Raw genomic sequence first — 72,089 nt, forward strand, 5'->3', positions numbered from 1 at the left:
TTGGTCAATTGGGCTTGGAACCTCAGCACCAATCTCTACTTTGATCTTCCCCTTTCATTCAATCAGGTAAAGGCTACACAGTGGCTATCCATAATTGTTGGCCACTGCTCTTATTCAGGCCCATGACCCCTTTTCCTGGACTACACAAATAATCACTGACAGGTTTCATAGCTTCAGCTCCCCTCACCACGCTCCATCTTTCTGTCTCGAGATTAATCCATGTTAACTTAATCCTATTACTCCAGGGCTCAAAAGCCTTCACTGGCTCCCTGTTGACTATAAAGTGAAGTCCAAATTTCTAAGATGATCAGGCTCTCCATTATTGCCCCATCTGGAGTCCCTGTGTTCCAACTCAATACTGTGGTTTCCTCTTCCTCATTATCCTCTGACCTCTCCTATCTCAGATTCTTTGCTTTTGCCATTTTCTTCCTCTGAATGCCCTCTTACACCTTTGTCTGACAGAATATTTCAAGAGTCCCTCCAGAGTTACTATTTCAATATATGTTTTTTCTGATTCTGTCCTGTAAAAGTAACTGCTTCTTCATCCTGAAAGCTATACCTTTTATCTGACCTTTCTTTGAATTTTAGCTATTTGTACACCTGTGTCTTTTTAGACTGTATTCAAACCCATTGTCACCCATGAAAGGAGGGAGCAAGTTGGCTTTACTCACCTTACTTAGATGCCAGAATAATGCTGGGGCTTATTCTCTATAGAACTTGGGCCTCTAAACCAAACTAAAACTACCCATGTGATCATCCTCCTAGTCATGACTATATTATACGTTCCCAAGTGTAGTTCAGGGAAAAAAACCAGTCTTGATCCAGAGAAAATCAAGTTGCTGTCTGAGAGTCTGGATGTCTCATCCATACTAAACCAAATGAGTGTGTCATAGATATGTGTTTCTACAGCACAACCTGGAGTATTTGCCAAAGAAAGCTGGGAATTTTGACCAGTAACAAATGGCTTGCTCATCTCTGAACTCTTTTGGCACCTTTTACCATTCATCTTCAGAAAGCCTAATCATCAAATATACCAAGTAACCAATATAGTCCCCACTGACTAGCACACACCAGACTCATAGTGGATATTCACTATTTCCTTAATGAAAGAATGAATGAGTGAACTTCTCTGTTCCTCTTGTACCCTGGAGAAGCTCATATTTTCTAATAGTTGGAAGAAGAATCTTCTCCATTTCTCTAGTGATATCTCCAGGATACCTCTAACCACGGCCCACTTGGAAGCTTTGTCAAGGGACCTGGCACCATAAGTCTCTTGTTCCATTGAAGAAGCCCAACTTGACCTGGACTTTTGCATGAGAACAGAAGAAAAAGAAAATTAAAATCAGAGACCTGGTATAGCATCCCAGTTCTGTGACCTTAGACCTATACTGTCCAATAAAGTAGCCACCCACCACATGTAGCTATTTAAATCTAAATCAATTAAAATCAAAAACAGTTATTACAAATTTAGTTCCTCACTAGCACTACCCACATTTTCAGTGTTCAGTAGCCCACACAAAGCTAATTGTTTCCATATTGGGCAGCACAAATATAGAATACTTTCAACACTGCTGACTGTTCTATTGGACAGGCACTGTCATGGGCAAGTAAGTCACTTAACCTCTTTGAAGCCTCAACATACTCATTTGTGAGAACTGAGTCAGTTGGACTAAATGGTACCAAAGATCGTTTTCCTCCTCTGAAAATTTTGGAAAGTTTAGTATCTATGCCTGTTCCTTTTGAAGCTCTTGAATATGATTCATTTACAAGCAATTAGAATAGAAAATGGCCTGAGAATAAAGACAAAGGAAATATAGCCACTTATCAAGTCAGTGAAAGAAGTTTGTTTTAGCCCAGATCCTTGAAGCCTTGAAGATTCTAGCTGTGCTAAAGCTGTGCCTTTGCTCCTCACTGCAGCACGGACAGCTCCTTCTCAAACCCAGCCTTAAAAAATGTATACAGTTCTTTGGACCTGCTCTCTGCCTTGCTGTAATTTCCTACTCTGGTCAACTAGACACCAGTGGATTTTAGAATTGATGCCTAAAAGGCCAATGTTATGGCTCAGCATGTTGCAGGGCAAGAACACATGCCAGGATGTAGCAAAGCTGAGAGTGAGCCCTTGACCTGTCACTCCCCTCTGGCAAACTTGGGACAAATCACTGGACGAGATACCATTTCTCCATATGCAACATATATTTAAGTCTCTGTACTCTAAGGGCATCCCCAAGTCCAAGATTCTAGATTGTAACATTAAGTTTTCCAAACCAGCCACAGGCCCTTAAGGAAGTTGTATTTTGGAGGTAGAATAAGTTTGTGTTGGCAATGGAGGCATTAGTGACAGCTGAAGAGGTCTCATGGAAGGGGACATTTCCTTTCCGTAAGATTCAGGCTAATCGGATACAAAAACATATCAAAAAAATTGTACACCATGATCAAGTAGGATTCATCCCTGGGATGCAAGGCTGGTTCAATATACGGAAATCAATAAATGTTATTCACCACATCAATAGACTTAAAAATAAGAACCATATGATCATCTCGATAGATGCGGAAAAAGCATTCGACAAAGTACAGCATCCCTTTATGTTCAAAACTCTAGAAAAACTAGGGATAACAGGAACATACCTCAATATTGTAAAAGCAATCTATGCTAAGCCTCAGGCTAGCATCATTCTCAATGGAGAAAAACTGAAGGCATTCCCTCTAAAATCTGGAACAAGACAGGGATGCCCTCTCTCTCCACTTCTCTTCAACATAGTTCTCGAAACACTGGCCAGAGCAATTAGACAGACGAAAGAAATTAAAGGCATAAAAATAGGAAAAGAAGAACTTAAATTATCACTATTTGCAGATGATATTATTCTATACCTAGCAGACCCAAAAGGCTCTACAAAGAAACTATTAGAGCTAATAAATGAATTCAGCAAAGTGGCAGGATTTAAAATCAACACGCATAAATCAAAGGCATTCCTGTATATCAGCGACAAATCCTCTGAAATGGAAATGAGGACAACCACTCCATTCAAAATATCTTCAAAAAAAATAAAATACTTGGGAATCAACCTAACAAAAGAGGTGAAAGACTTATACAATGAAAACTACAGAACCCTAAAGAGAGAAATAGAAGAAGATCTTAGAAGATGGAAAAATATACCCTGTTCATGGATAGGCAGAACTAACATCATCAAAATGGCAATATTACCAAAAGTTCTCTATAGGTTTAATGCAATGCCAATCAAAATCCCAATGGCATTTCTTGTAGAAATAGAGAAAGAAATCATGAAATTCATATGGAAAAATAAAAGACCCAGAATAGCAAAAACAATGCTAAGCAGGAAGTGTGAATCAGGCGGTATAGCGATACCAGACTTCAAACTATACTACAGAGCAATAGTAACAAAAACAGCATGGTACTGGTACCAAAACAGGCGGGTGGACCAATGGTACAGAATAGAGGACACAGAAACCAATCCACAAAACTACAACTATCTTATATTTGATAAAGGGGCTAAAAGCATGCAATGGAGGAAGGATAGCATCTTCAACAAATGGTGCTGGGAAAACTGGAAATCCATATGCAACAAAATGAAACTGAATCCCTTTCTCTCGCCATGCACAAAAGTGAATTCAAAATGGATCAAGGAGCTTGATATCAAATCAGAGACGCACCGTCTGATAGAAGAAAAAGTTGGCTACGATCTACAGTCGGTGGGGTCGGGCTCCAAATTCCTCAATAGGACACCCATAGCACAAAAGTTAATAACTAGAATCAACAAATGGGACTTACTCAAACTAAAAAGTTTTTTCTCAGCAAAAGAAACAATAGGAGAGGTAAATAGGGAGCCTACACCCTGGGAACAAATCTTTACTCCTCACACTTCAGATAGAGCCCTAATATCCAGAGTATACAAAGAACTCAAAAAATTAGACAATAAGAGAACAAACAACCCAATCAACAAATGGGCCAAGGACCTGAACAGACACTTCTCAGAGGAGGACATACAGTCAATCAACAAGTACATGAAAAAATGCTCACCATCTCTAGCAGTCAGAGAAATGCAAATCAAAACCACCCTAAGATACCATCTCACTCCAGTAAGATTGGCAGCCATTATGAAGCCAAACAACAACAAGTGCTGGCGAGGATGTGGGGAAAAGGGTACACTTGTACATTGCTGGTGGGACTGCAGATTGGTGCAGCCAATTTGGAAAGCAGTATGGAGATTTCTTGGAAAGCTGGGAATGGAGCCACCATTTGACCCAGCTATTCCCCTTCTTGGTCTATTCCCTAAAGACCTAAAAAGAGCATGCTACAGGGACACTGCTACATCGATGTTCATAGCAGCACAGTTCACAATAGCAAGACTGTGGAACCAACCTAGATGCCCTTCAATAGACGAATGGATAAAAAAATGTGCCATTTATACACAATGGAGTATTACTCTGCATTAAAAAATGACAAAATCATAGAATTTACAGGGAAATGGATGGCATTAGAGCAGATTATGCTAAGTGAAGCTAGCCAATCCCTAAAAAACAAATGCCAAATGTCTTCTTTGATATAAGGAAAGTAACTAAGAACAGAGTAGGGACGAAGAGCAGGAGAAGAAGATTAATATTTAACAGGGATGAGAGGTGGGAGGGAAAGGGAGAGAGAAGGGAAATTGCACGGTAATGGAAGGAGACCCTCAGGGTTATACAGTGGAGGGGGTAGAGAGAGAGGAGGGGAGGGGAGGGGAGAGGTGGGGAGGGGGGAGGGGGGAGGATGGGAAAGGCAGCGGAGCACAACAGACACTAGTATGGCAATATGTAAATCAATGGATGTGTAACTGATGTGATTCTGCAATCTGTGTATGGGGTGAAGGTGGGAGTTCATAACCCACTTGAATCAAAGTGTGGAATATGATATGTCAAGAAATTTGTAATGTTTTGAACAACCCACAATAAAAAATTAAAAAAAAAAAAGATTCAGGCTAAGCAGAACAGAGCAAGACGTCCTTGTTTCTGATCAAGCTCCCTCCTGGGAATGAGTCACCCAACAGAAAAGGTGTGTCCAGGTGCCTGCCTGCCCTGCTGGTTAATGGAATTCCTTATATGGAACTTATTTATTTGACAGGTGATATTTTCCTGGACACGAAACCTATTTTAAGTTGGCTCTTCAGGTGGCAATCAGAGAATGTTTGTTTCATTCTGTTTCACAAGATGTTGTCTCAAGGGTATCAGCCCTCTCACTGGCAAGTTTCCTTCTGGATACATGTCAGTTGTCACAGAAGCCACTGAGATTTGGGGTCCAAATCTAGGGCCACAGAGTCCCTTCCCCTTTGCTACAACTTGTCTCGAGTTCTCTGAGTGCAGTCCAAGGTCAGGAGTGCAGACAATAGAAGCCCTGTGAGGCCCATGGCTTTGAGCTCTGCCCACTCCAGGGTCTTCCCGCCCTCCCCTCCTCCCCTCATGGAACATAGACTGCTGCAGACAGCAAAGATTGGTGTGTCCCTGTTGGCCAGGTTAGGACAATGTCAGGTTGGTCCCAGGGCTGCCAGGGATACTAGGGTCAATAGGGACCTGTGTAGGGTGGTTCACTCTGCTCAGACACATGCAGCCTTCTATCTAGGTCTGTACCCTCAGCTGGAGGATACCAGCTATCTCAGGTCAAGTTCAAGATGTCCTTAGCATAACCCTGCCTTCTTGATTTTGGAGTTTCCCAGTGTCATGCACTGGGGCCGCTTATTTGCCAGAGGCCATATTTGCTGCCCATCACATTGTCTGAGTCCCACAATTACCCTTAAAAGTAGGTGTTATTATCTCTTCTACAGATGAGAAGAGCGAGAGAAGGGCCAGGACTCACCTAAGGCTGCCCAAACAGACAAGTAACAGAGCTGGAGTAGAACAGTTTTGGGAGTGTTCAGTACTCAGGCTCTGATTCCCCAAACACTAAGCCCTTCTAAGAATGATTAGGATTAAGGTCCAGCATTTCAGAGTTTGAGGACAAGTTTAGGAAGCAGGGGTGTGTTAGTTCCTCATTGCTGCTGCAACAAATTACCACAAATTTAGTGGATTAAAATAATACAAATTTACCTGGGCATCATGGCACACACCTCTAATCCCAGAAGCTTGTGAGGCTGAGGCAGGAGGATTGCGAGTTCAAAGGCAGCAACTTAGTGAGGCGCTAAGTAACTCAGTGAGACCCTGGCTCTAAAGAAAATATAAAAAGGGGCTGGGGAGGTGGCTCAGTGGTTAAGTGCCCGGGGTTCAATCCTTAGTGCAAAAAAAAAAAAAAATACAAACTTATTCTCTTAGAGAAGTAAGAAGTCTGAAATCAGTTTCTAGGCTAAAGTCAAAATGTTTGATTTGGGTCCTTTTGGAAGCTCTGAGAGAATCCATTCTTTTTTTTTTTTTTTTTGCCTTTTTTAGTTATTGAAGTTCACCCGCTTTCCTTCATCACGTCTCCAAAGTTTCTCTTGCCATGTAAGGTAACATTCACAGGTTCTGGATTTTAAAACCTAGACATCTGTGGTTTATAATAAGTAATAAATAAATAACAGACATCAGTAGTCTGTTTATTTCAGACTACTGCAGGGGGTTTCTCATTTATCTTCAGAACTGGGAAGAGGTACTGGAAGTAGATTTGAGTTTCCTTCTTCACCTGCGCTCAGCCCTTTTCTCTTCCCCTGGTCGGGGAGTAGATCTGCAGAGATTGCAGGGGACATGAGGTGGTCCAAGGAGAAGACTCCATTCCAGAGGCCTTGGGCACATGCACCAGGCCCTTGCTTGCCCCTCTGTATCCCTCTTTCCTGTGGAGGTGGTGACAGGAAGAGTGAGAGGCTGGGGACTGATGAAGCAGCCAGTGACCTGAGGATTGATGAGTCATTGACTTTCTCAACCTGGCAAGTCCTCTGAGAAGGAGGAGGCCGCCATCATTTCCTCCAAACAGTCCCCTTTGCATTCATGCTGGGAAAAAAAGAATCACCAATGGGCTTAAACTATTTTGTGTGTCCCATTGCACTTGAAAAGAATTCAGCTTCCTTCCATGGTATGTATAAGGCCCTGCAAGATGAGCCTCCTGCCCACATTTTCCACTTCAATCCACGCCACTCCTCTCTGGACCTGCTGTATTCTGGCTACACTGGCATAGCAGGCAAAGGGAATGTTCACCATTTCAGCAGAGGCAGCCATTATTTGTTCCTACTACTGCTTGCTGCTAACAGGTGTGCTGTGGCTTAACTAATCCGCTTATGTCAGAATCTTGGTTTCCACCATGCCCAGGTTTTCTGTGGGAAAAGAAAGGTTATTTAAGCGATCCAGCCCCCTAATGGAATATGTTAAAAACCATGACAAATACTTTTAAATCACTCAATTTGCTGGTGGAGTCTGTTAGAATGACTTCTTCCTTCAAAGAATAATATGTTTTGCAGAACTGTCTTTGCACAACTATCCCAAAACAGTGTATTGGGAAAGGTGATTGATATTCTCACTTTACAGATAGGAAAAGAGTCCCAGAAAAGGAAGTCAAACAATTTTTAAACAACAGTCTTCATACTAGGATCCAGAATTCTAGACTACTTCTCTTTCCATGTGCTGTGTCTTCGGGGGCTTGAAGATAAATTGATAAGGTAACTTGTAAAATGTTAGGGCCAACAAAGAGAGCTGTAACTTAATGATAACTAGTTTATTGAGAAGCCACTCTGAATTACACATTATTTTAATTACTCTTCTTTGCAGTACCTGGAAGAACATTCTTATTTCACTTGTAGAGATGACAAAATGAAGGCTCAGGAAGTTTGTGACGTGCAATACAATTGGCTGCTGATAACTGGATGCTAATGGACACAATCATGAGTGAGCGTGTGTGTGTGTGTGTGCATGTGCGTGTGTGCGTGCTGAGGGTTAGCTTGATTGGAGCCAAGGATGGGAAAGCCTTGGGTGGATCCTAGTTTAACTTGACCTCCTACTTTCTGCCCATATGTCCCCTGCCTCCTTCATTCCCTTCCCTGAGGTTTACCTGCATCTCTCAAATCCACCCTCCAGCCCAAACGTCAGAATCTAGCATCTGAGGCCACTGGAGGCGGGAGAGAAGAGGGTGATGGAAATCCCTATCTGGGCACTCACAGCCCTTCTACAGGTCATTGATTATCTTCTCCCAGGATCCCAGAAGCTGAATACCAGGAATAGAGGTATTTCTTTCAGAGCCTTCAATGGGCAAGTCTTCCTAATCCACTTGCAGGTACACCAGAATATGACTTCAAATCCCAACCAACAGCAAATGTCACATAAGCAGTTTGTTTTTGGTTTGTGTGTTTATTTGTGTCAAATGTCCAGATTACAGACAGCACAGCCTCTGCTTTGTGACCAGTGGGTTCTTTCCCACCAACACACACTATTCTGGGAAGGTCACAACATTTCTGAGCCTTAATTTTTTCATGGGTACAAGTAAAATAAAAATGCCTTTTCAGGGACTATAAAAAGGGTTAATTAAAATAGTGTGTAATTCAAACGAGTTTCTTAATAGAGTTATTATTGAGGTTACATGCCTTCCATCTTGAAGGTTGTAATGTTTACTAGGTATTTGTTTCAATTGAATGAATGATACCAAAGGCAGATATACCATTCCATCCACTTGTACACAAGAACCAGAGCTCTGGACCCAAATAAAATCCTGGCACTCTGCTCCCCTTTCTTAGGAATAACTTTAATCTTCAGGACCCATACTCATTGTGGAAGGAACATGGGTTATCAGTAAGGACTCACTAAAGCCTCCTGGAGGATCCAGGACACCTTTACTAGACCAGGCTACAAGCATTAATGGGTCTCAAACAACATTAAAAAAATAATCTAGAGTAGAAATTATTAATAGCAAGGATATCATTTTATTAAGCTTTTGTTCCCTTTTTAGTTATGCATATGCATGTATATGCAATGAGAATAGAATGCTGAATTTAATGTACTGTATAGTTTCTGCTATGGTTGTAATTCAAAAACTTTGAAAGATGCTGTTCTTGATATATATACAGTTTTTGTCCAGTGTTCATTGAACAATATTTACTGTGGATTGTCCATTTTCATGATTTTAGGGGGTTGTGTATATTAACAGTGGAGGGTGCAACATTGAGAGGGAATAGGAGAGCCCAGGGTTTGTGGGAAACTCCTATTCTCAAGTTCTGCCCAGAGCACCCTCATTTTTCCTTCAAGGAGCAGAGATAAAGGTGTTTTAACCAATGAATTCATTGAATGATTGATGCCTGGGGCTTTAGTTCAGAGAGATGAGCCAAAGTCTGCTTGTTGGTGCTGCCACTGTCTGTATATAGAGCACAGGTGGGACTTCCGAGAACTGTCATAGAACACAATTCCCTTTTACATTTCTTGTAAACCACACCTCCAGTTCAGCTCCCAGCATTTTCTGAGCTCTGTGGTGAATGTTCACTTTGTACACAGAAGGATTCACAGGAGGAAAAGGAACCCTGAGGAGGGAAAAGAAGCATGAATGCCTCCTGGGTTTGCCCACCCCCTGCAGGAAATTAATCACTTCTCCAAGTAATGTCAATAGTTATTCCTCATAGTAACCCAAATCAGGGATAATTACTCATACTGATCTGAACTAGATAGACCTACAATAACAATAATAATAACCACCTTTCAGGAATCAAAATGCAAGGGGGCCAACTAAGAAAGATACCGTGAGATTCTAAGAAGTTGGTTGGGGAGAAGGATGAAGGCAGCCTTCTCAGTGTGGTGATGCAGAAGGGCAGTGAACCTGGTGCCAGAGGCTTGGGGTGCAGGACCAAGTCCACCATTGGCCAACTGTATCTCCTTGATTCATTCTGGGCTATGACATCTATGATGTCTCTGGGCTTCAGCCTCCTCATCTGTAAAATTGAAATCATTATTTAAACCAAATACCCGTTCACTGAAAAATGTACAAGGCACAAAATTGAAAACCCATCAAAATGAGTCAACTCTGGTCGAAGAGAATTGGGGAAGAAAGCCCCACCTGTATTCTTCCTGTGGCAGGTAGAATTCCAAGATGGCTCCCAAGAATCCCAGCACTAGAGAACACAATTCCTCCCATTAATTCAGTCAAACATGAATCAAAGTACTGCTTTGAACAAATTTGGGGGATGTACTTAAAACTTCAAATCCATTGAAATTAAAGTAGGGAGATTATCTGAGTAGACTTGACCTAATTATATAAACCCTTTAAAAGTGGAGAGTTTATTGTGGCTGATGCCAAACAGGAAGCCAGAGATGTGAAGCACAAGAAGGATTCAACACATTTTTGGTGTCTTCCAGATGGATAGTGGGCAAGGAATGTAGACATCTCCAGGAACTGAGAACAGTCCCTACTAACAGTCAGTAAGGAGATGGACCTCAGTCCTATGGGTTCAATAACAAAGAGCTTGGAAGTGGACATTTCCCTTGAGCCTCTTGATGGGAGCCTGGCCAGGCCAACACCTTGATTCCAGGCTTGTGAGTTCTTAAGCAGAGAACCTAGATATAGGTCTGACCTATAGAACCATAAGCTTGTCAATAGATGTTGCTTTATGCTGCTAAATTTATGGTAATTTGTTTTGCAGCAATAGACTACTGATATATTTGCATATTGTAAAATGACCTCCACAGAATGCTTTCCCCTAAGGACCCCCTGGGAAACCCAGAACTGGATCATCCTGCCACCTCTCCTGGCTCCAACTTTCTATGTTCCTCCATTCCACTTCATTCTGATTTCATTTCTTTTTGAAATTATGAGCTGTAAAAAGTCCTCATTATTTCTTCTCCTCTTCCTCTTCCTTCTCCTCCTTCGTTTTCTTTTTGTCTAGTGAAAACAGTGTGGGGTTTGCTAAGCAATAACTGCTTAAACATGGAATAAAGATATAAATGTTTTTCAGGGTTTGGCTATTTGATGATATTGAAAGCTTATCGGTTGGCAGTATCACCAAGTTCCATGTGACCTTAGGGGAGGTAGCTGAGTGGATGAAATAGTTTACCTCCTATCTATAGCTCTAGTCCAACAATGTCAGAGTCCCCTTTGTCCTCCTGCTCACTCCTGATGAGATTAAAGCAGAGGCATTATGTTCAGAGAGACTAGTCAGTCCCAGGCCACTTACAACCAATAAAGAATGAGAAGAACTTGGCCAAGGAAGCTGGTGGAGTCCATCTGTATCCGTTGGGTTGTTCCTTTTGAGTGTCCTCTGACGCAAAGGAGGAAATTCATAGGTGACTTTAAATCTCACCAGTGTTCCAATGAAAACAGGAATATTGCCTGTGGAAACACTTCCTGACTTGGAAAAATAGTCACAACCTCCAGGACCCCAGTTGTCCCAGGCCTGTTGCTGCACTCCCTTGGTGGGACTGCTTCAATGATAAGGAACAGTTAAAGTCAGATACTTGGATTTGACTCGGCTCTGCCATTTATCAGTTGTAGCCTCAGCTAATGAGCATAATTTATTTGAACCTCAGTTTCCTCATTTACATGGATGAACAAGAGGAGCACCTCCTAAACAGGAATAATAGAGATCTAAGGAAAATTGTATAAGGTCACAAATATCAAAAGATTTCCTACAGTCTTTAATAAATAATCACAAAAGGAGTAGTAGTTACATTTTTATCATCTGCCCTTTATCAGTTTCCTATGTAAACTCTATTGAAGTCATTTCTTTCCTTCTGGGGAAACATCATCATCCTTTTTCTTGCCTGGTATTCATCCCTGAAGAATTTATGAAGTACCTGCTGTGTGGCCAGGGCACACCTAGTATGCACAACCAAAGACCTGTAAAAAATAACCTTTCTTTTCTGGAGTCTTATATTTTCATACTAATAATATATACAGATTATACAATCAAGATGGGATAAGTTAGGGTATTCATAAATTATAAGTTCTCATCTATGTGTCTGTCATCATCATCACCACAAGCAGCCAAAAAGTAACCACAGGACTCAGTTTTTATTAAGTATATTAAAAATAAAATAAGTCTTTATTTTTATTTATTTTAAAGGTAAAGTAAGTTTTAAAAGATACAAAATAAATATTTTATGAACAAAGTTTAAAATAAATCTATAGGTTGGGGAAGGTCCTTTGTGGGGTCGGGGAGGTGGGGATGGCACTTGAACTGGTCCTCGAAGACTTGGTAGACTTCATCAGAGCAGAGGGAAGAAAGGCTCAGTAAGATACATGAATTAGAGACTGATCACAGTGCAGTCAAAGTACTGTGATGGGTCTGGCATGTCAGCAACTGAGTCTTTTGGAGTGTTGATGGTAAGAAGCTTCAGTAAGTAGAGCAGAGGTGATTTTAGAAAGTTTTACTATCACACTTGAGTAATGGGGACTCAGTACTCAAACAGTTAATAGGAAGCCTCCTAAGTTGCTTAAGAAATGGGGCAGCATATGGAGATTGGCACTTTAGGGGGTAATCCCAGGTGGCAGTTTGTAGGAGGCTCAGGGTTCAGGATTCAGACAGAGGTAAAGAGCTTATCTCAGCAGCATTTCTCAACCTGTAACATGCACAGCAGTCACTTAGGATCTTGCTCAAATGCAGATCCTGATTATCCGCATGGAGTGTCTCCCAGGTGACATTGATGCTACTGGTCAGAGATTACATAGTGAGTGACAAGCACCTACACTAGAAGAGTTAGAGCAGAAATACCGAGAAAGAAGCGTGTGTAGCTGATGAAAGTCAGTGTTTGATGGAGTTCTAATACAGGCTACAGCCTAGATGAGCCTCCAGAGCATTATGGAGTGAAACAAACCAGACCAAAGGACACACACTGTGGGGTTCCCCCATAATTGTCTCTCCGTATTCTTAGAGGGCTGGTTCAAGGTCTCCCCCAGGATGCCAAACTCTGTAGCTGCTCAAGTCCTTCATATAAATTGGTGCAGTATTTACATATAGCTTATGCATGTTTTCCCTTATAATACCTAATTCAAGGTAAATGCTATGTATATATTGTTATACTGTGTTGTTTAGAGAATAACAAGAAAATGGTATATGTGTGTGTGTGTGTGTGTGTGTGTGTGTACACTCATTCAGTAGAGATGCAATTTTTTCCAAATATTTTCAATTCATTATTGGTTTAGTTCTTAGATACAGAATCCATGAATAAGAAGGATCAATTCTATAGGCAATGTCCAGAAAAGGCAAATGTATACAGACAGAAAGATGAATGGGTGCCTGGAACAGAGTATGAAAAGAAAAGTCATTGTATAAGAGTGTGAGTGTTTTTAGGTGGTATGAAAAATTTTCTAAAATGAGATTGGGGAGATTTTGTGCAACTGTGTAAATGAACTAAATGATAGAATTGTACATTTAAAATGAGTGAACTTTATGGTTTGTAGATAAAGCTGTTAATTTTTAAAAAGCTTCAATACATGTTTTTGAGGAAGCATTGCAAAAGATGAAGCCGGTGTCCTAGGCAGACTGGCCTTTGCTCTCTCTGTTTCCTCCTCCTGAGAGAACCAAGCCTGAAGGGCTGGTGTCTGAGCATAGGGCTAGCCTGAATTTTTTAGATACATACATAGCTAGACAAAGCTCTTTAAGTGACCTCAAATCACACCGTGGGTATAATTGTCTTCACTGTAGGATCAGTCAGATTAGGAACCAGAAAACACATCAAAGAAAAAGATAGGGCACCAGAAAATAAATAATCTAATAATATAAACAGGTAACTCACTCATCTATTAATTTTTGAGACTTATTCTCTAATCGGAGTCCAGTGATAAGGCTCAGAATGCAAAAGTATATATCTTCAGGTTTCCAAGCATAGAATTTGTACTCAAACATTGCATTGCTTTCACTACAACCTATGTGCAGCACCAGAGCCTGGGGATTCTAGGTGAGTGTGGTCCCAGGACCAGTAGCACCAGCATCACCTGGAACTTGTTAAAAATATAAATTATTGCATCCAACCACAACTAAAAAATAAAGATTAAAAAAAAAAAAGGCTGGGGTTGTGACTCAGTGGTAGAGCACTTGCCTAGCATGTGTGAGGCACTGGGTTTGATCCCTGGCACCACGTAAAAGTAAACAAATAAAATAAAGGCATTGTGTCCATCTACAACTAAAAAAATATTTAAAAAAATACAAATTCTTTCCTATTCACAACTCCCCTCCCTTCCCTTCATTCCCCTTTGTCTAATCCAATGGACGTCTACTCCCCACCCTCCCCACACACACCTTATTGTGAGTTAGCATCCCCATATCAGAGAGAACATTTGACCTTTGTTTTTTGGGGGGATTGGCTTATTTCACTTAGCATGGTAGTCTCCGGTTCCGTCCACTTGTATTCAAATACAAGAAAAGGAAAGTTATGTTCAATTAACTCTACTATCTTTCCTATTTCCCTGCCCCTTCCCTTCTCTTTGTTCCCCATTGTCTCATCCAATGGACTTCTATTCTTCCCCTTCCCACCCCACCCCACTTATTGTGGGTTAGCAACCACATAGAGAGAACATTCAGCCCTTAGTTTTGGGGGACTGGCTTGTTTCACTTAGCATGATAGTCTCCAGTTCCAGACATTTACCAACAAATGACATAATTTCCTTCTTCTTTATGGTTGAGTAAATTCCATTGTGTATATATACCGCCTTTTCTTCATTCATCTTTTGAAGGGCATCCAGGTTGGTTCCACAGTTTGGCTATTGTGAATTGAACTTCTATAAACATTGATGCAGCTATGTCACTGCAGTATGCTGATTTTCACTTTCCTATGTTCATATATGAATACATGACCACTGTAACTCCACATCATGCACAACCATAAGAATGAGAAGTTTTACCCCATGTACATATAATATGTCAAAATACACTCTACTGTCATGTATATCTAAAAAGAATTTTAAAGAATTAAAAATAGATATAAAAATAAAATAAAAATACAAATTCTTAGGTTCCACTCTAGATCTACAGAATCAAAAACTGGGAGTGGGACCAGCAGTCTGTTTTTTTAAAAAATATTAATTTTTAGTTGTAGGTGGACACAATATCTTTATTTCATTTTTATGTGGTGCTGAGGATCAACCCAGTGTACTAGGTGAGCACTCTACTGCTGACCCACAACCCCAGCTTCAGCAGCAGTCTGTTTTGACAAGTCCTCCAGGTCATCATCTTCATGCTAATGTTCAAGAACCTCTGCTCTAAGGCATGATGCATTTACACATGCAGTCAGTCACACACATGCACACGCACACACATGCCAACCTCACTTGGGAAATCATGTCACTGAAGATGAGCTACTGTCTTGGGAGTGCAGAAATTATAATGGTGCATATAGGGCATGAGAGCAAGCACCTCCGTCCTTTCCATGACAATCACCACTCATCAATGAGTGTGCTATTTTACAATGAGACAGGGCAATAGGGGTCTGGGGCCAGCCTGGGAGGAGACAACCTCACCAGGCCTCCTGCACTACTGTGGCATGGGATGAGGAAAGCTAAAGTAGATTAGAAATCATAATATGGAAGAATTTGGCAAATAGCAAGTGGCTGACGTAGTGTCACTGATTCCCCAGGTCTTGGGTGGCATATAAGAGATTGAAAATCTCCTATTGCCCAAGCTAGGAAAAGTGTACTAAAAGGTTCATGAATCAAGCAAGGCCTGGAGTCCAAGTTCTCAAAGTGTCAGCACCTTAAATACAGAATTAATGGCAAAATGCTGGATGCTCACATGAGATTCCAAAAGTCTAAGTAGGATTAGCCATATTTGGTGGAAATCCACGTGGTGAGAAGGTAGGGCCCAGGCATTTTCAGTAGAAGCCAAAAAGACCCAGAGGATCTCTTGAACCAAGAAAGCCTCTCTCAACTTCCTTAAGAGGGAACTCCTCCCTACCAGAAGCCATCTAGGGGCAAGGGAAGGTAGAGGAAGTTTCCTTGAGAACAGAGATATGATCCTGATATTAAAATATTTAACCCAGTGTTAACCCCAAAGAGACAGTTGTTAACTGGAAGAGATTGAATTTCCCGATAACAATTACCTATCAATTACAAGAAACAAAAATTTTAAAACTTTGTCAAATATCTGATTCATAACTGTTCAAAAAACTACTTATCAACACAATACTGATTTCAGATTTTTTTTTTTTTTGGTCCTCAATTGAGTCCCTTGCTGGTCCAACTAAAACAAATGGGAGGTAGGAGGCAGAAACAAATGTCAGTCAGTCCTGGCTTCAGAGAGTTGACCAGCTACAGGTTTCAACACGAGGTGCCCTTGTCCCATTTCAGAAAGCTTCCCCTTCAGCCTAAAACGTTTCGACAGTTAGTGTTTCCCCTTCAACCTAAAACATTTCAACAGTTAGCACCATTTGGTCCAGTCACATTCTCACAGCTGGTAACTGGAGAAGGTGAACATGTGCTTCCAACATTCACTTTTCATAGAATCATGAGGTCAAAGATCATCTGGTTAAACCTTCTCATTTTACAGATGAGGAAACCAAGGTCAAAGAAGCTAAGTTACGCACGAACTGTAGACAAAGCTGGAACTCGAATCCAAATTGCTCCAAATCTAAACCCATCGTTCTTTCTATCCCGTCCAAATGTTCATAAACCAGAAATGATCAGTTCTACATACTATAGCCATATATCAAAACCCAAAGATTCAGAATAGAGTCTTTCTTTAAAGCAATCATTGATGTTTGTTTCCCATCTTCTTCCTGTGTTTGTTTTGAGAGATGTTATGAGTCTCCGGATGAAAAGCTATTCTGAGAGAAGCAGAGACAAAGCCTCCATGATCTATGGCTGCCAAAGTTAGCTGCTTCGCAGCTGTACCAGAACATCCAAGGCTCAGAGGCAGCCAAGCTGTCTTCGGTGTGAGCTCCTGGAATCCTACAATCCCAAAAGACCTTGTGGCAGGCAGCTGCCTTCTTTGAAGGACCTCCCTGGTATGGCTGAAGGAGGACTCTGCATGTGTCATGGGGCATGACTTTCAAAAGTGCCAGAGTCCAAAGTCTGGACCAATCCATTAGAATGTGGATAACTCTTAAACAGGATTTGGTGATGATGTCATGCATAGTTTATTTTTTTTCCAGTACCTAAAGAATTGTGTCTTTCATTTGGGAAGACAAATGGAAACCAAAGCAATTATCTGGATAATTTAATTCAGAAGCACATTTGTTTTAGTTTTCTAAAGTATTAATTCATGAATGAAAACAATTACAAGAGCTATCTCTTACTATGAAATAAATCTCAGGACATGGGTTTGGAAACCTACCACAATTCTTATCCAAAGTGACCAGGACCTTCCCAGTCACCCAGAACAAAGGAGCCCCATCCCCTTCTTTGTCGGAGAGATGGTAAGAGAACCAACACTTTAAACTGCATTTTCAGTGTTGATTTTATTGTAGGTTACTAATGTTTATATGTTTTTAAAAAATGTTCTCCCCACGGACAGGGCCTCCTCTTTCAGAGCACAACAGTAGCTGGAAGGAAAATAAAGATAATTTTCCCCTTTAATTCTTGGGGTAAGTATCTGACTCCTATTAGCTCTAATATAACGGAGGGGAGTACAATAAAGCTTATACTAAGTCTTGCTTGTTTTCATTAACTACTTAATTTTATGATTAATTTTTGACATAGCGGTAATACATATCTAACTCTGGGCTAAAGGGCCATTTGGAAGACACCTTTTGCTATTAATTAACATTTTTCAGCTTTTCCAGAACCTGTGAAGAGAAGTTGGACAATATTCTCTTGGTCTAACAGTAAAGTCTGCAAATATTTCAATACTAAAGGTCTTCACCAAATGTTAGTATTGCCTTACCAATGTTTAGCATTTCAATTTCAAACTCTCACTTTGGTCTGAAGGAAAGTGAAATTTTTCTTCTTACCTAAATATTCCTTCTATCTTTGGGAAACGAGAAGAAAATAAGACACACACACCTGTCTCACCACTCTTCTTTTCATGGCTCCTACTACCCTAGCCTTTACCAATTTGTGCTGGGTAGGCACACTGTCCCCATTCTTACCTTGCTCCGAGTCCTGGGAAGCTGTTTAAAGAGGTTGATCTCCTCTGGGGGCCACAGGGAGGCAGACAGTATGCCTTTGTTCTGGAAGCAGATTCCTAGACAGAAGTTCCTTCATCTGCTCCCTTGGGCTGACCTTGCTTACACAACATGGAAACCAAGGCCTCTGGTGAGTTGCAGGGAAGCTGTCAGCTCACCGCCATTGGCAGATAGCCTTCTTGGCATATTGGTGCCCAGGTGAGCTGAGTCCTTGGAACTGATAGAACCATGAGCAACAGAAGAGATAAGACAAACCACTGTGAGATAGCAGGGCCAAACCCCCAGTGGTGAAGGTTACGCACCACCATCTGCACTGGTGGCAAACAAGCAGGTGCATTTTCTAGAAGGAGTAAAATTTGCCTCAAAAATTCTACCTGACTTTTCATGGAGGACATAATTATTGTATGCCTGAAGCTTTTTAAAAAGCTTTCCTTTGGATCTTTTTTCAAATGACAACAATACTCTAATGGAATTTCAGGGCTGGAAGAGAACTTAACACTCATCTAATTGAGCCATTTTAATGATAAGGAAAATGAAGTCCAAAAAAGGATGAGGTTACTAAACTTTCAGAGTAGACTAGTTGTGGTTAGAACCAATTTAACCTTGCATGACAATTCTTTAACAACAATTAAAAAAAAAAAAAAGAACCCTGCGTTATTTTAACTATTAGGAAAGCTACGTGTGTTGAGAGAAAGAGAGACAGAGACAGAAAAAGGCAGTACCTTAGCATGCAACAGGGAAAGTTTATCACAGGGATGAAAGACAAAGGTTTGGGGTAAACAGACTTAGTTGTTAGGCTCAGCTCTACCACATGTGCCCTTGGGTAATTCCCTGGACCTCACTTACCCCCTCCTCCATAACACATTCAGAAAATAGTACAGCAGAAAGTGATCTAACCACCCTATCCCCTTTGTAATTTATAACAGAACTCTGATCCTGGTGACAAGGCTGAAGGGACAAACTACCTGGCCTAATGTCCTTAAGGTAGCCTGGGGCAATTTTGATAGGTATTAATGGAAAAGTCCTTATAAATACTTTTAATTGGCAGCCTTGACTTGGTGGGGGCTTGCAAAAGTTTTCCTTCTGGCTTAAACATTTCATATTCCTAACTGAGTTTTTGTTTTGTTTTGTTTTGTTTTGTTATTTTGGTGCTGGGGATGAAACCCAGGGCCTCACACATGCTAGGCAAGTGCTCGACTACTGAGCTACATTCTCAGCCCTTTTATTTTATATTAAGACAGAGTCTTGCCAAGTTAGCCAGATTGGCCTCAAACTTGCCATCCTCCTGCCTCAGCCTGTAGCTAGAGCTATAGGAGTGAACCTAACTAAACATTTTTGGTTATTAGCCACCCTCCTTTTTGGTGGTATACTGGGGATTGAACCCAGAGAAACTTCACCACTGAGTTTCATCCCCAGTCTTTTTTTTTTTTTAATTTTTCTTAATTTTGTGACACTGTCTCACTAAGTTGCTTAGAATCTTGCTAAATTTGCTGAGGCTTGGTCTCAGACTTACAATCCTCCTGCCTCAGCCTCCCTTTGAGATTACAGGCTTGCACCACCATGCCCAGCTCTCAGCCTTCTTTTAGATGATTCAAGCACACATCAAACCTTAATTGGCCTGGCCTGGAATCCAGCCATGGTGGTTCCCCCCCCCCCCGCCCCCCCGCCATGATTGGCAACATTAGGCATAAGCATATGAAGCAATTGTATGCACTGTCTTGGGGGAGTGGTGGGCTTCTGGGAAAGATTTATAATAAAAGACACAATAGAAAAGAGACTGGATGTGGCCATAAGTGGATGTGGTGAGCAGCCATCTCAGGTCCATGAGGCAAGACTGCTCAAGCACCACCTGGCATGTTGATAATGAAGAGGAAAAACACAGAAATATCAGATCCTGATGCCTCTGAATTTATCACCCTGGAGCCATTCACTCATGGAATTTCTTAAAATGTTAAACAATAAACTTTGCTATTTCTGCCAATACTATGTTACTTATGGCTGAATGGAAAACTGGCACAGTAGCACTTATCATATAAGGTTACTGTGAATAGTAAATAGTAACTGCAGTAAGGGAAATGCTTACAATCAACACACAGGAAGTCTCCACTAAATATTAACTGACAATATTACTGCGGTTATTATAGAACATATAATGAATACGATTACCTCCCACACTTCCCCATCCTGTTCTTCAGTGAAAAAAACTTGTTAATAATGTTTTACTTATATCAGTTTTTTTAAAAAAATACCATACATATTATTTTTCCAATCCCAAGATATTTCCTAATAAGATGTTGATGCCCAAAGTAACTTGCCAAACCAGTTGGAAATTACCTCCAATCCCTGAGCATGCGTTTCACTTAATCATCTTCCAAAGATTTGGAAATATTGCTTGCCAGCTAAAAACATTTGGTTTTTCAAAATCCTCCTTTTAAATTCGGGGAGGGTGGGGAGTATACTTAGAAATGTCAAAGGACATAACTAACCAACACAGACTTCCCTACTGAATACTTACAGCCAATTCTGACCACCTTAATGACTGATTTTTGTTGGAAGTGAATTTTACAGTATCTGCAGAGACAGAATGGTAGGCACTGTATGGGACTGTGGCAATAACTTGATCTGTTTCCAAGGACATGACACCCTAAGTCAAATGACCATTGGGACTTGGGCTGCAGCTCCAGTCTCTAAGGACCATGTACTATTCCCTGTCATAACCAATGGGCCACAGAAATCCATGCAAAGTTCAAATGATGCAAAAGGAAATCCCTAAGTAGGGATGGAAGGAGAGGAGGCCAACTGTCAGCTGAAATTTCCTCTGGAAATGATGAGCAACCAGGGATCATATTTGAGGGATGAACCAAAATTCAAAAAAGTAAAGATCTAGGAAGATCATTACAGATCTCTTCCCCCGCCTCCAGAAATTTGTAGTAACAACTATTCTCTTTGAGCAACATAGCCCACAGGAGCCTAAAAATGCTTGCACACCAAAAGGAATAAGGAAAATGATAAAAACAATTTCCCAGAGTTCAAACCCATCCAGAAGCTTTCTAACATGTGTTTTGGGAAGCACTTTCTTGTACTTTAATGGGAAAAGAACCTGCTATTTTTTTATAGTAATGTGGTATCGTGTAATTGTGGCATGAAACCAACATTCTCACCTTAGCTGCACTTTAGAATCATATAAGAAGCTTTATTTAAAAGCCAACACCAGGACTCTACCCCAGGCTACCAATTAAATTAGAATGTCTGGTACAGATGTCTAAGCATGTGTGAGTATGTAGGTATTTGGGGACTTATACTTGAGTTTTTCTAAGCATTCTAAGTCTAGAAGTAAAAATTTATTGAATTAAGCCTGGGGTTAAATCCTGGCTCCCTAGCTTCTAAACCGTCTGACCATTATTTCTTCTCCATGCCTTATTTCCCTGTCAATAGACTGGAAATTACAATCTACTATAACAGATTAAATGATACATTGCCCATAAAAAAATTAGCTTAAATTCAGCAGGCCAGGTCAGGTCTGTCCCTTCTCCATGGGACTCTTCACTCTCCCCAGCAAAGTGAGGTTTGCACTGGCAGAGAGAACCAGCAGGGGCAACCAATGGCTGAGGAAGTTCATTAGAAAGAGAAGGTGCCATGCTCTCTTCTCTGACTTGTTAGTTGAGCTTACAAATTCCTGGATAAAGGCAAATATACATAAATAGCCACTCAAAATGAATCTATTAGAAAGAGAAAACAAGCAAACGAACAAAAAGGTCCTCTATCTGTTCTTCCTACTGGCCATCACATGGATGAAACAGCTACTACACCCTGCCGTGGACACTGGCCAACCTGTCACAAATGTCCGGAATCAGTAAACAATAGTGGTGTCCACCCTTGACCTGAAAGACGCAGAGAAACCAAAAGGACCAATGTTCACCTGGCACCAACTGCCAAGAGGCCAGGCTTTGCATGATATTATAACCATGTGTCTCTCCATCGGTTCATAGTAGGATCCCTCAGAGCTAGGATCTGAAGCTTCTTAATACCTACCATTTATTGAATGATTTCCAAGTACCAAATATATTTATAATTTACCTCATTTAATGGTCATAATGTTTAGGGAGGTATTGCTACTCTCCACTGAGCAGGAGATAGATCCTAAAGCTAAGGAAGATGAATAAATTGCCTATGCTCACATAATCGTGAGAATGGTATTGGGCTCTAAAGATTTTATATCTCTAACCTAAAAACTGATGCTGTATAATATGCCCTAATCTTTGATAAATGAAGGAAGATTTTTTTCCCCCTCAGAAAAGCAAAGAAATTGAAAGTCAGCATTTATGTCATCCTTATAATCTACACCATCCTTTATTGATTTTTTTTTTCTAAACCACAGTCAGAAATAAATCTACTTGGAAGCAGCAGTTGCTTCAGATATTTTTTTTCGTCAATCTAAAAAGTCAGAGTAGTAACTCACAATTTTATTTTTTAAAATATGAGGGTTAAGCTAACACACATGTACTCGTCTCATCTCCCTAACTTCACTGTAAGCCCCTAAGAATGGAATTCTACATAATTCTTCTTGCATTGTCCCATATGCTTAAGTCAAAATATGGGTCATTTTGGGGAAGCGTTCAAACCTTGGCTAAAAGCCTGCTGTGAACCTGGCCTTTTCTCATCATTTTTATCCATGTGAAATCAAATTAAAATGAACATTCCAAGCAGAGTTGTAGGGGAAAATAAGCCACCAAATGGTAGCAAGAGGCATGGCCCTAAAAAAGCCAAACAGCCCTCCACCTTCTGAGCTGTGGCAATGGTGGAAATTCATATTGACTTCCTGTCTAAATGTCCAGTCATCCCTAGCACACCTAGCAACCCCCTAGCAGACCCTCCACCTTCTTTTTTTGCTGCCTCTGCAATTCCTCTCTGAGGTTAAGTCCGTTCTACAATAATGAAAGGGACAGAAAGGAGAGGCAGGCTCTTCTCTGCCAATATAAACTAACTGGAAATCAGTGGATTGAAGAAAATTTCCACTTTAAAAGCTGTTGGAAATCATGTAGTCAAGTCTCCAATTTTCACAGACAAGTGAACTGAGACTGCAAATGAAGAAATAAAAATTGATGTGCTCATGTCAGAGTCCCCTGGTGCCTGGCTAGAACTTGAGCCCTTTGCTCCTGGCTCTCAGTCCCCTACCTTTCTTGATTTCCCTAGGTTGCCTCTTTACTATGTGAGTAAAGAAAACACCTGTGACTGGCTCTGAGGACTGGGGTTGTGAGGGCAGTGTGCATGAGGAAGCCAAGTGCAGGCTGGCTAAGGAAGCTATGGCCTCCCCTGAACGAGAGCCATGTCAAAGCCATTCAGATGGCCATTGCAATTACAAGAAGAGGCGGTCCTGACTATGTGACTTTGGCATTATTAACTCTCTAAAGATGTGTAGTAAGCCATTATCATGGAAACCCAAGTATCCAAATTTTCAGAAATAGGAGCCCTCCTATTTCCATAATCAAACCAAGAGTGAAACTCATGTGTGTTTGTTTGTCTTAATTCTGGCCTTCTCAGATTAATCAGGAAAAGACATTTATGATGCCAACACAGCTAGTTAGTCTTCTTTACAGCTTGAAGGCAAGAAAAGAGAACCAAATGATTTAGGTGAAAATGTGCAACTAATAACTTCATAGGCCTAAAAACAAGAGCTGCAAAGATTATTCAGAAGAAAAGAAAGGTTTCTTTTTTGATGCTACAACTGCTTCCATCTTTTCATTATGAAATGTTTTCTGATTTAAATCTATTTGGGGTTGTCCCAGAATAGCCTGCCTTGGTACCACATGCCAATTTTGAATGGGTCTCACTTTAACAAATCCCCTTTTCTTAGTTAACGTATTTCTTTCTTTTTTTTTCTTTTGAAGATTTCTTGAAGTATCCATTTATTTAAACATTTGCATATTTAAGTTTACTTATGTTTGTACTTTACATATTTGTTCTAAATTTTTGAGGCCAATTATTAAAAATATGCCTGATATATAATACAATACTAAAATAGAAATAAAAATATGGATTACAACATAAATTAAGAAAATGCAAAACACAAGGACACAAAATACAGATACAGGAGATATGCAATGCTATTAGTTAAGTTGTATTTTTGTTAAATACAGATCAAAGCACAATAGAGAAAGAGTGTTCTTTCACATTCTTATCATCTGCTGGAAAACAAGTTTATTTTTCAAGGAAATAAATATTTTTCTACAACTCATTGAAAAATTAATTGTAACATGTGGCTTCAGATAAGATAGAATAAGAGATGCAAGAGATAAAATTAGTTAAGGGTAACATTTAAACAAATGATTTTGTTTCAGAAAGCTCAGCTTTGTCCCTAATGCCAATCCAATAATGAGGACACAGTTTTGATTGAGAAAAAGGAAAAGAGGCTTATTGCTTTGCTAACAAAGGAGAAAAACCAGAGGACTCCTGTCCCAGAGGCTATGATTCTGCCCATCAGCAGGATAAGGGATTATTATTATTATTATTATTATTATTATTATTATTATTATTAGAACTAGAAATGAAACTCAGGGGCACTCGATCACTGAGCCACATCCCCAGCCCTATTTTGTATTTTATTTAGAGACAGTGCCTTGCTTTTGCTGAGGCTGGCTTTGAACTTGCAATCCTCCTGCTTCAGCCTCCCGAGCCACTGGTATTACAGGCATGTGCCATGGCTGTAATTCACTTGTTAATTTGAGAGATGGTCATTTCTGAGATTTTTTTGGTACCATCCCCAAGGTCTAGATTACTTTCTTCCAGTGGTGGGTCTATATTCAAGGACAGATAAATCTGCCTAGGATGGGAAAGAAAGGAAATCTTGTTTCCCCTGAGATTAGGGGAACCATTAGGGAGGAGCAGGAAGAGAGGATGAGAAAGAAATGTGTCCATTTTAAAAATAAGTTGCAGTGGCAGAGCAGCAAGGGCTATATTCAAAGCAAAAAAGTGGACCACTGTTACATTTCCCACAATTTCTACCTTCCATTTCTAGGGAAAAATGGATGACAACATCTCCAAGCTGCTTCCTGCTGAAAGAGCAAAGATGGGGGAAGTAACCCAAAGTCTTTATTCTTTATCAGATGGTATATGGACAGTTAAGGGAATTCAGCATCAGAGCAGTCAAGAGGTCCCCAGTGGCAGATGGCAGGTGACTGGACAAGGCATACACAGGATAGCTAACATATTTCTCAGGCTAGTTCATGGCCCACACTCTCCTCTCCTGAGTGGTGTCTGGATAGTAGGTCTTCACCTTCCTCCCCAGAGTCTTTTGCTCAGGAAGGTGTGATGCTTGCTGATGAACAGGGCCCAAGGGCACCTGAAAACCAAGCATGCGGCCACAGAGTTGGTTGGCAGGAGCTGCTACTGTGATTGGTGTTGACTGCTGCTGTTTTGGAGGGGCCTCCCGTAATATCCAAGACAAAGCCTTGTTTGTACCTGCCTGATCTTGAAAGGTCTTGGCCAGCCATGTGCTCTCCAGTTTTTCCAGCAAGTTGAACTTTCATGAATGATCTTGTAACTTTGTTTATCTTCTGGCGCCACAGCTGTCAAACTCCGAAGCATAAATCCATTCATGTTGCAAGATGCATAACACACCCAGTGAAGCTGGCATTGACCTTGACTTAATCCATCATGTGTGAACTTTATGCCTTGGCATCTGATTATAGCACACTCACCCAATCGAATTCTTGGGGTCTGTTCAGAATCATCCAGTGAAAAGTCAGCTTATGCAGTGGTCACAAATACCCCCTCCCCCCATATTCAATGCCCTGAGTCCATTCATTCCAAGTTCTACTGGAGCATCAGGTGGGGACTTTGTCTCAAATCATGTTCTCCTGCTGCTTGGGTGTTGTTTGATAGAAAGAGCCACATCTGGACTGGGGAAGGTAGTTCTTTTAGCTTATGGAATTTTCATAACGGCAAGAGAAGGCTGATTATTTTGCATCTGAGGCTAAACTCTAACTAGCAGACATTTAGTTCTTGTAGATACTTTTAATTATCTTCACTTTTGATAGGCAGTTTTGTTGCATTTTGAATTTAATAAATGTGATAAATGACCTTCCCTGTGTTTTCCTTCCTTAGATTATTATCAGGCACTTACTATGCATGAGGTCTTTTGCTTATAGTTTTGGATCAGACTCTTAGTCTTTCCAAGCAAGTGTCTGTCTTTAATGTTCTGTCCCTCACAGGGATGAGCTTGTGAGCAGGGAAGAGTAGGACTAGGGGAAGAGACATAATGCAAGGTTGACCTTGAAGATATCATTCTCAAATAAAGAGCAGTAAACTTACAGTGTCTTCATTCCCTTAGATGACCTCATGCTTTGAATGTTCTATATCAAATCTAGCAAATTTGCCTTGTTTCCTCTCAGCCATAGGATGTCTCACAGATAAAGCCCAGAGTCTCTTCTCATTCAAGTTTCAGAAGAGTGCCTTGGTGAAGTCTGCACACACACAGCCCAATCCTCTCAGGTTTGCAGACTGTTTTTTCACGGGGTATTCTCAGAAGTGCTTGTTTCTCCAACTGACATTTTGGGTACCAAAGACTGATTTTGGTTTCATGACCCCAGTGAGATCATTGACACTGAGTGTCCTCTGTGCACTCTGAAAATATTCTCAGCTTCCTCTTTAGGTTGCACAGAAATAAATGTCTCAGGTTTTACAGCCCTACTGAAACCACCAGTGACCATGAGATGCCTCGTCCTGTCATTAATTTTTGCAAGGCCATCCTCCATGTCCAAATAGATTAGGGAGATGAACCCATCTTCTCAACCACAGAAAAGATAGTCTGGTTCTACCTGTTTGAATATTTGGCCCCCAGCTATGAGCTCAGATGTGATTGTTCTTGATGATCAAAACACTAGACAAAGTATCTTTCAGGCTTAGATTGCTATGTCCTGTCTAAATTTCAAATCTGAAATTTCAGGAACCCTCCCATCAAAAAGGTTATCAAAGATTCAGAATATTATACTTGGAAGGAACCTAAATATTCAGCCGATCCATTGACTTCATCTTATAGAGGAGGACACTGAAGTATCTATAAGATGAAAGGAAGAACCCTCCAGTCCCAGTGAGCTTTGGAAATGGTTCTTCACCTTTGATGAAGTTAACTATTTGGCAAAAAAGTGGAAGTAAAAAAAGATTCTAGACCTTTTTTCCAGTCCCTTGGGGATAGATTAAACACGTCTTCACACCATAACAATAATAAATAAAACTCATTATTTAGATGAGTGGATTGTTCTTCCAAGGGTCTCAAAATGGAATGCTACTGGGGGAAAGTTTTTTCCTAGTCTTTTAATTTGGAAGTAAATGAATGGTTAGAGGGAAAGAAACAAACACATCCACAATGACCCTAGAACGTACAGTGGACCAAACAGCTTCACTGAAAGAGTCCTTTTTATTATAAGCCCAAGTATCTGATAAACCTGTCAACCAACATGAGAAATTTCTCCCTTTTATAGTAGATGGCGGGGGGGAGATGGATTAATTAACTAAATAGCTAACTGATGGGCTCTAGGACTGATCCTTGTTAGAAAGATTCAGGACAGAGTTCTTGCTTGTGAAACTGTACTCTGCAGGTCCATAATGAGACTTGAATGAAGTATTTTGAACCTTTTAATATGATAGTATAGTGGTAGTTTTAGAATGCATTCTGGTTGACCAGGGTATACATGGACATAAATTTTGAAAATCAATTTAGAAGTGTGTACTAAGAGTCCTCAGAAATTCAGGCAACCCAACCTGACTCAGCAATTCCACTTCTGAGAATCCTGTCTTAGGAAATTAAGTAAAATGTAAACAAACTTTTGAGCACAAAATTATTCATGACAGTTATTTATAGTAGCCAACAATTAGAAACAACCTCAACATCTACTAGTAGGATAATGCTAATAAATGACGGTACAAATATTCAACAGTCATCTTGCAGGTGATGTTTACAAGATTTTTAAGAACATACAAAAAATGTTTCTGATCAAACATTAAGTAAATGATTAGGATGCAAAAACTCTGTGTGTGTGTGTGTGTGTGTGTGTGATGTCCAAACATTGCATATACATACACAGACTTGGAGGAAATACAACAAATGGTAAGCAGTATTTGTCTCTGGTAAGATTCCTTTAATCTTTATTCTCTTTATACATTTTTGTGTTTTCTAACTATTCTACTTTTAGTATTATACTCTCATAAATAAAAAATAATTTTACCTTAAATAATCAAAAAAATCGTAAAACTCAAATGATAAAAGTACACAAAGGTGACTCACAACTATTGCTTCTATTTATTTTGGGTTTATTTTTATTTTATTTTTTTAAAGAGAGAGAGAGAATTTTTTTAATATTTATTTTTTAGTTTTCGGTGAACACAACATCTTTATTTTATTTTTATGTGGTGCTGAGGATCAAACCCACGCATGCCAGGCGAGCGTGCTACCGTTTGAGTCACATCCCCAGCCCTGGGTTTATTAAATAGATAAATAAATGTATGCATTAAGGAATATGTATGTTTACTTTTCAGAATCAACTTAAATTTCTCCTCACAAGATTATAGAAGATGTCAATGATGGGTGTCTTCTATAATAACAACTACCAACTGGCCTGGGAATAGCAAATATAATTGTCCACTCTCCAGAGCAGACCTTGCTGTGACCTTTAATGAGCCACAGCATTAGCAGGGAAATTATTGCTTCAGTCTAGTAAACTTTTTTTTTTTTTTGTGGGGGGGGACGGGTAGTAGAGATTGGACCCAGGAGCAATTAACCACTGAGCCATATTCCTCTCCTGTTTTATTTTTTATTTGGAGATGGGGTCTCACAAAGTTTCTTAGGGCCTCACTAAGTTGCTGAGGCTGGCCTGGCAGTTCAGTAAACTTTGACAAGCATGTACTGCATATTAGTTGGATTGTAGTAGCTGCTTCTGAGATTGTGGAATTAACAAGATGTGACTCCAACCATCAAGAAGTACAGGTTGCCTACGTGAGGCAGACCTGAGTGGGTAATTAGCACAGGTGTGCTAAGGACTTCGATGGAGATACTGCAGAAATGCAGTGGGAATAAAGAAGAGCTATAAATTAATTCAGACCCTCATAGATGGCAATTTTTTTTGGCTTACGTCTAAATTTTTAAATAAAAACAATTCACTTTATTTAGGGAAATATTTTTTTTTCAATCTATGGAAACCAATATTCTTTATCCATGAGAATATATTAGTTTTTTTAAGTGTTCAATGGTATTTTATAATATCTTTCTAGGTTTTAAAAATTTTACCTAAGGTGCTGAGAGAACTGGAAATCCTTATGTATCAAAATGAAACTAAACCCCTCTCTCTCACCATACACAAAACTCAACTCAAAGTGGATCAAGGACCTAGGTATTAGACCAGAATGAGCCCAATAGAGGAAAAAGTAGGCCCAAATCTTCATCACACCAGATTAAGCCCCAACTTTCTTAAGAAGACTCCTAAATCACAAGAAATAAAATCAATAATTAATAAATGGGATGAATTTAAACAAAAAAGCTTCTTCTCAGCAAAAGAAACAATCAATGAGGTGAAGAGAGAGCCTACATTCTGGGAGAAAATTTTGCCTTACGCACATCAGATAGAGCACTAATCTAAAATATTCAAAAAACACCAAAAAAACCAACAACCCAATCAATAAATGGGCTAAGGAGCTAAACAGACACTTCTCAGAAGATATACAATTGATCAATAAATGTATGAAAAGATATTCAACATCTCTAGTAGTCAGAGAAATGCAAATCAAAACTACTCTAAGATTTTTTCTCACACCAGTCAGAACAGCAGCTACCAAGAATACAAATAACAGTAAGTGCTGACAAGGATATGGGGGAAAAGGCACACTCATACATTGCTGCTGGGGCTGCAAACTGGTGCAACCAGTTTGGAAAGCAGTATGGAGATTCCTCAGCAAATTTGGAATGGAACTTCCATTTGACCCAGCTATCCCACTCATCTATATATACCCAAAGGACTTAAAATCAGCATATCATAGTAATGCAGCCACATCACAGCAGCTCAATTCACAGATGCCCTTCAACAGACAAATGGATAAAGAAACTGTAGTATATGTACACAATGGAATATTACTCAGCATTAAAAGAGAATAAAATTATGGCATTTGCAGGTAAATGGATGGGGTTAGAGAATATCATGCTAAGTGAAGTAAGCCAATCCCCAAAAACCAAAGGCCAATGTTCTCTCTGATAAGTGGATGCTTATCATCCATAATGGTGGGGAAGGGCATGGGGAAAATGAAGGAACTCTGATTGGGCAAAGGTGAGGGAGGAAAGGGGAGGGAGTATGGGGGCAGGAAAGATGGTAGAATGAGATAGACATTATTACCCTAGGTAATGACTGCACATATGCTGTGACGCTACTTTGTGTACAATCAGAGAAATGAAAAGTTGTGCTGCAATTGTGTACAATGAATCAAAATGCATTCTACTGTCATATACACCTAATTAAAATAAATAAATAAATTTTAAAAGTGTTTTACCTAAATATTCACATATATCCTCTACAGCTTCCTTTTAATAATATGGGAACTTGTCTTACCATCACTTAAGGGCCAAGGACAAGAAGAACAAGACAAAAGCCTCTGTTGACTGACTTTTCTTTTTTACTGCTGTATTCCTATCTGAAAAGTGAAAATGGAAGCAATTTCTGAGCCGGAAGCACTTCTATGTTCAGACACTTTTTCTTCAAGAAACTTTTCTACTGTAGAACTAGTACAGTAGAACTAGTGAGGAAGAACTAGTACTGTAGAACTAGTGGGGAAGAACCCACGGCCATTCTAACTGTCCCCTGCCCTATTTCTCTGGACCCAGAAAGTCTCTTGCCTGAAAGGCAGGCAGGCATCTTTGGGGAGCTGATATTTCTATTTCTATTAGGGAGCAGGACAAGAGTGATAATTGCTGTCAAAGGCCTGGGGCATCACGCTGACTTAGCTTCTCTCCCCACTTGTCCCTCATCCTCATTAATGTAATTTGGGGGGTAGACAAAGAGGGAAGGAAAGACTCCAGTCCCTTAAGGAGATAATGTTGTAACCTAAGTTTGTGTGACATAAGGCTTGTAAACCTGTATGCACAAGTACCAGAGGACATGGTGTTCTGACACACTCAAGTGTTCAATATTTATGGATAGAGCTAGTAAGAGTTTGTCCATGCAGATTTTTAAAAAGGAGGGAATATTTGGCTTGAACAGGAGCAAAACATGATGTTTATATTAAGTGGAAGTTAAAACTGCTTTATTCAAGTTTGCTTCAAACTCAGAGATTCTAAAGGTCTAGTCTTGGTTTCAAGTGAAGCCAAATTTTGTCATTTTAATGATGCATTTAGGAAATGGGGGGAAATGGAATAGAATCGAAGTCTTTGGGCAGTATAAACATAAGCAAGATTGTGATGCTTGAACATGGTTTACCATGTCAAAATCTGCCCTAAATATTTTTATTCTCTGTGTGCTCCAGTGTCTGGGTGGTCTGAACTCATCCTGCAGCCTCTGGAAAGGCGCAGTCTCTCTCCCATCTCTCAGGACTTGAAGCAGTTGCTCACCAGCCATGTTGCACGAACAACATAACCGCCAGATAAACCTCAGAGATACTGCAGACCAATCACTTTAAAACAGTCCAATTAGTTTGAGTCTTGTGTTTAGTTCAAATCATGCCCTCAGAAAGGTCGTGTGAAAACCTCTAAAGAGGATTTGATGACACCATGTTCTCAGAAAACCATCAAGTCCCAGAAACTGAAAACACAGTCTCCTCCTTCCACACCAGAGTTCCAGGTGGGGCCTCCTCCACCACACCACTGGCACCTGGTCAGCCCAGGAGCTAACAGCAATTTGAAAGGAGGTTTCTGAACAGAAAACCCCACTGAGCAAAACTTACTGGGCATTGTGCTGTGAAAACAGTCACATGTAAGCTTTGCCCCAGCTCACAGAGGGCCAGGGACTTGCTCAGCCCGTCAAAGCACCAGTGTCACCAACAGCCTCTGCAATAGCTTTACCTCTGGGCTTCGGTTCTTGCCTGGACCCTGCCATCCACCCCTGCATCTTTTCCTCACACACCTCCTCCACTTGGGTAAGGAAAGTAAGTCTGTTTCTCCTCCAGAGCTGTTTTCTTCCCCTCCAGTGTCTTCCATCCTCACTCCAGTTAAGGCTGCTGCCTTCTACAATGAGCTGCCCTTGCAAGCCTGAAGGCCTGCTCTCTACCTCTTAAGAAAGACAGGTGCTTTCTTTTGTGGTGTTCACCACCAGAAGAATTCCTCCACCAGATCAAAGTCTGAAAAGGCAAAACATGAACACTAACAGTTCCCACAAGCTCCCTTTTGATAGGACATGAGATAAGCAAGTAGAAGCACACAGTTTGCAAAACAAGTCTAGCTATTCACAGAATAACTTAGCAGAGAACAGGACTCATCTGTAGACATGGGTTTTCAAAATCTTAAATTATATTTGAATGGAGAATTCTAAAGTGAGTTTTTCATATTTTCCATGCTCCTAGTGAAACCGTTAGAATCCATGAATGCCTTATGTTTTACATGGAAGGTTTCCCCAAAAGCTCGTGATTGGATTATGAGGTCTATGGTCTAATGGGTGGATTAATCCATTTGATGTATGAATAATTTGAAAAGACCACTGCACTGGATGATAATTTTTAGCAGATGAAGTGTGGCAGATAGGTTACTGGGCCATACCTTTGGGGTTTATATTCTGTCCCTGGAAGCTTGCTCCCTTTTTGCTTCCTGGCTGCCCTGAGTTGAACAGCTTTCCTCCACTAATTCCTTCCACCATGATGTTTTGCATCATCTCAGACCCAGAGCAACAGAGTTGGCTAACCATGAATTGAACCTGTGAAAACATGAACCCCAAATACGTTGTTCTCAGGCATTTTGTCACAACAATGAAAAGCTGACTAATGCACACCTAAAGAAAAAAAAAGTCAATAAAATAAAAAATTAATTATTCCATTCCTACTTTTCTTTTTTTTTTTTAATTTTTTTTATTGTGGGTTGTTCAAAACATTACAAATTTCTTGACATATCATATTCCACACTTTGATTCAAGTGGGTTATGAACTCCCACCTTCACCCCATACACAGATTGCAGAATCACATCAGTTACACATCCATTGATTTACATATTGCCATACTAGTGTCTGTTGTGCTCCGCTGCCTTTCCCATCCTCCCCCTCCCCCCTCCCCACCTCTCCCCTCCCCTCCCCTCCTCTCTCTCTACCCCCTCCACTGTATAACCCTGAGGGTCTCCTTCCATTACCATGCAATTTCCCTTCTCTCTCCCTTTCCCTCCCACCTCTCATCCCTGTTAAATGTTAATCTTTTTCTCCTGCTCTTCGTCCCTACTCTGATCTTAGTTACTCTCCTTATATCAAAGAAGACATTTGGCATTTGTTTTTTAGGGATTGGCTAGCTTCACTTAGCATAATCTGCTCTAATGCCATCCATTTCCCTGTAAATTCTATGATTTTGTCATTTTTAATGCAGAGTAATACTCCATTGTGTATAAATGCCACATTTTTTTTATCCATTCGTCTATTGAAGGGCATCTAGGTTGGTTCCACAGTCTTGCTATTGTGAATTGTGCTGCTATGAACATCGATGTAGCAGTGTCCCTGTAGCATGCTCTTTTTAGGTCTTTAGGGAATAGACCAAGAAGGGGAATAGCTGGGTCAAATGGTGGCTCCATTCCCAGCTTTCCAAGAAATCTCCATACTGCTTTCCAAATTGGCTGCACCAATTTGCAGTCCCACCAGCAATGAACAAGTGTACCCTTTTCCCCACATCCTCGCCAGCACTTGTTGTTGTTTGACTTCATAATGGCTGCCAATCTTACTGGAGTGAGATGGTATCAATCATCAACTTAAATTACACATTTTTACAGATATCAGTAGGGAAAAGCATTATTTGAGCATGGGCTCCTAGTGAGAAATGATCATCAATAAAGTATGGAGATTTCTTGGAAAATTGGGAATAGAACCACCATTTGACCCAGCTATCCCTCTCCTCGTTCTATAACCAAAGGACTTAAAGACAGCATACTACAGGGACACAGCCACATCAATGTTTATAGCAGCACAATTCACAATAGCTAAACTGTGGAACCAACCTAGATGACCTTCAATAGATGAATGGATAAAAAAAATGTGGCATATATACACAATGGAATATTACTCAGCAATAAAAGAGAATAAAATCATGGCATTTGCAGGTAAATGCCAGTTAAGGCTGCTGCCTTCTATAATGAGCTGCCCTTGCAAGCCTGAAGGTAAATTGATGGTGTAGAGAAGATAATGCTAAGTGAAGTTAGCCAATCCCAAAAAACCAAATGCCGAATGTTTTCTTTGATATAAGGAGGCTGATTCATAGTGGGGTAGGGAGAGGGAGCATGGGAGGAATAGACAAACTCTACATAGGGCAGAGGGATAGGAGGGGAAGGGAGGAGGCATGGGGTTATTAATGATGGTGGAATGTGATGATCATTATTATCCAAAGTAAAGGTAAAAAGACATGAATTGGTGTGAATATACTTTGTATACAACCAGAGATACGAAAAATTGTGCTCTATATGTGTAATAAGAATTGTAATGCACTCCTCTATCATATATAAATAAAAAAATATAAAAGAAAATTAAGCCCAATGCTTCTCATATCCAAGGAACTATGACAGAAGCTGAAAGGTAACATTCAAGACACACTTTGATATCCACTTAAGAAACTAGCAATTGTAATAAAGGTTGATTATCTGATGCTTAACTTTAGCTAAAAAAAATGCAAAGAAGACTGGCTTGTCAGTTTGCTGGTGGCCAGTGCAGAAGTTGATCCGAAGGGGATATGGTCTGATGTTAGTGCCTCTCCTTTCTTCCCTTTCTTCCTTTTTTCCCTTGATCATTAGTTCTAAACAATGGTGCTTTTGGTACCATTCAACTATTTCAGAACTATGTAGCATTATAAAATTATGGAACTAATATATCCATCCCAGCTTCTAGTTAGTAATCCAACTATGATAAATGTCTTACTGTAAGAAAACTGTAATAACCATGCAGTTCCAATCTTTTAATTGCCCTTTATCTCACCTAGAGAAGGTAAAAATGTAGGAAATGTTCCTGGGCTGGATTACCCTGTCCTCCCTCCAAGCTCTCTGCAGAAATACTTCTGGTTCTAATCTCCCTGGGGACTCATCTCTGACACTGTAACTTAAGCCTTTTCAAGATCCTTGGGCAGACTTTCATTCTAGGACAATTTTTCTCAGTTATATATTGAACTTCCTAATTTATGATGAAGTCCAAAACATGAGCAAAGATGAAGAATCAAATTTTAGTTTTCTTTATCTACGCATGATCATTTCCCCTGTCCTTTATTGCCTTCCCTGGAAATAATGACTCCATGTTCTTGAAGATTCTCCTCTCCTTTGAATATCTGTAGGACCTTAACACTGTACCCACACCATGGGACTTTATATAGCCTAAAAAACAAAACAAAAACAGCAGACACAACCCCCCAACATTAGTCTGCTACTGAAGAAAGGAGAAATTCTAACCAGCACACCCTGAATGACAACTCACACTGTTTAGATGATGTGCACCATCACCTGCAAAGGACATTCTCACCAGTTAGAAGCTTAATTCAAAAACTACTTGCCTTAAACCATTTTTGACACTGCATTGCACTGCCTCTGCTTTCTGGCAACTACCATCCTTTCTACTCATTTTCTGCTGCCATCCTCTTTCTATTCCTAAGAACTTACGCTTAACCGTCTTCAGGGTACCACTTCATACCCTGGTGATTTAGGCTGGTTCTTCTCCAGTTATGTTACTTGGGTGATGATTATCTTGCTTCTCCTGGTAGCCTGGGACCTTCTTTGATCTGTGTCATCTTCTAGGCACCCAGACCTAGCAAATGAAACCTGAAATTAAAAAAAAAAAAAAGATTATGAATTTATATAAAAGGACAGTGGGGCTCTCTTATTTAGCATAATCAAGACCAGATAATCCATCAGTTCATTAAAACTCAGTGAGTGCAGAAGTACTGGGTGCACCAGAGAGCAAGCAGCCTTCTAACAGCAAGTGCATGAAGGTAGGGACCACAACCTATGAAGAGGGAATGGTGACTGCTAGTTAAGCTCGAGTTGATTGAGTAGGGGTAGTCAATAAAGCCTCTAATCTTTAATTTCTTTATAATACCCACCAAGATTGACCTGCTAGCCTAGTAAGAAAAAGAAGATAGAAAACGTAAGATTTAAGTTGAACAATCTACCTAAACTTTAGACTTTCCCAGAGGCAGCAAGTTCAAGGAAGCAGCTCCTTCAGAAACTGCATTCCACTTACTCAGGACTCAGAATATCTTATGAAAATTGTCAGTGACCTTGGCTGAGGATTTTCATCAAATGCAGATGTTAAGCACAAAGAATTCAAATCCAAATCCCAAAGCCCACGGAACATGCATAATAGAAGTCCTAGACTACTAGTAACTCAATAATAGCATGGTATGATTGGACCAAATCACAGAGATAATTGCAACTTGGGACGTTATTTGTTCATCTATTTGAAATCTTGGAAGGGACTCTGTGCCGCACAGTAAGAAGGCTCTGAGTCTACGCCCTCTCCGTTGTTTGGACAGTGCCAGCCACAGCATGTTTTAACAGCACTGTTGCTCGCTAGGTGCCAATGTGGTTTCACCAGCAAGTGCGGGCAAGGATGTTTTTTAAAAACCAGAAGAATTGCTGCCAAACCAGGGAAACAACTACTAAATCTATCTCCTCTTGAAAAAAAAAAATTCTGTATTCGTTCTTGGTGAATCTGTATCAAAAGCCATCATGTCAGAAGCATACTTAACTCCAGGGCCTGACTGAGAAGCCCCTGGCAGGGCACCCAGACCTGTGATCAAAGTATCAAGTGATCTCCCCGATCCCCTTTTTTGGTTCACATACAGCCCTGGCCAAGCAACAAAGGGAGCAAACTCAGAGGAAATTGAGGCCCTGAAAGGAGACGTAGGTAAAGATGGACAGCCTGGGAACAATCACCCGCTGTGTGAAGAACATCTATCATTAAAGGGGCTTGTTTTTGAAGTTTTGTTTTTAAGCAAAAAGGAAGGAAGAGGACGAAGAGTGGAGATGCAGAAAGCCAAATTCATAAGTATTTGTGTGATTATAACTACTAAAAAGTATCCGTAAATCCTATCAATACATATGCTACCTTCTTCCTCTACTCCTAGCCTATGACTAGATGATTTGCTTCTCAAGAGTGAGGACATTACCTTTTCAATCTTTGCCCTTCCAATGCTTTACATATTACTCCACACAGGGCAGCTCCTCAGCAAGGGCCATCTGGCAGAGCAGACAAGAGCAGGGTCTGCAAGCAGACGACCTGAGTTCAAATCCCAACCTCCAACCACCTCGAGCACATCACATGGCCTGTCTGCTCCTTGCTTTCCTCAGTGGAATGTTAATCACTCAGACAAAATGATTCCTGAGTAGTAAGTTGTAGTAGGTGCTTAATAAACATTGGCAATTATTATTAACTAACTACAACTCACTACTCTTTGTGTACAAGGATCCCCATGACACACTGGTTCCTGGAAGAAAGGACTGTAACATGGAAATGGAATTCTCGGTTAAAATGATATTGGAGCATGGATCATCTGGAGCCATCAAAGTTAGGTTCCCAGAAATAATGGATGGAATGAATGGGGAAAACTCCTACAAACTAATAACCTGAGCAGCAGGCCAATTGTGCATCTGCAGACCAAGTGGACAGTATCCTGACATAGATACAGGAAACCTAAATTGCAGTCTAGCTCTTCCCTTAACTGGCTACATGGTTTTGGTGTTATCACTTGTCCTCTCTGGACTTCAATGTTTTTATATATGTAGTGAGAACATTGTTATTGAAATGCCAGACACTAGAATTTCCTGCTGTGATAGAATGCTTTATATCTGCCCCTGTCATTATTGAACACTTTAAATGTGGTAAGTACCACCAAGGAACTGTATTTTTAGTGTGTGTGTGTGTGTGTGTGTATGTGTGTGTGTGTGTATATGATTAACTTAGATTTAAATGCCCATAGCTACCTATAGCCAGTGGCTACCAAGTTGGGCAGTACAAATAGATTATTTTCTAAGATCTTTCCTGGGTCTAGAGTTCTGTGATTCACAGGGCTCATCTCAGTAAAAACGTGGAAAATAAGTATTGTTACAGAGGATTTTAAGAGCTTATCTGGTCCCTAGGGTTTGTGTACTTTGGAAGGCAACTAAAAACAAATATGTAAAAAGAGACATTTAAGAAGAAAATAGATCTTGAGAAATTAGGGGTGGTCCTGCCTGGAGGCAGCGCAGTACTCTCATGATTCCCAGTGAGATTTTCCAAGTCTTTCAACAAACCCGGTTTGAAATGGCTTACCCTCTAAAAAACAATAGCCCGTACCTGATATTTTTATAGCATTTACTCTGGACAGACTAATTTAATTCCCAACCACCATGTGACATAGGAATAGTATTATTCCCGACTTACAGATAAAGAAAGGGAGGCACAGAAATGTTGAGCAATTTGTCCCCAGGCCATCCAGGATATGAACCCAGAAGGTTAGCTGTAGTGTCTCACTTTGTGAAAATGAAAACAAACATCTTAATGAATAACAGCACACGTACAGAGTAGTGCTCAAATCAATGGTGGGCAGCTGATTAATTTTCATAAAGTAAACACATCCCTATTATTTCCAGAATATTATCGGTTTCCTAGAAGCCTCCATCAATCACTACTCACCCGAACCCGACTAAGAATAATCTTCATGCTGATTTCTAAAACCATAGATTAGCAGAAGGGGTACTTTAACCACTATGTTATATAGCCCTGAAGACAGTATTTGGAAACTACTACATTCTTACAGCCAAGAGAAGAAACACACACACATATCACAAGAGTGGGAGCTATTTGGTGGTCTCAAATCCTTCAGTGGTAAAAATAGGCAATTTATGGACAGGCAAAGAACTCATTCATTTGGTGCATATTTATTGAGCATCTACTGTGTGGCAAGGACCATCCTTAGCACTGGGTTTTCGACATTGATCAAATCAAGTTCCTGCCTCATATAGCTTTTAATCCTTGATCAAGTTCATCAGTTGAAAAGTGTCTTAGAGTGGAGGAGGCTTACTCAGTGGTTTGGGGTGCAGAGACAGCCTTAGGGGTGGTGCCAGTGGTACTGCTGCATCCCAGAGGAGAATCGCTATGGACTTGGTCCCTAGAATTTTAGCAGTCTCCTGGAATTTTGGAAAGGTGACAATTGGAGCTCATTGCATGGCTTCCCACTAAAAATAACTTTATAAACAATTTCTAAATACTGCCTTTATAAGCAATAACTTAAGAAAAGTCTACAAGCTTAATGTAACCAGAAAGATTACAACATGAGATGGGAGATGTGGGAATATTGCATGGTTGGGGGAAAAAGTCACCAGGGAACTCCACCCAAGATGATGAGGAATGATTGCTCTCTACCGACAAGCAACTGAGCAATTCTCACTAATATTTTCCGGAGGGAGAGAAAGACTGATGCAAGACAGTAAAGAGTTCAGAGGGTGTTTCCAAATATATTCTTGTATATCCAAAAGCAAAGGACCAATAATAGTTTTTTAAAAAATTAGCTTCCACATCCTCCTGAGAATTAAGCTCCCCCCATTGCTATGGCCCAGATACGTCTAAGTCCGCCCAGAGAGACTCCTGTAACTGTCCAGTGGCTCAGGGAGAATAGAAAAGAAAGCCAAGTCTTCCATGCACCCACCCGTCTTGCTTTTTCCAGAGTCAACTTGATCTCCCCGCTTGAAACGCACTTGCTAATATGACTCTTGGGAATTGTGCAAACCTACCGACACACCACGAGGTCAGCTGTTTAGACATTGTAGGGTTTTCTTAATGCTGAGAAAATAGCATGGGAGCCCTGCAGGAACTGTGCCATTACTGTGTTTTTCTTATCCCAGCTCGGTTCTCACACTAGCTGGAGCTCTTGCATCTACTGTACAATGAAAACATACTGTGGGAACAGCTGAAATTGCATCTCAGGGGAGGAGACGGGCTGCATTATCTCTTATTACCCAACTCCTTGCTCTCCAAACCCGTCTCACCCATCTTTGAGTCAAATCCACATTGCTCATGGAGCATTATCAGCCCTGAATGTCCCAGTCTATTTATTGTAAACAGGGAGTGGAGTAAGCAGCAAACAGGACTTCTACCCACAGAGAGCTGCAAAGGGCTTGCGGGGAAATCCAAGTCCAGAGAGGACAGCTAGTGCTCACTGAACTGAAAGAGTAGCCCCAGGTTCTTTCCTATAAATGAACAGAATGACAGGCAGCCTCCTGGGAGCTTTGCAGTGCTGCAGAGGAGCAGCCAGGCTTAAGCAAGAAATTCTGCACAGCCCGGGAGGTTCTGAATTAATGTAAAGTCTGAGCAAGAAAAATGCCCCACTTCTAAGTGGAAAAAGGTTTGTTCATCTAAATCCACTGTTCTCAATTTTTCCTCACTATGACCTCCACTTGAATTCTGTGAGACCTAGCAATCTTGCCATCCAGGCCCTGCACCTTACCCAAAGAGAGTGCGTAAATCAAGCTTAACCTGGAGACTCTATGGAGCACACTCCAAAATACTTGGTAGAAAGCATAGTCTGTGCAATGACCTGCTCCTGGGAGCCCTTGCACTAATGGTCATCAAGGAAGTGTCAGAACCAGCAAAATGATGGTGTCTGCCTCTGTGGCTGAGGGATGCTATTACAAAGATGTGTCTTTCTGGTCTTCTCTCCTGACCGTCCAGATCTCTCTGTCCCGCACCTCACCGCTTTTTTCAAGGGACTGAAGGCTAGACCCTTCCATTCATTCACTGTTGCATTCTTTCTTTCACTCTGAAATTGTTGATTGATGCTGGGCATAGTGGCCCATGCCTGTAATTCCAGAGACTTGGGAGGCTGAGTCAGGGGATTGCAAAGTCAAGGCCAGTCTCAGCAACTTAGTGAGACACTGCCTCAAAATAAAAAAAATTAAAAGGGCTGGGGTGTATCTCAGTGATAAAGCACCCCTGGGTTTATTTACCCCACAAAAAAGAAAACATTTGTTAAGTATATGCTATGCGTCAGGCACTTTTTTAGGTTTGGGGAGATACAGCAGCATGCAAGACAGACATGTCCCCTTCATGGAACTAATAAGGGAGAAAGACAAAAGACAAATAAGTCATTGCATAATTCATTATCAGGTGGTGATAACCAGCATGCAGAAAACTAAAGCAAGCTCAAAGGACAGAGAGTACCTACTGTCAGGATAATCAGAGAAAGTCTCTCAAAAGAGATGGCATTAGAGTCCAGACCTACTGATGTGAGCAAGCCATGTGGATGTGGGAGGAGAGTGATCCAGGTAGAGGAAGTGACAAGTGCAAAGGCCAGGGGGTGGAAATATGCTTGGCACTCAGGAGCAACATTGAAGAGATCATTATCCTTATGAGAAGCAGGTGTGGGGGTGGATGATTAAAGATGAGATCAGAGAGACAGACAGGTGTCAGACCAGGCAGAACTGTGACATAGACTTTGTAATTTATTCTAGGAGTATGGAAAGTGTATGGCCAAGATGCCATTCCTATTGCAAAACTTTGTAACTCTTGGTGGCCTCATTGAGTCACAGAATAAGCTAGAACCAAAGATCTAGCTGGAGAATAGATAGCCATAAAATAAAAAAAGATCATAAAGACCATAGCAATTCCAATGGCTCAAGGTTCAGCTGTGTAGCAAGACCAGGAGGATTCTTTGAAACAATATCCTGTTCTCTGTGTTCTTTCTTTTGAATGACCCAGTTGCTGCTGTTAGGATAGGGAAAGACCACGGAAAGATGTATCTTCACCCCAACTGGCTGCAGGTACCTCCTTGACATGTACAACCAAAGCCTGCCTCCCACTTCTATTGCCTGCACCTCCTGCATGCACCTAACGCTCCTGTCACAGAGAATCATGCATCCTTCTCAACTGCATTATGTCTTAATGCCTGGAATGTGCTCATTCTTCTGCCTACAGTGAAATTCTCATCTTTATATGCCAGAGGAAACACCCATTAATCCTTCGGGAGTCACTTAATTTATTTTTTAAAGTAGTTTTTAGTTGTTGATAGACCTTTATTTTATTTACTTATTTATATGTGGTGCTGAGAATCGAACCCAGGGCTCACACATGCTAGGCAAGCACACCAGTGCTGAGCTACAACTCCAGCTCCTCAAGAGTCACTTTAAATAGCACTTACTCTGTGCAGGATATACCCATTCTGTTAACATGAACCACACTGTATGGAAGCATAGACAGGTGACCATGAATAAAAATAAATAATCCAGACTTGGGGAAAATGTTGCAGCTTCAAAAGATGTTTTTCTGGCTTGTTGTGATGGGCTTGAGATACCACCTCCTTGTGGTAGAAGAGGTAGGTCATTCCAAAGAGAACATATACTCCTCGTGTCATTCATTGGGGAGTAAGTAATTTATGGGGGCGAGACATTCAGTTATGTATTCAAGGAGCTGAACTGACCCTGCCCATTGGGGCTAGACAGGATGTTTGTCTAGGAAGTAAGCATGCTTCTGGGTTTATGTGTCAGTTTTGTCCTTGCTTAGAGGGAGATGGTGTCCCTTCTACCCTGAAGTAAGGAAAGCAGGGAGGGGTACTCTGTCAATGCATAAGGCACAGAGGAAGCCAAGGTGGATAGCTGCCTGGGGGTGCACAGTCTCGCACTACAGGGTGTGTGTTTCCCATAGAACGAGGAGTATTAAATAAAGGAGCTGCCTGCATTGCAGACTTTATTAGGGAAGAAGAAATTAATTTTAGCCCAACAAATAGTTATTCATTGCTTCTCATGACCAAATCAAAGTTAAACTAAAGCTCCTTGAATAAGAGAAAATTTGTGAAATTCCTAAGAAGCAACTTAATTCTGACTTTCCTGTTGACTTCATTCAGTAGCTGAAAATATCATAATTACTGGGAGGAATACTAGATTTTGACTAAGAAAGACATGGATTTGAGACCTGGCTGGCCCTGCCATCGTTTGACTATGTGACACCAGCAAGTCACTCAGCTACTCTCAATCTCAGTATTCTCAAACATAAAAGGGAGATAATAATAACTAGTATGCAGGCTGCAGATATAGCTCAGTTGGTAGGGTGCTTGCCTCACATGCACAAGGCCCTGGGTTCGATCCCCAGTGCCACAAAATAAGAAGAAGAATTTGCAATGTTGTTGTGGAAATTAAATAAAATAACGCATGTGAAACAATTTTGTTAGTATAGAACATGATATAATATGTCATTTTATTATGTATTTCTGTTATTACAATTATAGTAAGCAATATGTTTACAATCTATTTGTTGTTATTAATGACAAGTACTGTCAAGTTCAATATAGAAACATTGAGCTTTACACAGGTGTGTATATTCTGACCACCATATATAAAAAGTGATGAGGTGTTTGAAGTTGTTTATCAGAGTCGAAGCAGATGAAGAAGCCTCTGGGGAAGCACAAATCCTATAAAAGGGAAGACTGTTTTTTATAATTTGTTGTCTTTCACATTTTGTTTTCCAAAAGATGCCTCCAGATGTTGGTTCTTCATGGCCACCTAGACTTGGTAAAAATCATCTGATCAGAGGGAAAGGATTCTCAGGTATACAAATTCAGAAACTAAACATGTAAGTATGGGTAGGTTGAATGACGTGAATATTCTGAATGTCAAGAGAGCAAATACCAAGCAAATAAATTAAAGCACAGTCCAAACATACCTTGCAAACAAAGGTGAAATGTAGCATATAGAAAAAATAAAGTAAGTCCTTTAATTTACAAATTTTTAATTAAAAAGTATCAACAATCCAAGGGAATATGAATATGACATATTAAGATAATTAATAAGAGAAGAGGCACAATTAATGGGAATGCCTAATCTCCCAAGTAATTAAAAGGAGAGCAAACTAAAACAAGATGCTATTTTTCACTTATCAGATGGGCAAAGGTTTAAAAGAATGCTAATACTCATTGTTGGCAAGAGTGTAGGAAGTGGGCACTCTCATAAACTGTTGGTGGGAATTAATTTCTGTACAATCTTTCTAGAGGGCAATTTGGCAACACCTATAACATTCTGAAATATGCAAACTCCTTGACCTAACTATTCCATGTCTAGAAATTTGCTCTAAAGAAACCATGAGAAAAATGCACAAGATGTCTCTGCAGAATTATTTCTCATGAAGTTATTTACTACAGGAAATAGGAAGTGCTTCGTATGTCCAGGGGATTCATTGCATAAATGAAGGAATAAATGCACAATAGAGCTTCAAGGACAGCAATGTAGACATAGTTACTGACATGAAAAGATGTCCATAGTGCAGAAACAAAACACATTACCAAACAGTCAAAAATATCAATTCAGATATTGCTGGTGGGTGGGATGAATAGTGATATTCTATAATTTTCTCAATTATTTTATTTATGTTTTTATTACAGCAAGCATGTAATAACTAGACTTACATTAAAAATATTTTTGGGCTGGGGTTGTGGCTCAGTGGTAGAGTGCTTACCTAGCGTGTGAGAGGTCCTGGGTTTGATCCTCAGCACCACATAAAAATAAATAAATAAAATAAAGGTATTGTGTCCAACAACAGCTTAAAAAGACATATTAAAAATTTTGTTTCAAAATAGTCTTTTAAAGAAAAAGTAATACAGGTATTTTCATGATCATTGTCACGTACCATAAAGTATAACTTCCTTTTTTCTTGATGGATGCCAATTGGGGTATATTCTAGACTATTCTAACACAGTATTCTCTTTAAGAGAGCTTGATTTGTTTTTTATTCTCACAAGCTGATATGCTGACGTAAAAACTGAAATAAAACTTAACAAATCATCTTCCTCCCACCTCAAACCCTTCCCCTGGAAATCTGCTTCCTGCTAAGACAGCTCCCAGCTTCAAATCAAAGAATGTAATTACAGGGAATATGCTTCTCACACACCAAGGTACTGTCATCTCAGCTTTTGCCTTCCCCTCTCTGAGGCAACCAAGGGCCCAGATCTCATGTTACTCCACTCAAAACAACACAATTCCTTTTTTTTTTTTTTTTTGGTGGTGGTGCTGGGGATTGAACCCAGGGCCTTGTGCATGCTAGGCAAGCACTCTACCAACTAAGCTATATCCCCAGCCCCACAATTCTATTTTAAAAACAAGTCAATTCCGTGAAAAAATGTATTAAATATGAGAGATTAGTTGAAAATGAAAAACTAACAAAGTTTATTATTTAAACACCCAGGTTCCACAGAAAGATCGCATGGCTTTAAATTCTGACTTATTTCCTAGCTCTGTAACCTTATGACTCTAAGCTTTGGTCTCTCCATCTACGAAATGGGAATATTTTCTTCTTCATGGGATTACTGTGAAAATCAAAAAAGAAATCATGTATGTGTAAAGTAAAGCACAGTGCGGAACGCTCAAGAGTGCTAATCATTAGTATTATCATTGGTCTTAATGATCTGTTGTGTAATTATTCTAGTTTCTGCGGGTCAGGAATCTGGCAGTGGTTGAGTTGGATGCTCTGGCTCTGGGTCTCACAGGCTGCAATCCAGGTGTCAGCGATGACATCAGTCACTTCGTAGGTCAGTTTCCATGCTTGTTCAAGTGGCAAGATTCAGTTGATTGTGGGGCTGGCCTGAGGGCCTGAGACCCTCAGTGAGGGTGGACCTCAGCTCCTCACTGTGCGGGCCTCTGTCTATGGCAGTGCACACCACCATGGCCTGCCTCATCAGAGCAAGGACCCAGGAATGCCTGGGAGCATGAGGGAACACACAGCCAATGGAATGACAGGCTTTTATAACCTAATCTTTGACATGGCATCATATTACTTTTGCCATATTCTGTTCCTTGTAAGTAAGCACTGGGCCAGCCCACACAGGACAGGAAGGATTTACACAAGGGAGTGAATACAAGGAGGTAGGGATTATTGGGGGACATTTTCAAAATACTTGGTCACATCATCATCTAAGCTCTTTCCAGGAAAATACTAACTTTGAGAACTCTATTGAATGGTTTGTGTAGACTTTTGTAAACTCAGACACATTACAACAGTGTCGAATTGAAGTTAATGGGTCATTCTGTTTAAATTACTATCCATGTTCACATGGCAATGAGTAGTTCATGGAGATCCCATCATAAAGGAAAGAGCAGGTGGTATAGAAGTCTTCTCTGGTATTTATATTACAAAAACATTAGGGTTTTTTTTTCATTTCTTTACCAAATATAACTAAGCTCTCTGCCCTTGAGTATATGCATTATCCAAATTTTAAAGGAATGAGAGATCTCTCAGACTCTCAGTATCACCCTCCTCTAGAAACAAAAGGAATATAGCCCCATATTCAGGGTCCATGTGAGCCACAGCCAACCTTTTATCTTTTGGCTCCCAACTGTGCTGGGGCTGTTGTTTTATCTTCACAATTTATTCCATGTTGTGAATATCCCAGTTTTCTTTACTTCTCAAATAACCAAAGAGATTTTCTGTTACTTTATTCCAGAAAGGAATTAAGTTCTTTCTTATTTTTATTCCATTGCTATAACAAAATACCTGAAGCTAGGTAATATGTATTATCATATTCAGACCACAGCATCTTGTGGTCCATAAGGTTCATGTTCTCACAGTGCAAAATATAAATCATTCCACCCCTATTAGTCCTAAAAACTTAACTCATTTCAGCATCATTCAAAAGTCCCAAGTCCTAAGTCTCATCTCAAACTCAAGGCAAACTTTGTCCAAATGTGAGCCTGTAAAATTTTAAAAAGTTATGTCTTTTAACATTGAGCCAGGGTGGTGGTTGAACCTGAAAATTCCAGGTCCAGTATTTTGTGCACACTGGGGTGAGGGTGGGCCCCCATAGCTTTGGGCAGTTTGGTCCCCAAGGCTTTGCTGGTTCAGACCCCACAGAGGCTCTCTTGGGCTGCAGGCTGATGTCTGTGGTTTTCCTAAGCTGCTATTGCACACTGGTGGTGGCTCTACCTTCCGAAGGCTACAGCTCTGCTCCACAGCTCTACTAGATGTTCCTTCAGCAGAGAATCTCTGTACTAGTTCCTCCTTGCGATAAGCCTCTGCCTGGCTTCCCGAGTTTTCCTTCGGAAAGCAGAAGCTGCCATGAACCCGGAACCCTTGCATTCTGTGCATCTGCAGAATCAGCACCATGGAGACGCCACCAAGGTCTGCCTGAGCTGCACCTGTGCCCACTTGACCCACAGTGATAGCCACCACAGAATGTTTCACTGCTGGATGGCAAGGAGGAGTATGGAGAGATAGCCCTGGGCGACAAGCTCGTGGAGAGTGTCCCACCGTTTCTTGAAACCATTGTATCTTTCTAGGTCTCTGAGCCTATAAGGGAAGCCTCCAAGATTTATGAAATACCCTCTGGGCCTCTCTCCTATTGTCTTGACAATAGCGTCCATGCTAATCTCTTTAGCAAGCAGTCTCTTGGCCTTAGATACTCTCTCACCTTTTCCTCTTTCCTCAGCAAGGCTATAAATTTTCCAAGTATTTCCACCCTGTTTCCTTCTGTTCCTGATTCTCACTGCACATCTCACTTAAGGCAGCCAATCCACAGCCTGAATGCCTTGTTGTTTAGAAGTTTCCTCTGCCAGATAAACTAGCCCATCATCCTTCAATTTGGCTTTCCACAAAACTGTAGGCCATGAACGTAATGCAATCAAGTTGTTCCCTACTTTTAACAAAACAGCCTTTACTCCAACTTCTAATAGGAGGCTAGTCCCCAGTCTCCTTGACTCTCACAGAATCACCTGTATCACTATCCTGATAGCGTTGTATGCTTTTTCTAACCTGCTTCTCCACACTCTTTTCAATCTCGGCCCATGTCTCAGTTCCAGAGCTGCTTTCACATCTTTAGGTAGAGTTAAAGTAATGACCACACTCCTTGAAACCACTTTTCTGTCTTGGTCAATTTTCTATTGTTAAAGCAAAATACCTGGGACTGGATAATGTATGAAGAAAAGAAGTTGTACTTAACTCACAGTTTTGGAAGTTCAATAGCATGGCAACTACATCTATTCAACTTTGGCAGGGGCCCCCTTAGCTACATCACACCACGGAGTATGTAAAAAAGGGAGAGATTACATGGTGAGACAGGAAGCAGGTGATTGGGAAGGGGTTGATTTTGCTTTTATAGCAATCTTTCCCTTCAAAAATTAACTAAGGTCCCATGAGAACTACTTTCATTCCTTCTAAGGATGGTACCCTCAATGGCCTAATTACATGCCACTAGGCTTCACCTTTTAAAGGTCCCACCATCTCTTAACATCACCACAGTAGGGGCCAAGCTCCCAATACATGAAACTTGTATTGAAACCTGGGAGGCACATTTAAACCATATTCAACCATAGTCTCTCAATTCTCTAAGTCATGTCTTGAAAAAGGAGATGGGGGAAAGAAAAAAAAAAGAACAGAAAAGAAAAAAGCCATTCTTTCCCTAAAAGGCATTCTTTTTTTTTTCCTTTGAGAAAGATGGCCAGCTTTAAAATTGTATATTCTTTCTTGTCACACAAATTTCATTTAAATATTAAATAGTATTATTTTTTCAATGACCTAACTAAAAAGATGTGTGTGTGTGTATGTGTGTGTGTGAGAGAGAGAGAGAGAGAGAGAGAGAGAGAGAGAGAGGAGAGAGAGAGAGAGAGAAAGAGGGGGGGGGGAGGGAGAGAGAATATGTACCATGTTCATCAATTTAAAAAGTCTGTTTCTTCCTTAATTTATTTCTTAGATTTGGTGCAAGGTCAATCAAAATCCCAGCAAGGTTTTTAGAAATATGAATTGACAAAATAATTATAAATGCATATGGAAACACAAAAATTAGAATGGTCATGATAATCTTTAAAGAAGAAACAAAGTTAGAAAACTCACACTACCAGATTTCAAGGTTTAGTAAAAACTAATTCATAGTAGTCAAGGTGATATAGTGTTGTCACTGAGGTAGTTTCAAAGAACTTTGGAAGATAATGGAGAGTGCAAAAATAGAACCACATATATACAGACACTTGATTTTCGACAAATATACCAATAAAAATTTGTGAGGAGAGGCTGGGGTTGTGGCTTGGTAGTAGAGCACTTGCCTAGCATGCATGAGGCACCATATATAAATAAATAAAAATAAAGGTCCATTTACAACTAAAAAAATTTTAAAAAGAAATCTGTGAGGAAAGGAAATCCTTTATTAACAATGAGGTGATCATCTGGATAATCAAATGAAAAACAATAGGACTGGACCTCAATTGCACACTCTACCAAAAATCAATTTGAGATAGACATAACTATGAGTGCTAAAGATGACTAGCTTCTAAAAAAGCATAAAAATATCTTCCCTAACTCGAGATAGGCAAAAACTTCTTAGGCACTTAAGTATTAAGTGTAAAAGAGAAATAAAACTTCTTACAAATTAGCAACTTATCAAAAAGCACTATTAAGTGAAAAGATAAGCCACAGACTAGGAAGAAATGCATAACCTAATATCTAATAAAGGACTCATACGTGGACTATGTTTTTAAAATCAATAATAAAAAGATAAGCAACTCAACTTGCAAATGGGCAAGTACCTGAGCAAGCATCTCACAGAAAAATAGCATTCAAATGACCAGTATGCATCTGAAAAAATGTTCAAATTCTTTAGTCATCATTGAAATGAAAATTAAAACCACAATGAAATAGCACAGTATGCCCATCAGAATGGGGGGGAGGAAAAGACCAATAATACTAAGTGTTGTCAAGGTTGGAGAGGAAGTGGAAAACTCATATGCTGCTGGTAGGAACAAAACTGTTACAACTACTTTGGAAAAATATCAGATGATTTCTAATTGGGCCAAATGTCGCCTACCCCATGACTTATCATTTTTCCCATGACTTATCATTTTTACTACTATTTGTATAACCATGAGAGAGAGAGATGATGTTTTTAAAATTAATAATAAAAAGATAAGCAATTCAACTAAAATGTGTGTGTGTGTGAGAGTATATAAGAATGTTCATGGAAACTTTATTCATATTAACAGAAAGATATAAGAACCCAAATGTCTCTCAATAGAATGGATAAACAAATTATAGTACATATAATAAGACTATCTTCCATCATGGATAAATTTATTTATTTATTTATTTATTTATTTATGTGTGTGTGTGTGTGTGTGTGTGTGAGAGAGAGAGAGAGAGAGAGAGAGAGAGAGAGAGAGAGATTGAGATTTATGGAAAGAAATCAGTTACCAAGGAATACAACTTTTAGAACTCTATTTAGACTTTCAAAAATAGGCAAAACTAGTTCATGAAGTTAGAAGTATGAATGTTTCCTGAACTGAGCAATGAATGGGTGCTATTGCATGGAGAGAAGCCTGAGCTAACTTTTTGGGGTAGTGAAATGTTTTAGTCCTTGATCTAGGTGATGGCTGCAGAAGTATATAAATATGAAAAAGTCTCTGAGCTGCACACCTAAGATTTCTGGCCAGGCAGGATGCTGCACACCTGTAATTCCAGCAGCTTGGGAGGCTAAGGCAGAAGGATCACAAGTTCAAAGTCAGCCTCAGCAACTTCCCTGTTTAAAATTTAAAAACGAAAGAAGATGAGGATATAGCTCAGTGGTTAAGGCCCCTGGGTTCAGTCCCTAGTACCAAAAAAAAAAAAAAAAAAATTCTGCATTGTAATTATACAGAAAGTACATGTCATGGTAGAGGATAGGAAAGGTAGCAGAATACAACAGTTACTAATAGGGCATTATGTAAAAATGTGGATGTGTAACCGATGTGATTCTGCAATCTGTATTTGGGGTAAAATTGGGAGTTCATAACCAACTTGAATCTAATGTATGAAATATGATATGTCAAGAGCTTTATAATGTTTTGAACAACCAATAAAAAAAAAAGAAAAAAAAGAAAGTACATGTCAATGAAAACTGAAAAATGAACATAATATTAAAAATATTTTATTCTAATTAGATAATCCCCCCAACTTCCACTGAATCCCTAAAATGTTCTATTACGTCCTTGCATCCTTCCCAGTTGAAAATTATTCAGTAATTCATTTGTCCAAGAGCTAACTGTGAAGCACCCCCTGCAACTTCCAAAGACCAAAATTGGACCCGTGAAGCCACAGATGGTGACAACCACTTCATCCCTGGAGCAAACCAGCCCAATGATTGGCTCATCGATGGCTTCCTGGGCTTCTGAGTGGAACATAGGAAGACAGCCAACTCCCAATCATACTGAAAATTCTGGTTCCACTAGAAATTCAGGAGTAGGTGCCTCCCACATGCAGGAAAGTAAGCAGTGAGGTGGGAGATCCTTACGTCTGTTTAACTCCTAGTCATTTTCCTCATAAGCTTGCTGGATAGAATGTGTGGTGAGGTTGGAAGAAAGGGCTCATCTTGATAGACAAAAGGCCAAAAGATCACCTTCAAAAGAGTTGTGATAACTCAAAAGGGATCATTAGTTAGTAAGACTTTCCACACACCTGGAACATGGGGTGGGGATGGAGTTTGATTATTCCAGGGGTCTGTGTTGGCTGGTAACTGTGAAGTTACCAGTTACCAGCCATCTGGTACCATCTGGTACCATAGTCTTCAGGGAAATTCTCCTAAATATCTTCCAAGTTTCCTATTCTGTGAAACACAATTAGAGTTTTGCAACAAAGCTCTGGTGCAGAGAAATCATGTTATGGGTAAAACTTGGAGAATCCTTTTTTTTTGGGGGGGGGGGGTATGGGGATTGAACCCAGGGCCTTGTGCATGCAAAGCAAGCACTCTACCAACTGTGCTATATCCTCAGCCTGGAGAATCCTATTTTATTGCTCCCTATTCACTGTCCCATTATCTACAGCTTCTAAGGATGCTGAGGTCTTCTCTTACCTTAGACATTTATGACCTTACACCAAGAAATACCAACAATTTTATTAAAGTTATCTATTTATTTATGGCATTTTTATAATTATGTGCTTTACTCTGTAAGCTTCTAGGAGCCAGAAAACACACACACACACACACACAAACACACACGGAGATAAACATTTTGATCAGCTTACAGGATAAATCCCTTAGCAGAATGTACATACAATACCTAAGACTTCATAAAAACAAAAAATTAAAAAGAGACATCAAATTAAAACCGTATCAATTTAAATAAATATCATTCCCTTTAAGATAATATTGTATTTATTAAAATACTTATCCTCCCCCCCCAAAAAATCCTCTTTTGGAATTTCCCCTATTGTTAATCAACAGCTGCACCTAACACTGTGACAGATAAGGTAAAACTCAATATTTTATAATTATAATTTTCTTTAATTAAGAAAGATGTTGGCCTGACTTATGATCAAAATCCAAACCAACATCAAAAAGGATGTTTGCCCTGCCTGAGATAATTAAAAACTATCCACATTCAAACATATGATTTTGAAGGAAAAAAAAAAAAAGCGACAGAATAGCAACATGACAGAAATAGTGACAAGTCTCCAGGCAGCCCTTTAAAAGAGACCAAGTCATCTTCTGTGAATCAAAAGTCCCTTCTATGAATCAAAACAAACAAAAACAAGAAAAACCTACCCTGTCTTGATTTGTTTTCATTCCTCTCACTCCCGAGCCTGTGTGCACATTGATATGGGCACCATGTCAGTCACTCTTTGAATGAGCCCTTTTAATTTTTAAAATTATAATTTGTAAATTTTTCCTGCTTACAAATCACCACATATTATACTGTATGGTGTGATTATAACTGATACTTTAGAAAACACAGAAGAATATAAAGAAGAAAGTAAAAATATCTGTTATCCCACTGCTAGAGATTAGGTACTCATTTTAAATGTGAGCTTTGTGTATTATCTTAATGTTCAGATGATATTAAGATGTGGGGATGAAAAGCTAAGGTGGCCAAGCTGGTTGAGATATTACATTCAGGAAAATTTGAAAGGACATTAATCAAATCTTCATATTTGTCTGTAGAAACCAGACACTGGAGGGAATCAAGTTATAGCTTTTAGTCTGCACATTAAACCTCAAGTAATCATTCCCCAATATGTGAGTACCTTTAGCATTAGGGACTCTTGGCATATCATCTTTCCCAGCTCAGAAAGCTATATCCAACAGAACTGAGCAAGGCAAGGGTTGTTTTTCTTTCCAAGCAAATTGACTTGAATAAAAGAGAACAAGAGTTCCATCCATCAACTTTGCCCTCTGCACTACAGAATAGGAGACACTATAACCTTCATCCAGTAGCCATGGCCACGGCCAAAACCATGCACTCCTGCTAGGACCTGAGCTCCAGAAAAGAGATTTGTTCTTCTCAAGAGCCCTAGTGTTTACCAGCAAAGTCAAGGAAGGAAGAAAACATTCTTGACAGATAATCTTACAGAGTCCTGAAGTCTAAACCTAGGTTTTGTCGCTAATCATTGTACTTGTGAGCCAACACAGGCACAGAGCATCTGAATTCCTCCAGTTATATCACTAGAAATCTCAGGAAACCCATTGAAAGGGTATTTCCTGTTGACCACCTTCTCGTATTCCTTTGGGCACACTGATGACCCTGCCTTATGTCTCAATCACTGAGCTGGATTCTGCTCCAAGGCAGAGTGGAGAGAAGGAGACTCAGGAGATACTGGGATAGAGTGAAGAAGGAAATAACAGATGGAATCACATCTCCAAGATAGAACATGGAGGGGGAAACAAGGAAAAGACCAAGATGGGAACCTGAGGAGCACTCACAGTCTGACTGCATGGTGACTGACAAGATTTAAGGATAAACAATAGGGACACACAAGGTGGAACCCACATGTTGAATTTGTGCTACATAATTATTATTTGTTATCAATCTGTTTCTTTTATACTGAGCATCTCAATATCAGGAACTTTGTCTATTTATCATGGGGTCTCCCTTAGCACCCTCAGGAGCTTAGGTTCTGTCTACAGAAGGCAGAGAATAGAAGAAGGAGGGGGTAGAAGAGAAGAGAAAATGGAAGAGATGGAATGGGAACAAGGAAGACAGCAGGGGGAACACAGTCAGAGCCACAGGATCTGCTGTCGGCCTGCTTGTTATAGATCCAGAACTTTGGTGGCCCAGTCAAACCACAAGACAAATTGTTGAGAAGCCTGAGTATAGTAACTTTGGATGCATGTTCAGCAAAGTCTGCTGCTGGGGAACTCAAGACCAGATCCAGGGACAAGCCTGCAGAGTAGAGGCAGAACCCTGAGAGTGTTCTTTGAGAAAGCAGTAGAAATAGATCTTAAAAACTCAGTTGACTCAATACTGAAAAGAAAGTGCAAAAGATTTGCTAGCAGAAGCATGTGTTGATGATTATGTGTTCACACTAGTGTGCTGGCTCACAGAAAATAATTAGGACTTCGAGGTGGCAAGGAAAGGCCGAGAGGGTTGGTTCCCAAAGCACTGATACTGCATTGATAGCAGGTTCCCCACAATGGTGCCAACTGAGATTTCCCCAAGTGGCCGTGGCCTGCATCTTCTACAAATTCTTATTTATTTTCTCCCAACTAAAGTTTATCTCCATTTGACTTGAAACTAATAAATTATGGAACTACTTGCCTAGAAAAATATTTTTTGTGGAAGGAATCTACCATAATCTAGAGGAAACACTCACTGTCTGAATTCCAACAAACCTGTGCCATGGTATGGTTGAATTCTTGCAACTCTGCCCAGAGCCAAGAGGTGTACCCTGAATAGAAACAGGGCAAAGTCCTGATCCAACATTCTTGCACGCATTGTAAACTTGGTCCTCTGATAGGAAGATGGGGTGGGGGCAGGGAGGGTTAGAAAAATCTTTTTATCTGGCCATAGTGGGAACTTTTTGTTTAGTCTGGAGAAACCCAAACGATACAATTCTTAAGATTCTGTACTTTTGAATTTGGCTTTGTTGTGTATGCTACATGCACACACACACAAAAAAACTGTCAAAACACAAAACTCATTTCTAGAGCAATTTAGAGTCTGCTTATGTTAAACAATGACTTAAAGTAGTGTGTTACTTTTCTGTATCTCCTTTCAAGCTTTAACCTCTGCGTACTAAAAGCCAATCATGTATTTACACAGGTATAACATACACACAAAACAGATAACTAGCTTCTGAGAAAACCAAATATTCTAAGTGATTTAGCAGTCACTTAGACTAAGCCATCTAAAAACAGAGGGACAAGGATGGAAAATTATAGTTTTAAGGCTGTAATCCCTTGGGAGGAGAAAAGCATCCTCTATGTACTACTTCAATTCTTATCCCATTTAACAGAAAACCAGAAGCTTTCCTTTGAGTACTTGTCGTACGGATACAAAACGGTCACAATATTTTGCTTTTATGAAACTCTTTCTGCAATGTGTATGTACCGTGAGCTTCCCAAGGCCAAGTGTAATACCTCACATATCTTTGCTTCCTCTGCAGCTCCTGTCACAGAGAAGGATTGCATTGCAAAAAGGCTACTTTATAGTGATTAAAACATGACCCCTGAAATTATAGTTTTGAAAAAAAATTGTAGATTTTTCACTTGCAATTTTGAACAAGAAGTTACCAAAGGCTCAGATTGCTCAACTGTAAAATGGGAATGAGGATATGACATACCACCTAGAGTTGAGGCACAATTAAGTGAGATAAAACAAATTTCGTGACCTTAGTGATCCTTCAATACTCTCTAATAGTATTTATTGGGATGGGTGATTTGTTAATAGTGACAGTTAAATAAAATGCTGTTTAGGACAAAGCTGCTTCTTGTTATGGTAAAATTACTTACACCTCTTTTAGGGTAAAAAAGGTGGAAATGGAACAAATGTTTATTAAGCACCTTAATAAATATCCAGACTCTCAGCTAAGCCTTTTGCATTGTTTATTTATCCAATCTTCACAACACTGTGAAGTAACAACATATTTGTTTTGCAAATGGGGCAATTGAGTCTCAGAAAGTACAACCTTATCAAGAAAACCTACCCTTTACATAACAGAACCAGGATGTGAGCAAACCATTTATACAACTCCCAAGCCCACTGGTCCGTACTGACAATTTTTTCAGTATGCCTCCTGCTACCGACAACAAATCTCTAGTGTGATGTTCCAGCGTGTGGTGTGGTCTTTAGACTTTGCATGGACTCTGTGTGTGTCCTTTCATCCACCTTAAACCATGAACACAAAGTAGAGATACAAGCACCAACAGAAAACATAAACAGGCAGGAGTAGATGAAACAAGAGGGCAGAAATTAGAAAAGAAATGGAAGAATAAAATTATAGCGTTACCAAAAAGAAGTTCACATTGTGTCTAGCACTTAGAAGATAGACCATGACACAAATATGATAAAGGACATGGATGTCATGGTGAGAAAAGTGAGGAAAATAAATGTGTGAAATGGAAATAATAAAGCAGTAATAAAGTTTTTAAAAGTTTAGAGAAAAAGTTAATAAATATTGAAGAGACTAATTAAGAAAATATGAACAACCCTAACATTTCTAAAAGAAGAGGACCCATATAATAGAATAATAAACTACTTCAAGATATATATAATTCAAAGCTTCTTTGTCTTGCCTTCTCATGGGGTAACCCTAGGACAAGACTGTCCCAGTAGGAGAGGCCCATCTCCCTAGGGAGACAGCTTTTCTGATGTAGCTTCTTCAGCCACTACCAGGATTACCACATTTTCGATATTAAAATGGATTATTTGGATTAAAACTGTTTGGGTTTTGTTGTTGTTGTTGTTTTGTTTTGTTTTTTCAGTAAAAGAAGGAGAGGGATTTGGGTTCCGTAGTGCACACAGATAATCCCAGTTATTCTACTGGGGAGGCTGAAGCAAGAGGATCACAAGTTCAAGGCCAGCCTGGGCAATTTAGCAAGACCCAACCTTAGCCTGATCCATCAGGGAGCTCTCAAGTGTAAACATCATCTCAGAGATTTCCCCCATGTTACAGGAAGGGAACTAATTCTCTGTTCTAATCAGGCTCTGAAGGAAAGGGGAGGGGACAAGAACTTCTAGACCTCTAGACACTTCTAGAGCTCTACACCTGCAGATGAAGACATTGCAATACCCCAAAGAGATTCCTTTTAAGAAAGTTGTAGGTGCTGGGGTTGTGGGTCAGAGGTAGAGTGCTCACCTAGCACGCATGAGGCTCTGGGTTCGATCCTCAGCACCACATAAAAATAAAATAAAGAAGAAAATTGTAGGTGCAAGTGCCCCACTTTCCAACTCTGGAAGAGCCAGAGAAAATACAGTAAGGGTAGAAAAACTGAAGGGCCAGGGAGGGAGATGGCAAAGAGGCCCCAGTGCCCTAGGAATGTCCATGCCTGAGTTGGGTCCCACTTGGTGCTTTTTACTCCAGACTTTCAAAGGGAAAGTGACCAGAAGGGCTAAGCTCCCTGCTGGAGAATTCATTTAAGAGCAGACAAAGCAACAGTGAATTTCAAGGGTCACCAATGAGCAGGAATGAAGGCACTTTCTTTTTATGCCCTCAACAAACTCCTACAAACATGCACCACATACTGCCATCCATATGTTACCCTTATACACACAGACATGCTTATATTCTTATAAAATCTCTCTGGAAAGGGATACAACAAACTGATAATAGCAGTTGCTTCCTCAGGAAGAGGATCAGGTACTTTGGAGCAAGAATGAGAGGATCGATGCCTTCTTAGTTCTGACTATAAATATACCTTTTTTAAAAAAAATTTAAATTTGAAATATTTTATCTAATAGGGATAGTAAAGAAAATTGAAAATTAAATAGGAAAGTAAGCTGGACCCAGACAAGGGTTAGTTTGCAAAATACATAGCATAGGGTCTGATAAACTTGCTATAGACTGGAAGCCAAATTGGCCTCTAAGTTTCTGACTCGCAGAATGAAGAAAGGAATATCATGATTGCCAATGTTCATCATATGAAAACGGAGGGTTTTTTGTTTTGTTTCAGGAAACAGGAAGCTACTCATAGACCAAGATCAGGGTGAAGTTTCTCCTTCAGGTTCTCTCCTTGTGTCCTAAAAAGTATTGAAGAGCACCTTCACTAACCTATTTATTATAAACACAGGGGCAAAATTAATAAAGTTGTCAATCCTATGTTCTTGTTATAGCAACAAGAGCTGAAGGTGATGAAGGTGATATGGACCAGGGATTAGTATTGTCTTCAATGGTAAAGTAATAAAATCACAGCCATTATTTGGTTTTAGAGATGAGAAGGGATTTAAAGGATCGATAGCCCTGAATCATTAGGTCCACTGCTACTGCTTGAAATTCACTTTATCTTCTGAATCAGGCACAATGAACTTCTTATCCTGTATCAAAAAATAAAAAGGGCTGGGGATGTAGTTCAGTGGTACAGCACCCCTGGAGTCAATCCCTGGTACCAAAAAAAGCCCAACTATTTGTCTTCAGCTGATAATTCAGGCTTTGAGTATCTTCACTAAAAGCCAAACTAAATATGAAAATGAACTACTATCTCTACTCCACTATTAGAATGGATAAAAGGGGAAAGGCTGATGGTGTCAAATGTTGGCCAGGGTGTAGAGCAACTGGAACTCTCATACACTGCTGATCATGTACAATGGTGCAACTGCTTTGGAAAATAGTTTGACGGTTGCTTAAAAAATTCCACATATGTGTAACATACGACCTAGGCTTTCTCCTCCTAAGTATTTAACAAGAGAAAAAGGAAACTTTGTCCATATAAGACTTGTACATGAAGAGTAGAAGTTTTGTTTATAGTCGCCCAAAACTAGGAGCAATACAAAGATCCATCAACTGGGTGAATGAAAAAACAACTTGTGACATCCCATACAATGCAATCCTACTGAACACTAAAAAGAAGGGAACTATACAAGGAACATCAGGTTGGGGTGGTTCCTATGTACCCAGCGCGTACATTGTTTCACTGAGGTTTCACTGGGATTTTGTAAGGTAAGTACTACTGCTCCTTCTCTTTTTAGAGTTAAGAAAACAGAAGCTTGGAGGAGGGAAGCAATTGTCTGGACTCACACAGCTGGTGAGTGGCAGAAGTAGGAGACCCACAGTGCCAGCCAAGGCAGAGTCCTCACACTGCACTGTGCTCTGCAGGGAGCAGGGTGCTTTGGGCTCTTTGGGCCCACAGCCTCTTCAAGGTGAGGCAGCACCTTCCAAAACCAAGAGGGCGTTCAGAGTTGGTTCAGGGAGGGCAACATTGAAGGAGGAAGAATTTGTTTTATTTTTTTCCTACCGTGGCCAAGATGACTCACCCTTTCTTGTCTCTCAGCTCCAAATCCTCAGGTCTTAATCTTGATGTGTCAGATCTGGGGAGCCATTGGAGTGCTCCCCGAAGAGGCTGGCTTCTGTCTCAAGGCACAGGTCTATACAGGCAGCAGCTCCACCTGGGCACCTATTACCAAGGAGAGCTGCAATTTGATATCCTTATACTGTTTACTTCTGCTTTAATTACAGGGTGGGGGAGAGAGTTCCTAAGCTTTGCCAAAAAACTTTGGTAAATTTTTTAAAAAGCCTTCCTTTCCAATTGTTCAACTCTGTTGGGAAAAGCAATAGGAACACTTTTGTAACTGAGCTCTCTGCTGAATTGCCAGGGTTTGGAGATCTCTGCAAAGGTCATTGTTTTTTGTAAAGGTCATTGTCTTTTCATGAAAACCCCGGCAAAGCATGCCAGAGCAGGAAAGCCACCAGCTTGCCAAATGTCCGGTGTCCCAGTCACCTGCTCTTCCTGCCCTAGGAAGGATGTGGAATGATCTCTGGAGTAAAGACATCAGATTGGGTCTGTTCTTTTCTTGCTCTTAAATCAGCTGCAAAATGCATGAACAAAGCACACACAGGACGATTCTCAGAGCCTGTGCCGCCTCCTCGTTAAGCGCCAGCAGCTGCTGGGTGTTGCACAGAGAGAGATAAGCAATATGACATTTGTGGCCATTCACATCCTGAGTGTAGATCATTGTGCTCTCAACAGACTTTCTGAGGCTTGACTCTGAGGAATATCCCACAAGTGAAAATAGAGAGAAGGGTACACTGTAGGCAGAGGTCTTGGGTCGGTGGGGGTACCCAGCAGGAGGGACAGGAACAATTAAGCAACCAAGTCACGAGTCACTAGCTCTTTGGGAAAGTGGCTCTGCTGACAAGAGAATTAGGGCAGGATGATTTTGGCAAGCCCCGTGTTGTGTTAGCTGCATAAACTTTTTCTTTCCTCTTAGTGGCCTCTTAATAATTGGGTGGGAGCTTCTTTTCACATTTCACAGGGAAGCTGGTTCCTGACAGCTGTTCTTCAAGGGGTTCCATGCTAGGTTTGTCAAGCACACGAATGCCACTTGCAACTCAGCCCATGTTGCCCAGAAGATCCGAGTGTGCTTTCTTGCGATGGGCAACATTTTCACATTTTCCCTTCCCTCACAGTATTTTTCACATTACTTGAAGAAATTCTTACCCCTATCTCTACACCACGGCTTAAAGAAAAATATGGGGGAGAGGAGAAAGGACATAGCACGTCACCTGGGACAACCAGCATCTAATGGGAAGCTGCCAAGCCGTGTGAGCATGCCCTAGTTGGAGACACTTCTTCCCAGGGTGCCTCTGACTTAGCCTCTGAGATACCCATTTCAGACACATAGGTATGAAAATTAATTCTATTACTTCCCTTTCACCTCCTGCCTTTTCTAAGAGCTTCTAGATATCTATTTCTTCCTTCCATACCCTGTCACCCATCTTTGGTAAATACAAATATAGCTCTTAATAGGGGTCTTGAACTTAAAACACAGGTCCCTCAAAAATAACCCATGTAGCCCCCCTTACCAACCCCTGCTCCCAAATTAGTACCGCGAGAATGTGCTCATGCTTTTTTGGGGAAGGACCAGGACAGATACCCCAAATACAGTAGGGGCTCTTCTAGTATATTGAGCATTACAGAAGACACTCATGCCAAAGCAAAACAAAACCCTCCAAATAAAATATACATAAAGAAATTTATGCATATCTATATGCACATATACACACATACATATATATACATATGTATGAAAACTTCCTCTGAGCTTCCAGTTAATGCAAATTTAAATGATATGTGTGTATATATCTTTTTCCTATTCCATTTTTTCATTCATCTATTGAAATTATATCTATTTAGTGCTTACTATATGCCAAGCACAGTTCTGGAGATTTAGGGAGAAGGAACAAAATTCCCTGCTCTCTGGAACTGACATTTTGGTAAGGTAAAACAATGACAACCGAAACAGTAAAGTAAATAAATAAACATAAAAATCTATTCCCAGTTATGATAAGGGACATAAAGGAAAAGTAAGCAGGGGCTTAGAAAGTTATGGGGATAGAGGATGATGCTTTAGATAAGTGGTCAGGGAAGACCTCAGTGAGAAGGTGACAGCTGAGCAGAGGATTAGGGAAGCAGGGTTGAGCCATAAAGACACTGAGGGAAGAACATCCCAGGCAGAGGGAAAGGCAACTGCAAATGTCCTGGGGTGGGAGCATGCCTGGTACATTCAACGAGCAGCAAGGAGGCCACAGAGCTGCAGTAGAAGGAGGAAGGGTGGAGGTATGTGACAAAATCATAGAGGAGGGGACTCTGATGGGGTGGGCTCAGAATGAGACAGGACTGTAGCAAGCTCAGAGCAGAGGACAGGTGTTAAGGTCTGTAAACAAGTCAGGATGGTGCCTGGCAAATGTTAGAGTCTGTAAACAAGTCAGGATGGAGACAGGCACCATCTGACTCCTGGTATAGAAGGACGACTCTGACTGCTGGTTGGGAAGAGATTAAGAACCCAGGGACAGAATAGGGAGCCCAGATTAATGGCAGCTGTAGTCATCCAAGCCAGAGGTGGCAGTGCTAGAACAAGATAGTGACAGTGGAGGTGGCAGGAGAGGAGAATCCAGATCCATCAAGAGTGAGCTGTAGGATTTGCCAATGGGTTGGGTTTGATAGATGACCTGGGTCCTGAAATTTCTGTTAAAGGAGTGGACCCAGTGGTCCATAAAACTCTCCAGTGGGACCAATGAAATGAATGGATCAGAAATGGAGGTTTCTTGAATTCTGGATCTTAAGCAAGAGGACAATGTCCCATTTGTTGAACACCTAGTTTGTGCCAGGTGCTGCGTTAGGTATTTTCACAGAAAACTTCTTCCTCATAAGTCTTTACAGTAAGTTTGACTATTTTCACTTCACGAATAAGGAAACAAGAATCCTAGAGAAGCTCCATCAGCTGGGGATTGAGAGCTGAGCCAGATCCCTGAGCCCTTGTGGAGGGAGAGCCATGTATGCACGGCAGAGTGGCTCAGCAAGGGAGGATGCTGCAGTAGGGGAGCCCTGACACCCTTCTTGGCAGCGCCGGCTTCTCATCAGACCTCTAGGTGGAGTGGCAAATCCCAGACCTGGCCAGCACCGAACTTCCTCAATGGGATCCAGGCTGAAACTGCAGGAGTGCAGTTACCAGAGGCAGGAAAGCCCAGTGGGGACCCACAGGAGATCCTGGCAATGCTCCAGCCCAGGCTCAACTTTCCTGAACCCACCAGGAGGGTGCCATCTGGGTGTTGGCCAGAGCCCCTGTGGTCAAAGCCCTTTGAATTCAGTTTCCACATTTCAGTGTCCATGTGTTGAAACTTTCAGCTGGCTACGCTGGGAGGAGCCCTGAGGTCGCCAACTCTGGCTGACCGGAGCTGTTTGGAGGAAATGGGCCGGCGCTCAACTCGTGTGCACCTGCACTGGGCGTAGTCTATTTCTTTTCTGGTTGCCAGAGCAACGGAAACAACAGCGGTTGCAGAAAGCCCCTTAACACCACAGCCCAGGCTGACCCTGGCCAATGGCAACCAGACCCTGCATCTTTGTCTCTTTGCTTCCCCCCACCACCACCACCACCACCACCAAAGTATCTTCTCTGAAACCAAAAACTCACCCACACTTGCTGAGCTGAAATGGCTTCCAATCCCAGCACCCCAGGGGAGAGGGTGGGTCAAGGCCAGGAGTACAGTGTATGTAGTGGGCAGAGTGCCTGGCACCCCAGCAGGCTGCTTCTTCCAGACGACCTAAGTGGGCAGTTCCCAAGGTGTGGCCATGCCTGCTGACCCCAGAGTTTGTCTCCAAACACATATGAGCTGGAAACTGCCCTTATTCATAATTTTCATCTCACAGCGGGCACCAGGGCTAGAGGTCTAGCCCAGTTCCAGGGAGTTAATGTTCTCATTCCTTGTAGGAAAGGTCCCATTTTGAGAGCACAAATGATTGTGGTAATTATGAAAGTGGTTGATTGTTGTGAAAAGGACTGGGAAGTGAACAACTTGCCCCAGCCCTGAACTCACAAATGGACATCAGGGACCAGAGAGGTGCTTGCTCTGAGGCAAAGCATTCTACAGCCCTGCCTGTACCTAAGTGTTCGAGGGTGCTCAGCTGCAGCTGTTGAAGCTCAATAAGAGGATCACAGGCACTAAGCTGGGAAATGGGCTGCCACGGTCCTGCCCTCCATTCTGTTAGGATCTATCACAGGAATGATCTCTGACAGTGCAGGAAGTAGGGCTATTCTATGCTATCTAGTTTAGTTTCCTCCCCAATCACACAAGTTAAATGTGGCATTCTCCAGAGATCACATGGCAAACAAATAACTGGTCTAGAATTTAAATCCAGAGGTCCTATTTCGTATGATAATGCAGTGACTTATTTAAAGGCTTAAATATGGGGTCCCATTCCTTGATATTCCACATAGTACACAAAGTTAGTGATACTGTATTAGTTGGTTTTGTTAACAGAGCGTTACAAACAAGATAGCGAACAACAGAAATTCTGTTTTCTTGTTTCTGGAGGCTAGAAGTCTGAGATCAAAGAATGGGTGGGGTTGGCTTCTTCTGAGTCCTCTCTCTTGGCTAGTAAATGGCCTCCGGATCTCCCTTGTCTTCCTTCTGTCTGTGTGTATGTCTTAATCCTCCTCTTAGAAGGACACCAGTCACATTGGATTACAGCCCACCCTATGATGTCATTTAACCTTAATTTCCTCTTTGAAGGCCCTGTGTCCAAACATGGTCACATTCTGAGGTACAAGGGGTTAAGAATTCAACATAAAATTTGAAGAAAAGAGAGATATACAACTCTGTACATAACAGGTACCAAGCCCCATCTTTTCAATTTCTGTTTTAGCTGCTCCATAATATACTATTAAATATAATAACAATATTATAAATATAAAGCCAATATAATAGTCATTCAAATGGTAATTAAAAGAAGAGAGGGCTTTTTACTAAAGTTGCCATCCTGTTTGCAATTTTTTTTTTCAGAAAGCACCTGCTATGTACAAAACACTTTGGTCCTTCCAGTGTCTCATGGTACATGACTGTGCTACTTGGCAGGTCTGAGAAGATGAGACATGGACCCAAATCACTACTATGCAAAGTGAACATGCTTGTGCCCCAAGAATACTGACCTGCAGGGTCTTGGGAAGTCCAAGGGGTGAGAATCACTTTCTTTTATATCAGGATCAAGGAAGACTTCCTGGAGGAAGTGACTTTAAAGCTGGGTCTTATAGTCACATGAGATCTTAGTAGACAGAAATTAATAGTATCAGCTTAAAAAAAAAGGATTAGATCATATATTTGAATTTTAACCCCTTACAGCCTTCTTCTTATAGAAGTAGGAATATTTTTTTAGTATAATTATGCTGCATTTCTCTTGATGAGGAGCATCTCCAAGAAGACCAGGAGAGAAAAATGACAGTGTACAGAGGAATAGAATCCAGTATTCTACTTCATCTGACTCTAAGTAATGCAAATGTGAATGAAGGCCTTCATGTGCCTTGGGCCACCCTTTTATTTCTTACTGGTTGGTGGCTCACCTGCTAGCAACAGCCAGAAAGAAGCCTGGTACTGCTGTGGAGGGCTGTGGTCAACCTTGTTTCTCATTCACCATTCAGAAATCAGGAGGGTGCTCATTTCCCAAGACACCATAAAACATGCCTTGCACAGGGAAATGGCTGCAGGACCATTTTCCCCTATGAACAAAGGGGTTTTCCATTCCTACCATGACTTTGGAAATTTTGACCCTTTTCCTTTCATTTCTTGTCTTGAATACAGCAGATGATCACTGAAACCACTAATCCAACTTTCAAACTGGGAGAAACCATCAGGATACAAACTAAGAATGGGGTGTGTGTTTGTGTACTTAGTTGTCCCTGTTAGAATAACCTTTCTTCCTTTCTCATGGTACATGTACATGGTAAAACCTGGTTACTTCCTACCCAGCCCTGGAAACTCAGATCAAAGGGCACCTCTTCTAGGAAACCGTTGCCTCTCTTCACACTGATATCTTGACCAGGTTTCCTACCACACATCCTCATTGTACTTCTCCTTCATAGATGCTAGTTGCATATTAACTTCTATCTCCTACACCAGATCTAATGTCCACAAAGGCAGGTATCATCCAGATCATTATCGTGCCTTGTCATAGGAAAGGACCTCCATGTGTAACTGTGGACGAAACCATTGACAGTCACCGGGAGCACCAGCATCACCTGGGAACAGGCAGTCACCTGGGAGCACCATTATCACCAGGGAACTTGGAAAATGTAAAACCCCAGACCCATCACATTCTAGCAAGGTGATTCCAATATGCAGTAAAATCCAACCTGTGCTGGCATAAATAGCTCCTACATCTAAATTCCTTCTAATGAATATTGAAGGAGTTTAGATCATTCCCCAAAGCCCTTAAGTAGATTTTATTCCTCCCTTTGGGATTTTACAGAGCTCAGCATTCTTTTACAGGGTGGGCCTATACCCTGTAGAATTCCAAGACTTCAAGGAAACCTTAGCAATTTGTGGTTTGACCACAAAGAAGCTGGGCTGACTTCTACAATGTTTCCTAAAACATCCCATGGGGATCCTTTGGCCTTTGGCGTCGAGGGATGCTCCATCAATACCACTATTGACTGCTTGCACACCTGGGAGGTACTGTTGCAACTAGCCACAAAGCACGTAACATTTAGAAACTCAGTTATGCGTGGAACACAAAAAGAATTCTGAAAGAGAACTTAATGAGCTTTCTGTAAAAACAGTTTCTCAACCACCAACATGTGTGTTCACCAAATGTGGCAGATTTTCAAACAATGTAAACTATAACAAAACTAATTTTGGTGTCTGGATCCCAGCCTGACTGCCATCCTGCTACCTGCTTTATGTTACAAAAGGTCTTGCCAGTTCCCATAATGCCCTGCTTGTAGGGTAGGATTTCAAAGTATTTGGAGGCAGACAGACCAGGTTCAAGTACTGGCTCTGCCACGTAGCAATTGAGTGAAGCCAACCATAGTGTTTTACTTCTCTTTGCCGTGGATTCCTTCTTGTAAAATGAACCTATGCAGCTGTGTGACACAGATCTGCTGTAGAGAAGGGCACCAGCATAGGGCCTCATTGATGTCATGAGCCTCAGTCATGTGAGACACTCTTGTCCCTGTCCCCAAGCTATTCACAGAGTGACAATGTGGGACCTCCCTTCCCATAGGCCTCTGGCCTTGGGCAGCCACCTTCCTAGCCCTGCAGGCTGTGGAAATAACAGCCTGATCCTCCTTCAGTCCCCAACCTCAGGGGTCACCTATCATCCATCCTAAATGCCACACACCACAAGGTCCAGAGTCTGCCTAGAAATGAGCACATTTCTTTCTCCAGCTCCCTAGCAGTTCTGCAGGACCTCTCCTAACCTGTGACAGGCCTGGGGAAGAAGGCAAGGAGGAGAGCTTGGAAGGAAAGGGGAGAGGCAGGACAGGGAGTCCCTCCACAAACCTACAACTTGGGGTCTCTACTGTCTGCTTGTGAGCAGGAAGAAGAAGAAACAACATGCTCTCTTCATAACTCACGAGTACAAGGTAAATAAACAAACCTACTTTCTTCTATTCCAACATGGAGTTGGTAATTGATTCTACTACCCAATTCTGATGTGGACACACACTCAGAATTTGAGGGCGGGGGACAAACAGGACAATTACTATTTGCAACCACCAATCCCTTCAGAGGGAGAGACAGAGCTATAACTATTAGATAACCAGACTCCAAGTGGCAATTGGGTTGAGACTAAACAAGATCATGGACCACCCCTTGATTGTTCCAGAATCACCTGTGGGTTCTCCAGGAAAGTTTGTGGCTAGTCATCCCAGTCATGAGTGCTTTCCAGAGAAGATAGCTAGTTCTGTGGATGTACAGAACTCATGTTAGTAATACCGGCAATGTGAAGATGAGATGACTGGTATTAGGGGCAAATCATATGTCTAAGTGCACTGACCAGTAAAAATGTGCCATAAAACCTTTTTCTAAAATAGGCTCTACAAATAATTTCATTTCAAATAGTCAACAGAATGGTTTCTAGAATTCATCAATGGTCCTCAGTGACCTAAAGTATTTGAAAGAGATCCCATTCCTACAACCAGGGCTGAAGATGGGACCCCAAGGATTTGACATCCTGTGCTTCCCTGTGCAGGAACATGCTCATCACTGCATCTCTTAGAGCCACTCACAATGCGGCCCATGGACCCAAAGGTAGACATTGCCTAGAACTTTAGGAGTGCAGAGTCACAGGCCCCACTGCCGACACACAGGACCAGAATCTGGGTTTTAATTAGACCAGAGGGGGATCTATGTGCTCAGTTCTAGAAGGGCTATTTTAGAACACCAGAAACCAAAGGGGTTAGTGCACCAGGTTATTCTCTGGAGGTGGTCAGGGCAGGAAGACTCATCCTGCCATATCCATGGAACAACTAGAAAGGGAGAGTGCTTACTCATGCCATTATTCACCAGGGCAGGAGAAACGTGTCTTTGTTGAGAGCTAGATTCCTACTTTGGTAAATTAAAGGTCCCAAGTCGGTGTTGAACTCTTGAAACAGAAACAAAACATTCATACGGCAATGTACATGGAGAGCCACACAACCATTTCAGGAAGACATCTGGTGGTGTGTTCTGGGGCTCTGGGCCTCTCAGGGGTCTTGCTCTTTATGGCCATTTCATAGCAAAGCTGTGCTGGAAAGTGCAATGATATCAGATTGTGCAACAGCATATAAATGGAGACATGGAGCAAGGAACAGAAGAGAGGAGGGCACACTGACAACTTATCCAGGAATCAAGATCAGCATGATGAGTTTCAGGTCTGACATAGGGATGGGGAGAAGCAGAGAGGAGTTGCCAGCAAATACTGGTCTCCGGTATTCAAGACATACATTGAAATGTGTTCTTAAGGCTCTTTGAATTTGTCAACATGTCTAACCATTTATGATTAGAGGGGTTTTTTTGTTTCTGTCCTGGGGATTGAACCCAGGGACCTTAATCACTGAGCCATTTCCCCAGCCCTTCTTTTATATTTTACTTAAAGACAGGGTCTCACTGAGTTGCTTAGGGCCTCACTAAGTTGGTGAGCCTGGCTTTGAACTCGGGGATCCTCCGGCTTCAGCCTTCCAAGCTGCTGAGATTTGATTAGAGTTTTTGACAAAATACTTAAAAACGGACAGAAGAACTGCCGTATCAGAACATTCACCCAAAGTCTGTGTGCCACACACAAGAATAGGCATGTTTGTTTATAATGTGGAAGTGATGAGCTCAATCTGTGCCACCAACAGCCTGCCTCTGACTGTCACGCTGCTTCTGCACTACCTACCTCTCAGAAAACAACCAAAAAAAAAAATGCCAGTCATCAATGAGCCATCAAATCCTAGAGTCCCATATATAAATGGAAAAAGACCAAGACTTCCCATTAAGAAAAAATGAGGGTCTTTCTTTCTTTTTAAAGAGTCCATTTCCATGGTGAAAAGCACTTTGTGCCAAATGATTGCCAATCGGTGGTACTTGGGGTAATTTTTATCTTCCGTATTTACGTACATACATTCTACTCCGACATCATCCCTCCAAACTTCCAGAAGAAAATCTGATTCTCCCCCAATTCTACCCTCTTTTCCCAGTCTCCAAGGAAGGGTAAACAGATTCCCAGGGCAGCAACCCAGAGAGACTCCAACTTGGTAAAATAAATGGAGCAACGTATAGCAATGCATGACATTTGTGCAGCCCATCCCCTTATTTATAAACCTCCTTGACATGATCATCTCAAGTTTCTGAAGAGGTATGGATTGTGTTTAATTAAAGCTTGAGTGATGGAAGTGGACAGAAAGTTATTTCGAGGCTATTCACACATCTTCAGCCCCTCTTATCAAGCTTTCAGAGCTCTATTCTAAAAGGTTAGGGGGTGGTAGGAGGCAATTATGTCTCTTCTCCAGCAGCTGCCAGAGATTACTGCCGGCAGAGTAATTATCACCAAATAATTGTCCCCTTTCTTCCCTGCTGACGGGGCAGAATGGGAACAGAGACTCAACTGAAATAGATTTTGTACTTGCTGAATGCAGGTTGGGTAACTCAGGTCAATGAGCATGCACCCAAGTCCTTCAGCATCATGCCTGTTGACCTTGGAGGAAAACTAAAATTCATCTGATACAAAAGGAAAAAAACCATCAAATGTCACCTGATTGGGATATTGCAGATTTCTGGAAGTTGAGCAACTGTAGTTAGAATCAGTGCTTATTTTAGCCTAAAACAAATCATTCTCTGCTGCAGATAATTCCAGAAGATGGAATCAAGAGGAATGTTGCCCAGCACCCTGAACTCTGAGACAAATATCTGACTTATCTCTGATGTGGTAAACGGTGCTAATAGCTCACTTCCTCCCTGCCTTTATGACACTCACAGGGAGGCTATTAAAGTTGTCTATTTGGCTTGTCTCTGGAGCCATCAAAAAGTCCAGGTTCTCCAAGGTACTACTCGAAGTTATCACGAGAATGAAGAAAATTTGGGCTATAACTTGAGAGAACCGTTTACAAACTCGACAGTGTCATCTTTCAGGTTACCATCTACCCAGAATGCCCTAGACTCCTGGAAAATGAAACACTCATACTAACAAATATTTATGTATGAGAGCAAAGCAGAATGGGTTGTCATCAGTATCTCTAAAGCCTGGTAAGGGGAAGGCAGGAAGGTAACTGTGCAAGAGGCTGTGGGGGTAGGGAGGAGTCTGAGGCTACCAAGACTCCTTGCTTTTTTCTGAAGGAGGCCAAATGGCCATGAGAGTTCTGAATCAAAAGAGTCTTAGAGAAGAGTTTGGGATTTGGCTTCATCGTTTGCTAGTTATAGACCTTTGGCAGGTCATTCACGCCTCCTTGCCTCAGTTTCTCCCTCTCTGAATTGAGGATGAGGATATTCTGACTACCTACCTCACAAGACTGTTGTGAAGGCCAAATGAAATTGAACATGCAAAACCTCTTTATAAATTACAAAGCATTATGCAAATGTGAGGATTATTATAATTATGGGTTATAGACAAGGAGCTACCAGAGTCCTAAAAACAATGCCATCTGCTGCATAAACAATGATCCAACCCAGCAACTCCCATCTTTTAAGTCTCCAACAAATGAGCACATGAGAAAAGCAGGCTGGCTTTCCTTCAACGGCAGGGGTATGACATTTGTGTGGGCCTGACACCAAGGGTACAGGGGGGTTCAATGAATGTTGAAAAATGGAGTTACTATGGGGTTCCATAATCAGACTAGGGGAATGAAAACCAAGGGCCAGTCTGGCTGCTGTTGGTAAGAAACTGGGTTCAGAACCATACATCTTAATAATCCCAATTAGTTAACGTGTCTTCTTATGTAACAGTGTCAAAGTCAGCAGTAAAGGTGACCTTTACAGTGATTTGCCATGCAATACAACCTCTTCTTCCACCACCATAAAATTTCTCATTAAAAGTCTTTACCTTTGTGTAAGTTCCAGACTATAAAAATCAGAGTAGTCGAAAGGCTCTGGAATCTTGAATTTTGGGATAACCATAAGCCAACTACAAAGACACAAAATCTGAATTGGAAAAGAATTCAGTGTCAGTTTCTAGAGTGTGCAGAGCCCAGCACACATCAACCTGTGAGGCATTGTTTTTTGAAGAAGGTAAATAACAAGTGGAGCTCTAGTTAAGATGATTCCATTTTTATTTTGTTTGTTTTGTTTTGTTATGAGTTTTTGTTGTTGTTGTTGTTTTGTTTTTGTTTTTGTTTTAGTACTGGGAAGTGAATCCAGGGGCGCTTAACCAGCGAGCCATATCCCCAGCCAAGAAGATTCCACTTTTTGACTTCAGGAAAACAGCTTAAATTATTTCATCTACATTTTCCAACTCTACAAAGGCATGCACAACATTTCAATATACACTCACACACAAAATTAAATCAACAACAAACAAGCTAGAGGCCATGAGGGTTTAAAGAAATAAATTATGTTTGTTTCATTTAGGCCAACACTGAAATTGACTAGGAGGAAGGCTGGGGAGATGGGCTGGGGATGTTGTGCAGGAGTCTGGTTGGGGACAGTAGGAAGCTGGCCAGGAATGAACTTCCCTGCATGTAGCTGGGTAATGCATACCTGCACTTTGGAGGCTGAGCTCAGAATAGACCAAACATTCTTTATAAGAAGTCTACACCATGCTGTGGCCAAGAGAGAAGTCCAGATACATATGTGACGTAATTAATCACCTGGCCTCTGCCCTGCCATCTAAATATGAACATTTATTATAGGATGGGCAAAGCTTTCAATGTGTAGAAACTGGGGCAGGAAGGGAGTGGCTCAGGACAAACACCTGGCCCACACAGACCCCCACTCCCCCTCCTCAAATCCAGATTTTACTTTTCCCCTCAGCCACTCTCTGTAGTACAGAGTGTTCAGAAATCAGAAGAGGGAAAAATCTCCTGAAATCAAAGACACTTATTTAGACTTGAAAAAAAAGGTGGGTTTTTGTTTGTTTGTTTGTTTTTAGAGGATATAGGCAAAGAAATAACTTAGGAGAGAAAGGAAGCATGTAAATTGAACTTAAGTCAGACCTCGAATAGTTGTAATGCAAAGAACTTTCAAGAAGGCTCTCACATCCTCATCTCTGGCAGAGTCAACACAGAACACTGAATCCACACTCTGCCCCACAGGATGTGTCCACATACACAGGCCCTTCCCACCCAGCCAGGATCCAGCTTCTCCAGCCCCAAACAATCACACTTAGGACCACAGAATTCCAGCAGCTGTTAGGT

The 72,089-nt window shown here is 40.8% G+C and overlaps 1 long non-coding RNA gene and 1 other non-coding gene across 2 annotated transcripts; both read right to left on the minus strand.

The window, feature by feature from the left end:
• Window positions 1-28,274: 28,274 nt before the first annotated feature.
• Window positions 28,275-59,423, minus strand: LOC124100669 (uncharacterized). Its single transcript, XR_006854377.2, has 3 exons — window positions 59,268-59,423; window positions 35,772-35,930; window positions 28,275-32,858 (listed from the first exon to the last, which is right to left on the minus strand). It is a non-coding gene; the product is annotated as an uncharacterized LOC124100669 (long non-coding RNA).
• Trnaa-agc (transfer RNA alanine (anticodon AGC)) lies at window positions 45,133-45,205 on the minus strand. Its single transcript has one exon. It is a non-coding gene; the product is annotated as a tRNA-Ala (tRNA).
• Window positions 59,424-72,089: the final 12,666 nt, after the last annotated feature.

Source organism: Marmota monax, unplaced genomic scaffold (genome assembly GCF_021218885.2).
Source record: "Marmota monax isolate L192 unplaced genomic scaffold, Marmota_monax_Labrador192_F-V1.1 WCK01_AAM20220418_F8-fsc00037, whole genome shotgun sequence".
NCBI classification, from domain to species: Eukaryota; Metazoa; Chordata; class Mammalia; order Rodentia; family Sciuridae; genus Marmota; species Marmota monax.